This window comes from Lampetra fluviatilis, unplaced genomic scaffold (assembly GCF_964198595.1).
Source record: "Lampetra fluviatilis unplaced genomic scaffold, kcLamFluv1.1 SCAFFOLD_306, whole genome shotgun sequence".
Lineage (NCBI taxonomy): Eukaryota > Metazoa > Chordata > Hyperoartia > Petromyzontiformes > Petromyzontidae > Lampetra > Lampetra fluviatilis.
In genome coordinates this window covers 6,155-78,243 of record NW_027621319.1, presented here as the reverse complement: position 1 = coordinate 78,243, position 72,089 = coordinate 6,155, and the positions used below count along the sequence as shown (strand labels likewise).

At 56.9% G+C, this 72,089-nt stretch overlaps 1 long non-coding RNA gene across 1 annotated transcript; it reads left to right on the top strand.

Moving 5' to 3' along the window:
* The first annotated feature begins 36,181 nt into the window (after positions 1–36,181).
* On the top strand, positions 36,182–66,961 carry LOC144955085 (uncharacterized). The gene is made up of 3 exons (XR_013641500.1): positions 36,182–36,309; positions 53,896–53,978; positions 66,901–66,961. It is a non-coding gene; the product is annotated as an uncharacterized LOC144955085 (long non-coding RNA).
* The last annotated feature ends 5,128 nt before the right edge of the window (positions 66,962–72,089 follow it).

Sequence of the window (72,089 nt, the reverse complement as noted above, 5' to 3'; positions counted from 1 at the left end):
TCCACTCACCCACTCGTCCACTCAGCCACTCGTCCACTCGTCCACTCGTCCACTCAGCCACTCGTCCACTCACCCACTCGTCCACTCAGCCACTCGTCCACTCAGCCACTCGTCCACTCAGCCACTCGCCCACTCGTCCACTCAGCCACTCGTCCACTCACCCACTCGTCCACTCGTCCACTCGCCCACTCGTCCACTCACCCAATCGTCCACTCACCCACTCATCCACTCGTCCACTCGCCCACTCACCCACTCAGCCACTCGTTCACTCAGCCACTCACCCACTCGTCCACTCGTCCACTCACCCACTCGTCCACTCGCCCACTCGCCCACTCAGCCACTCGTCCACTCACCCACTCAACCACTCGTCCACTCATCCACTCAGCCACTCGCCCACTCAGCCACTCACTCACTCAGTCACTCAGCCACTCACTCACTCACTCAGCCACTCACTCACTCAGCCACTCACTCAGTCACTCGTCCACTCACCCACTCAGCCACTCGTCCACTCGCCCACTCGCCCACTCGTCCACTCGTCCACTCGCCCACTCAGCCACTCGTCCACTCAGCCACTCGTCCACTCGTCCACTCACCCACTCGTCCACTCACCCACTCAGCCACTCGCCCACTCGTCCACTCGTCCACTCACCCACTCGTCCACTCACCCACTCATCCACTCAGCCACTCGTCCACTCGTCCACTCACCCACTCGTCCACTCAGCCACTCGTCCACTCGCCCACTCGTCCACTCACCCACTCGTCCACTCAGCCACTCGTCCACTCAGCCACTCGTCCACTCAGCCACTATTCCACTCGCCCACTCGTCCACTCACCCACTCGTCCACTCAGCCACTCGTCCACTCACCCACTCGTCCACTCACCCACTCACCCACTCAGCCACTCGTCCACTCAGCCACTCAGCCACTCGTCCACTCAGCCACTCATCCACTCAGCCACTCGTCCACTCACCCACTCACCCACTCAGCCACTCGTCCACTCAGCCACTCAGCCACTCGTCCACTCAGCCACTCGTCCACTCAGCCACTCAGCCACTCGTCCACTCGTCCACTCGCCCACTCGTCCACTCAGCCACTCGTCCACTCACCCACTCAGCCACTCGTCCACTCGTCCACTCACCCACTCAGCCACTCAGCCACTCGTCACTCACCCACTCAGCCACTCGTCCACTCGTCCACTCGCCCACTCGTCCACTCAGCCACTCGTCCACTCACCCACTCAGCCACTCGTCCACTCGTCCACTCACCCACTCGTCCACTCAGCCACTCGTCCACTCAGCCACTCGTCCACTCAGCCACTCGCCCACTCGTCCACTCAGCCACTCGTCCACTCACCCACTCGTCCACTCGTCCACTCGCCCACTCGTCCACTCACCCAATCGTCCACTCACCCACTCATCCACTCGTCCACTCGCCCACTCACCCACTCAGCCACTCGTTCACTCAGCCACTCACCCACTCGTCCACTCGTCCACTCACCCACTCGTCCACTCGCCCACTCGCCCACTCAGCCACTCGTCCACTCACCCACTCAACCACTCGTCCACTCATCCACTCAGCCACTCGCCCACTCACTCACTCAGTCACTCAGCCACTCACTCACTCACTCAGCCACTCACTCACTCAGCCACTCACTCAGTCACTCGTCCACTCACCCACTCAGCCACTCGTCCACTCGCCCACTCGTCCACTCGCCCACTCGTCCACTCGTTCACTCGCCCACTCAGCCACTCGTCCACTCAGCCACTCGTCCACTCACCCACTCGTCCACTCACCCACTCAGCCACTCGTCCACTCGCCCACTCGTCCACTCGTCCACTCACCCACTCGTCCACTCACCCACTCATCCACTCAGCCACTCGTCCACTCGTCCACTCACCCACTCGTCCACTCAGCCACTCGTCCACTCGCCCACTCGTCCACTCACCCACTCGTCCACTCAGCCACTCGTCCACTCAGCCACTCGTCCACTCAGCCACTATTCCACTCGCCCACTCGTCCACTCACCCACTCGTCCACTCAGCCACTCGTCCACTCACCCACTCGTCCACTCACCCACTCACCCACTCAGCCACTCGTCCACTCAGCCACTCAGCCACTCGTCCACTCAGCCACTCGTCCACTCAGCCACTCGTCCACTCACCCACTCACCCACTCAGCCACTCGTCCACTCACCCACTCGTCCACTCACCCACTCACCCACTCAGCCACTCGTCCACTCAGCCACTCGTCCACTCAGCCACTCAGCCACTCGTCCACTCGTCCACTCGCCCACTCGTCCACTCAGCCACTCGTCCACTCACCCACTCAGCCACTCGTCCACTCGTCCACTCACCCACTCAGCCACTCAGCCACTCGTCACTCACCCACTCAGCCACTCGTCCACTCGTCCACTCGCCCACTCGTCCACTCAGCCACTCGTCCACTCACCCACTCAGCCACTCGTCCACTCGTCCACTCACCCACTCAGCCACTCAGCCACTCGTCCACTCACCCACTCGTCCACTCGTCCACTCGCCCACTCGTCCACTCAGCCACTCGTCCACTCGTCCACTCACCCACTCAGCCACTCAGCCACTCGTCCACTCACCCACTCAGCCACTCGTCCACTCGCCCACTCGTCCACTCAGCCACTCGTCCACTCACCCACTCGTCCACTCAGCCACTCGTCCACTCAGCCACTCGTCCACTCAGCCACTCGTCCACTCGTCCACTCAGCCACTCGTCCACTCACCCACTCGTCCACTCGTCTACTCGCCCACTCGTCCACTCACCCAATCGTCCACTCACCCACTCATCCACTCGTCCACTCGCCCACTCACCCACTCAGCCACTCGTTCACTCAGCCACTCACCCACTCGTCCACTCGTCCACTCACCCACTCGTCCACTCGCCCACTCGCCCACTCAGCCACTCGTCCACTCACCCACTCAACCACTCGTCCACTCATCCACTCAGCCACTCGCCCACTCAGCCACTCACTCACTCAGTCACTCAGCCACTCACTCACTCACTCAGCCACTCACTCAGCCACTCACTCAGTCACTCGTCCACTCACCCACTCAGCCACTCGTCCACTCGCCCACTCGTCCACTCGCCCACTCGTCCACTCGTCCACTCGCCCACTCAGCCACTCGTCCACTCAGCCACTCGTCCACTCACCCACTCGTCCACTCACCCACTCAGCCACTCGTCCACTCGCCCACTCGTCCACTCGTCCACTCACCCACTCGTCCACTCACCCACTCAGCCACTCGTCCACTCGCCCACTCGTCCACTCGTCCACTCACCCACTCGTCCACTCACCCACTCATCCACTCAGCCACTCGTCCACTCGTCCACTCACCCACTCGTCCACTCAGCCACTCGTCCACTCGCCCACTCATCCACTCACCCACTCGTCCACTCAGCCACTCGTCCACTCAGCCACTCGTCCACTCAGCCACTATTCCACTCGCCCACTCGTCCACTCACCCACTCGTCCACTCAGCCACTCGTCCACTCACCCACTCGTCCACTCACCCACTCACCCACTCAGCCACTCGTCCACTCAGCCACTCAGCCACTCGTCCACTCAGCCACTCGTCCACTCAGCCACTCGTCCACTCACCCACTCACCCACTCAGCCACTCGTCCACTCACCCACTCGTCCACTCACCCACTCACCCACTCAGCCACTCGTCCACTCAGCCACTCAGCCACTCGTCCACTCAGCCACTCGTCCACTCAGCCACTCAGCCACTCGTCCACTCGTCCACTCGCCCACTCGTCCACTCAGCCACTCGTCCACTCACCCACTCAGCCACTCGTCCACTCGTCCACTCACCCACTCAGCCACTCAGCCACTCGTCACTCACCCACTCAGCCACTCGTCCACTCGTCCACTCGCCCACTCGTCCACTCAGCCACTCGTCCACTCACCCACTCAGCCACTCGTCCACTCGTCCACTCACCCACTCGTCCACTCAGCCACTCGTCCACTCAGCCACTCGTCCACTCAGCCACTCGCCCACTCGTCCACTCAGCCACTCGTCCACTCACCCACTCGTCCACTCGTCCACTCGCCCACTCGTCCACTCACCCAATCGTCCACTCGTCCACTCGCCCACTCACCCACTCAGCCACTCGTTCACTCAGCCACTCACCCACTCATCCACTCGTCCACTCGCCCACTCACCCACTCAGCCACTCGTTCACTCAGCCACTCACCCACTCGTCCACTCGTCCACTCACCCACTCGTCCACTCGCCCACTCGCCCACTCAGCCACTCGTCCACTCACCCACTCAACCACTCGTCCACTCATCCACTCAGCCACTCGCCCACTCAGCCACTCACTCACTCAGTCACTCAGCCACTCACTCACTCACTCAGCCACTCACTCACTCAGCCACTCACTCAGTCACTCGTCCACTCACCCACTCAGCCACTCGTCCACTCGCCCACTCGTCCACTCGCCCACTCGTCCACTCGTCCACTCGCCCACTCAGCCACTCGTCCACTCAGCCACTCGTCCACTCACCCACTCGTCCACTCACCCACTCAGCCACTCGTCCACTCGTCCACTCGCCCACTCGTCCACTCAGCCACTCGTCCACTCACCCACTCAGCCACTCGTCCACTCGTCCACTCACCCACTCAGCCACTCGTCCACTCACCCACTCATCCACTCGTCCACTCGTCCACTCGCCCACTCGTCCACTCAGCCACTCGTCCACTCACCCACTCAGCCACTCGTCCACTCGTCCACTCACCCACTCAGCCACTCAGCCACTCGTCCACTCACCCACTCAGCCACTCGTCCACTCGCCCACTCGTCCACTCAGCCACTCGTCCACTCACCCACTCGTCCACTCAGCCACTCGTCCACTCAGCCACTCGTCCACTCAGCCACTCGCCCACTCGTCCACTCAGCCACTCGTCCACTCACCCACTCGTCCACTCGTCCACTCGCCCACTCGTCCACTCACCCAATCGTCCACTCACCCACTCATCCACTCGTCCACTCGCCCACTCACCCACTCAGCCACTCGTTCACTCAGCCACTCACCCACTCGTCCACTCGTCCACTCACCCACTCGTCCACTCGCCCACTCGCCCACTCAGCCACTCGTCCACTCACCCACTCAACCACTCGTCCACTCATCCACTCAGCCACTCGCCCACTCAGCCACTCACTCACTCAGTCACTCAGCCACTCACTCACTCACTCAGCCACTCACTCACTCAGCCACTCACTCAGTCACTCGTCCACTCACCCACTCAGCCACTCGTCCACTCGCCCACTCGTCCACTCGCCCACTCGTCCACTCGTCCACTCGCCCACTCAGCCACTCGTCCACTCAGCCACTCGTCCACTCACCCACTCGTCCACTCACCCACTCGTCCACTCACCCACTCGTCCACTCAGCCACTCGTCCACTCGCCCACTCGTCCACTCACCCACTCGTCCACTCAGCCACTCGTCCACTCAGCCACTCGTCCACTCAGCCACTATTCCACTCGCCCACTCGTCCACTCACCCACTCGTCCACTCAGCCACTCGTCCACTCACCCACTCGTCCACTCACCCACTCACCCACTCAGCCACTCGTCCACTCAGCCACTCGTCCACTCAGCCACTCGTCCACTCAGCCACTCGTCCACTCACCCACTCACCCACTCAGCCACTCGTCCACTCACCCACTCGTCCACTCACCCACTCACCCACTCAGCCACTCGTCCACTCAGCCACTCAGCCACTCGTCCACTCAGCCACTCGTCCACTCAGCCACTCAGCCACTCGTCCACTCGTCCACTCGCCCACTCGTCCACTCAGCCACTCGTCCACTCACCCACTCAGCCACTCGTCCACTCGTCCACTCACCCACTCAGCCACTCAGCCACTCGTCACTCACCCACTCAGCCACTCGTCCACTCGTCCACTCGCCCACTCGTCCACTCAGCCACTCGTCCACTCACCCACTCAGCCACTCGTCCACTCGTCCACTCACCCACTCGTCCACTCAGCCACTCGTCCACTCAGCCACTCGTCCACTCAGCCACTCGCCCACTCGTCCACTCAGCCACTCGTCCACTCACCCACTCGTCCACTCGTCCACTCGCCCACTCGTCCACTCACCCAATCGTCCACTCGTCCACTCGCCCACTCACCCACTCAGCCACTCGTTCACTCAGCCACTCACCCACTCATCCACTCGTCCACTCGCCCACTCACCCACTCAGCCACTCGTTCACTCAGCCACTCACCCACTCGTCCACTCGTCCACTCACCCACTCGTCCACTCGCCCACTCGCCCACTCAGCCACTCGTCCACTCACCCACTCAACCACTCGTCCACTCATCCACTCAGCCACTCGCCCACTCAGCCACTCACTCACTCAGTCACTCAGCCACTCACTCACTCACTCAGCCACTCACTCACTCAGCCACTCACTCAGTCACTCGTCCACTCACCCACTCAGCCACTCGTCCACTCGCCCACTCGTCCACTCGCCCACTCGTCCACTCGTCCACTCGCCCACTCAGCCACTCGTCCACTCAGCCACTCGTCCACTCACCCACTCGTCCACTCACCCACTCAGCCACTCGTCCACTCGCCCACTCGTCCACTCGTCCACTCACCCACTCGTCCACTCACCCACTCGTCCACTCAGCCACTCGTCCACTCGCCCACTCGTCCACTCACCCACTCGTCCACTCAGCCACTCGTCCACTCGCCCACTCGTCCACTCACCCACTCGTCCACTCAGCCACTCGTCCACTCAGCCACTCGTCCACTCAGCCACTATTCCACTCGCCCACTCGTCCACTCACCCACTCGTCCACTCAGCCACTCGTCCACTCGCCCACTCAGCCACTCGTCCACTCAGCCACTCGTCCACTCACCCACTCGTCCACTCACCCACTCAGCCACTCGTCCACTCGCCCACTCGTCCACTCGTCCACTCACCCACTCGTCCACTCACCCACTCATCCACTCAGCCACTCGTCCACTCGTCCACTCACCCACTCGTCCACTCAGCCACTTGTCCACTCGCCCACTCGTCCACTCACCCACTCATCCACTCAGCCACTCGTCCACTCGTCCACTCACCCACTCGTCCACTCAGCCACTCGTCCACTCGCCCACTCGTCCACTCACCCACTCGTCCACTCAGCCACTCGTCCACTCAGCCACTCGTCCACTCAGCCACTATTCCACTCGCCCACTCGTCCACTCACCCACTCGTCCACTCGTCCACTCGTCCACTCACCCACTCAGCCACTCAGCCACTCGTCACTCACCCACTCAGCCACTCGTCCACTCGTCCACTCGCCCACTCGTCCACTCAGCCACTCGTCCACTCACCCACTCAGCCACTCGTCCACTCAGCCACTCAGCCACTCGTCCACTCGTCCACTCGCCCACTCAGCCACTCAGCCACTCGTCCACTCGTCCACTCACCCACTCAGCCACTCGTCCACTCAGCCACTCATCCACTCAGCCACTCGTCCACTCACCCACTCAGCCACTCGTCCACTCGTCCACTCACCCACTCAGCCACTCAGCCACTCGTCACTCACCCACTCAGCCACTCGTCCACTCGTCCACTCGCCCACTCGTCCACTCAGCCACTCGTCCACTCACCCACTCAGCCACTCGTCCACTCGTCCACTCACCCACTCGTCCACTCAGCCACTCGTCCACTCAGCCACTCGTCCACTCAGCCACTCGCCCACTCGTCCACTCAGCCACTCGTCCACTCACCCACTCGTCCACTCGTCCACTCGCCCACTCGTCCACTCACCCAATCGTCCACTCGTCCACTCGCCCACTCACCCACTCAGCCACTCGTTCACTCAGCCACTCACCCACTCATCCACTCGTCCACTCGCCCACTCACCCACTCAGCCACTCGTTCACTCAGCCACTCACCCACTCGTCCACTCGTCCACTCACCCACTCGTCCACTCGCCCACTCGCCCACTCAGCCACTCAGCCACTCGTCCACTCACCCACTCAGCCACTCGTCCACTCAGCCACTCAGCCACTCGTCCACTCGTCCACTCGCCCACTCATCCACTCAGCCACTCGTCCACTCACCCACTCAGCCACTCGTCCACTCGTCCACTCACCCACTCAGCCACTCGTCCACTCGTCCACTCGCCCACTCGTCCACTCACCCACTCAGCCACTCAGCCACTCGTCACTCACCCACTCAGCCACTCGTCCACTCGTCCACTCGCCCACTCGTCCACTCAGCCACTCGTCCACTCACCCACTCAGCCACTCGTCCACTCGTCCACTCACCCACTCGTCCACTCAGCCACTCGTCCACTCAGCCACTCGCCCACTCGTCCACTCAGCCACTCGTCCACTCACCCACTCGTCCACTCGTCCACTCGCCCACTCGTCCACTCACCCAATCGTCCACTCGTCCACTCGCCCACTCACCCACTCAGCCACTCGTTCACTCAGCCACTCACCCACTCATCCACTCGTCCACTCGCCCACTCACCCACTCAGCCACTCGTTCACTCAGCCACTCACCCACTCGTCCACTCGTCCACTCACCCACTCGTCCACTCGCCCACTCGCCCACTCAGCCACTCGTCCACTCACCCACTCAACCACTCGTCCACTCATCCACTCAGCCACTCGCCCACTCAGCCACTCACTCACTCAGTCACTCAGCCACTCACTCACTCACTCACTCAGCCACTCACTCACTCAGCCACTCACTCAGTCACTCGTCCACTCACCCACTCAGCCACTCGTCTACTCGCCCACTCGTCCACTCGCCCACTCGTCCACTCGTCCACTCGCCCACTCAGCCACTCGTCCACTCAGCCACTCGTCCACTCACCCACTCGTCCACTCACCCACTCAGCCACTCGTCCACTCGCCCACTCGTCCACTCGTCCACTCACCCACTCGTCCACTCACCCACTCGTCCACTCAGCCACTCGTCCACTCGTCCACTCACCCACTCGTCCACTCAGCCACTCGTCCACTCGCCCACTCGTCCACTCACCCACTCGTCCACTCAGCCACTCGTCCACTCATCCACTCGTCCACTCAGCCACTATTCCACTCGCCCACTCGTCCACTCACCCACTCGTCCACTCAGCCACTCGTCCACTCGCCCACTCAGCCACTCGTCCACTCAGCCACTCGTCCACTCACCCACTCGTCCACTCACCCACTCAGCCACTCGTCCACTCGCCCACTCGTCCACTCGTCCACTCACCCACTCGTCCACTCACCCACTCATCCACTCAGCCACTCGCCCACTCGTCCACTCACCCACTCACCCACTCGTCCACTCAGCCACTCGTCCACTCGCCCACTCGTCCACTCACCTACTCGTCCACTCAGCCACTCGTCCACTCAGCCACTCAGCCACTCGTCCACTCAGCCACTCGTCCACTCAGCCACTCAGCCACTCGTCCACTCGTCCACTCGCCCACTCGTCCACTCAGCCACTCGTCCACTCACCCACTCAGCCACTCGTCCACTCGTCCACTCACCCACTCAGCCACTCAGCCACTCGTCACTCACCCACTCAGCCACTCGTCCACTCGTCCACTCGCCCACTCGTCCACTCAGCCACTCGTCCACTCACCCACTCAGCCACTCGTCCACTCGTCCACTCACCCACTCGTCCACTCAGCCACTCGTCCACTCAGCCACTCGTCCACTCAGCCACTCGCCCACTCGTCCACTCAGCCACTCGTCCACTCACCCACTCGTCCACTCGTCCACTCGCCCACTCGTCCACTCACCCAATCGTCCACTCGTCCACTCGCCCACTCACCCACTCAGCCACTCGTTCACTCAGCCACTCACCCACTCATCCACTCGTCCACTCGCCCACTCACCCACTCAGCCACTCGTTCACTCAGCCACTCACCCACTCGTCCACTCGTCCACTCACCCACTCGTCCACTCGCCCACTCGCCCACTCAGCCACTCGTCCACTCACCCACTCAACCACTCGTCCACTCATCCACTCAGCCACTCGCCCACTCAGCCACTCACTCACTCAGTCACTCAGCCACTCACTCACTCACTCAGCCACTCACTCACTCAGCCACTCACTCAGTCACTCGTCCACTCACCCACTCAGCCACTCGTCCACTCGCCCACTCGTCCACTCGCCCACTCGTCCACTCGTCCACTCGCCCACTCAGCCACTCGTCCACTCAGCCACTCGTCCACTCACCCACTCGTCCACTCACCCACTCAGCCACTCGTCCACTCGCCCACTCGTCCACTCGTCCACTCACCCACTCGTCCACTCACCCACTCGTCCACTCAGCCACTCGTCCACTCGCCCACTCGTCCACTCACCCACTCGTCCACTCAGCCACTCGTCCACTCGCCCACTCGTCCACTCGTCCACTCAGCCACTCGTCCACTCAGCCACTCGTCCACTCAGCCACTATTCCACTCGCCCACTCGTCCACTCACCCACTCGTCCACTCAGCCACTCGTCCACTCGCCCACTCAGCCACTCGTCCACTCAGCCACTCGTCCACTCACCCACTCGTCCACTCACCCACTCAGCCACTCGTCCACTCGCCCACTCGTCCACTCGTCCACTCACCCACTCGTCCACTCACCCACTCATCCACTCAGCCACTCGTCCACTCGTCCACTCACCCACTCGTCCACTCAGCCACTCGTCCACTCGCCCACTCGTCCACTCACCCACTCGTCCACTCAGCCACTCGTCCACTCAGCCACTCGTCCACTCAGCCACTATTCCACTCGCCCACTCGTCCACTCACCCACTCGTCCACTCAGCCACTCGTCCACTCACCCACTCGTCCACTCACCCACTCGTCCACTCACCCACTCAGCCACTCGTCCACTCAGCCACTCGTCCACTCAGCCACTCAGCCACTCGTCCACTCGTCCACTCGCCCACTCGTCCACTCAGCCACTCGTCCACTCACCCACTCAGCCACTCGTCCACTCGTCCACTCACCCACTCAGCCACTCAGCCACTCGTCACTCACCCACTCAGCCACTTGTCTACTCGTCCACTCGCCCACTCGTCCACTCAGCCACTCGTCCACTCACCCACTCAGCCACTCGTCCACTCGTCCACTCACCCACTCGTCCACTCAGCCACTCGTCCACTCAGCCACTCGTCCACTCAGCCACTCGCCCACTCGTCCACTCAGCCACTCGTCCACTCACCCACTCGTCCACTCGTCCACTCGCCCACTCGTCCACTCACCCAATCGTCCACTCACCCACTCATCCACTCGTCCACTCGCCCACTCACCCACTCAGCCACTCGTTCACTCAGCCACTCACCCACTCGTCCACTCGTCCACTCACCCACTCGTCCACTCGCCCACTCGCCCACTCAGCCACTCGTCCACTCACCCACTCAACCACTCGTCCACTCATCCACTCAGCCACTCGCCCACTCAGCCACTCACTCACTCAGTCACTCAGCCACTCGCCCACTCAGCCACTCACTCACTCAGTCACTCGTCCACTCACCCACTCAGCCACTCGTCCACTCGCCCACTCGTCCACTCGCCCACTCGTCCACTCGCCCACTCAGCCACTCGTCCACTCAGCCACTCGTCCACTCACCCACTCGTCCACTCACCCACTCAGCCACTCGTCCACTCGCCCACTCGTCCACTCGTCCACTCACCCACTCGTCCACTCACCCACTCGTCCACTCAGCCACTCGTCCACTCGCCCACTCGTCCACTCACCCACTCGTCCACTCAGCCACTCGTCCACTCGCCCACTCGTCCACTCACCCACTCGTCCACTCAGCCACTCGTCCACTCAGCCACTCGTCCACTCAGCCACTATTCCACTCGCCCACTCGTCCACTCACCCACTCGTCCACTCAGCCACTCGTCCACTCACCCACTCGTCCACTCACCCACTCACCCACTCAGCCACTCGTCCACTCAGCCACTCAGCCACTCACCCACTCAGCCACTCGTCCACTCGTCCACTCGCCCACTCGTCCACTCAGCCACTCGTCCACTCACCCACTCAGCCACTCGTCCACTCACCCACTCAGCCACTCGTCCACTCAGCCACTCGTCCACTCGCCCACTCAGCCACTCAGCCACTCGTCCACTCACCCACTCAGCCACTCGTCCACTCAGCCACTCGTCCACTCACCCACTCAGCCACTCAGCCACTCGTCCACTCACCCACTCAGCCACTCGTCCACTCACCCACTCAGCCACTCAGCCACTCAGCCACTCAGCCACTCGTCCACTCACCCACTCAGCCACTCGTCCACTCGTCCACTCGCCCACTCGTCCACTCAGCCACTCATCCACTCACCCACTCAGCCACTCAGCCACTCGTCCACTCACCCACTCAGCCACTCGTCCACTCGTCCACTCGCCCACTCGTCCACTCAGCCACTCATCCACTCACCCACTCGTCCACTCAGCCACTCGTCCACTCGTCCACTCAGCCACTCGTCCACTCACCCACTCACCCACTCAGCCACTCAGCCACTCGTCCACTCACCCACTCGTCCACTCACCCACTCACCCACTCAGCCACTCGTCCACTCACCCACTCGTCCACTCACCCACTCACCCACTCAGCCACTCGTCCACTCAGCCACTCAGCCACTCGTCCACTCACCCACTCGTCCACTCGTCCACTCACCCACTCAGCCACTCAGCCACTCTTCCACTCACCCACTCGTCCACTCGTCCACTCACCCACTCAGCCACTCGTCCACTCGTCCACTCGCCCACTCGTCCACTCAGCCACTCGTCCACTCGTCCACTCGCCCACTCGTCCACTCAGCCACTCGTCCACTCACCCACTCAGCCACTCAGCCACTCGTCCACTCACCCACTCACCCACTCAGCCACTCAGCCACTCGTCCACTCGCCCACTCGTCCACTCAGCCACTCGTCCACTCACCCACTCAGCCACTCAGCCACTCGTCCACTCGCCCACTCGTCCACTCAGCCACTCGTCCACTCAGCCACTCGTCCACTCGCCCACTCGTCCACTCGTCCACTCGTCCACTCACCCACTCAGCCACTCAGCCACTCGTCCACTCGCCCACTCGTCCACTCGTCCACTCAGCCACTCAGCCACTCAGCCACTCGTCCACTCACCCACTCAGCCACTCGTCCACTCGCCCACTCGTCCACTCAGCCACTCGTCCACTCGTCCACTCGCCCACTCGTCCACTCAGCCACTCGTCCACTCACCCACTCAGCCACTCAGCCACTCGTCCACTCACCCACTCATCCACTCGTCCACTCGTCCACTCGCCCACTCGTCCACTCAGCCACTCGTCCACTCACCCACTCAGCCACTCGTCCACTCGTCCACTCACCCACTCGTCCACTCAGCCACTCGTCCACTCGCCCACTCGTCCACTCACCCACTCGTCCACTCAGCCACTCGTCCACTCATCCACTCGTCCACTCAGCCACTATTCCACTCGCCCACTCGTCCACTCACCCACTCGTCCACTCAGCCACTCGTCCACTCGCCCACTCAGCCACTCGTCCACTCAGCCACTCGTCCACTCACCCACTCGTCCACTCACCCACTCAGCCACTCGTCCACTCGCCCACTCGTCCACTCGTCCACTCACCCACTCGTCCACTCACCCACTCATCCACTCAGCCACTCGCCCACTCGTCCACTCACCCACTCACCCACTCGTCCACTCAGCCACTCGTCCACTCAGCCACTCGTCCACTCGCCCACTCGTCCACTCACCTACTCGTCCACTCAGCCACTCGTCCACTCAGCCACTCAGCCACTCGTCCACTCAGCCACTCGTCCACTCAGCCACTCAGCCACTCGTCCACTCGTCCACTCGCCCACTCGTCCACTCAGCCACTCGTCCACTCACCCACTCAGCCACTCGTCCACTCGTCCACTCACCCACTCAGCCACTCAGCCACTCGTCACTCACCCACTCAGCCACTCGTCCACTCGTCCACTCGCCCACTCGTCCACTCAGCCACTCGTCCACTCACCCACTCAGCCACTCGTCCACTCGTCCACTCACCCACTCGTCCACTCAGCCACTCGTCCACTCAGCCACTCGTCCACTCAGCCACTCGCCCACTCGTCCACTCAGCCACTCGTCCACTCAGCCACTCGTCCACTCGCCCACTCGTCCACTCACCTACTCGTCCACTCATCCACTCGTCCACTCAGCCACTATTCCACTCGCCCACTCGTCCACTCACCCACTCGTCCACTCAGCCACTCGTCCACTCGCCCACTCAGCCACTCGTCCACTCAGCCACTCGTCCACTCACCCACTCGTCCACTCACCCACTCAGCCACTCGTCCACTCGCCCACTCGTCCACTCGTCCACTCACCCACTCGTCCACTCACCCACTCGTCCACTCAGCCACTCGTCCACTCATCCACTCGTCCACTCAGCCACTATTCCACTCGCCCACTCGTCCACTCACCCACTCGTCCACTCAGCCACTCGTCCACTCGCCCACTCAGCCACTCGTCCACTCAGCCACTCGTCCACTCACCCACTCGTCCACTCACCCACTCAGCCACTCGTCCACTCGCCCACTCGTCCACTCGTCCACTCACCCACTCGTCCACTCACCCACTCATCCACTCAGCCACTCGCCCACTCGTCCACTCACCCACTCACCCACTCGTCCACTCAGCCACTCGTCCACTCAGCCACTCGTCCACTCGCCCACTCGTCCACTCACCTACTCGTCCACTCAGCCACTCGTCCACTCAGCCACTCAGCCACTCGTCCACTCAGCCACTCGTCCACTCAGCCACTCAGCCACTCGTCCACTCGTCCACTCGCCCACTCGTCCACTCAGCCACTCGTCCACTCACCCACTCAGCCACTCGTCCACTCGTCCACTCACCCACTCAGCCACTCAGCCACTCGTCACTCACCCACTCAGCCACTCGTCCACTCGTCCACTCGCCCACTCGTCCACTCAGCCACTCGTCCACTCACCCACTCAGCCACTCGTCCACTCGTCCACTCACCCACTCGTCCACTCAGCCACTCGTCCACTCAGCCACTCGTCCACTCAGCCACTCGCCCACTCGTCCACTCAGCCACTCGTCCACTCACCCACTCGTCCACTCGTCCACTCGCCCACTCGTCCACTCACCCAATCGTCCACTCGTCCACTCGCCCACTCACCCACTCAGCCACTCGTTCACTCAGCCACTCACCCACTCATCCACTCGTCCACTCGCCCACTCACCCACTCAGCCACTCGTTCACTCAGCCACTCACCCACTCGTCCACTCGTCCACTCACCCACTCGTCCACTCGCCCACTCGCCCACTCAGCCACTCGTCCACTCACCCACTCAACCACTCGTCCACTCATCCACTCAGCCACTCGCCCACTCAGCCACTCACTCACTCAGTCACTCAGCCACTCACTCACTCACTCAGCCACTCACTCACTCAGCCACTCACTCAGTCACTCGTCCACTCACCCACTCAGCCACTCGTCCACTCGCCCACTCGTCCACTCGCCCACTCGTCCACTCGTCCACTCGCCCACTCAGCCACTCGTCCACTCAGCCACTCGTCCACTCACCCACTCGTCCACTCACCCACTCAGCCACTCGTCCACTCGCCCACTCGTCCACTCGTCCACTCACCCACTCGTCCACTCACCCACTCGTCCACTCAGCCACTCGTCCACTCGCCCACTCGTCCACTCACCCACTCGTCCACTCAGCCACTCGTCCACTCGCCCACTCGTCCACTCGTCCACTCAGCCACTCGTCCACTCAGCCACTCGTCCACTCAGCCACTATTCCACTCGCCCACTCGTCCACTCACCCACTCGTCCACTCAGCCACTCGTCCACTCGCCCACTCAGCCACTCGTCCACTCAGCCACTCGTCCACTCACCCACTCGTCCACTCACCCACTCAGCCACTCGTCCACTCGCCCACTCGTCCACTCGTCCACTCACCCACTCGTCCACTCACCCACTCATCCACTCAGCCACTCGTCCACTCGTCCACTCACCCACTCGTCCACTCAGCCACTCGTCCACTCGCCCACTCGTCCACTCACCCACTCGTCCACTCAGCCACTCGTCCACTCAGCCACTCGTCCACTCAGCCACTATTCCACTCGCCCACTCGTCCACTCACCCACTCGTCCACTCAGCCACTCGTCCACTCACCCACTCGTCCACTCACCCACTCGTCCACTCACCCACTCAGCCACTCGTCCACTCAGCCACTCGTCCACTCAGCCACTCAGCCACTCGTCCACTCGTCCACTCGCCCACTCGTCCACTCAGCCACTCGTCCACTCACCCACTCAGCCACTCGTCCACTCGTCCACTCACCCACTCAGCCACTCAGCCACTCGTCACTCACCCACTCAGCCACTTGTCTACTCGTCCACTCGCCCACTCGTCCACTCAGCCACTCGTCCACTCACCCACTCAGCCACTCGTCCACTCGTCCACTCACCCACTCGTCCACTCAGCCACTCGTCCACTCAGCCACTCGTCCACTCAGCCACTCGCCCACTCGTCCACTCAGCCACTCGTCCACTCACCCACTCGTCCACTCGTCCACTCGCCCACTCGTCCACTCACCCAATCGTCCACTCACCCACTCATCCACTCGTCCACTCGCCCACTCACCCACTCAGCCACTCGTTCACTCAGCCACTCACCCACTCGTCCACTCGTCCACTCACCCACTCGTCCACTCGCCCACTCGCCCACTCAGCCACTCGTCCACTCACCCACTCAACCACTCGTCCACTCATCCACTCAGCCACTCGCCCACTCAGCCACTCACTCACTCAGTCACTCAGCCACTCGCCCACTCAGCCACTCACTCACTCAGTCACTCGTCCACTCACCCACTCAGCCACTCGTCCACTCGCCCACTCGTCCACTCGCCCACTCGTCCACTCGCCCACTCAGCCACTCGTCCACTCAGCCACTCGTCCACTCACCCACTCGTCCACTCACCCACTCAGCCACTCGTCCACTCGCCCACTCGTCCACTCGTCCACTCACCCACTCGTCCACTCACCCACTCGTCCACTCAGCCACTCGTCCACTCGCCCACTCGTCCACTCACCCACTCGTCCACTCAGCCACTCGTCCACTCGCCCACTCGTCCACTCACCCACTCGTCCACTCAGCCACTCGTCCACTCAGCCACTCGTCCACTCAGCCACTATTCCACTCGCCCACTCGTCCACTCACCCACTCGTCCACTCAGCCACTCGTCCACTCACCCACTCGTCCACTCACCCACTCACCCACTCAGCCACTCGTCCACTCAGCCACTCAGCCACTCACCCACTCAGCCACTCGTCCACTCGTCCACTCGCCCACTCGTCCACTCAGCCACTCGTCCACTCACCCACTCAGCCACTCGTCCACTCACCCACTCAGCCACTCGTCCACTCAGCCACTCGTCCACTCGCCCACTCAGCCACTCAGCCACTCGTCCACTCACCCACTCAGCCACTCGTCCACTCAGCCACTCGTCCACTCACCCACTCAGCCACTCAGCCACTCGTCCACTCACCCACTCAGCCACTCGTCCACTCACCCACTCAGCCACTCAGCCACTCAGCCACTCGTCCACTCACCCACTCAGCCACTCGTCCACTCGTCCACTCGCCCACTCGTCCACTCAGCCACTCATCCACTCACCCACTCAGCCACTCAGCCACTCGTCCACTCACCCACTCAGCCACTCGTCCACTCGTCCACTCGCCCACTCGTCCACTCAGCCACTCATCCACTCACCCACTCGTCCACTCAGCCACTCGTCCACTCGTCCACTCAGCCACTCGTCCACTCACCCACTCACCCACTCAGCCACTCAGCCACTCGTCCACTCACCCACTCACCCACTCAGCCACTCGTCCACTCACCCACTCGTCCACTCACCCACTCACCCACTCAGCCACTCGTCCACTCAGCCACTCAGCCACTCGTCCACTCACCCACTCGTCCACTCGTCCACTCACCCACTCAGCCACTCAGCCACTCTTCCACTCACCCACTCGTCCACTCGTCCACTCACCCACTCAGCCACTCGTCCACTCGTCCACTCGCCCACTCGTCCACTCAGCCACTCGTCCACTCACCCACTCGTCCACTCAGCCACTCGTCCACTCGTCCACTCGCCCACTCGTCCACTCAGCCACTCGTCCACTCACCCACTCAGCCACTCAGCCACTCGTCCACTCACCCACTCACCCACTCAGCCACTCAGCCACTCGTCCACTCGCCCACTCGTCCACTCAGCCACTCGTCCACTCACCCACTCAGCCACTCAGCCACTCGTCCACTCGCCCACTCGTCCACTCAGCCACTCGTCCACTCAGCCACTCGTCCACTCGCCCACTCGTCCACTCGTCCACTCGTCCACTCACCCACTCAGCCACTCAGCCACTCGTCCACTCGCCCACTCGTCCACTCGTCCACTCAGCCACTCAGCCACTCAGCCACTCGTCCACTCACCCACTCAGCCACTCGTCCACTCGCCCACTCGTCCACTCAGCCACTCGTCCACTCGTCCACTCGCCCACTCGTCCACTCAGCCACTCGTCCACTCACCCACTCAGCCACTCAGCCACTCGTCCACTCACCCACTCATCCACTCGTCCACTCGTCCACTCGCCCACTCGTCCACTCAGCCACTCGTCCACTCACCCACTCAGCCACTCGTCCACTCGTCCACTCACCCACTCAGCCACTCAGCCACTCGTCCACTCACCCACTCAGCCACTCGTCCACTCGCCCACTCGTCCACTCAGCCACTCGTCCACTCACCCACTCAGCCACTCATCCACTCACCCACTCAGCCACTCGTCCACTCAGCCACTCGTCCACTCACCCACTCAGCCACTCAGCCACTCGTCCAGTCACCCACTCAGCCACTCGTCCACTCACCCACTCAGCCACTCAGCCACTCAGCCACTCAGCCACTCGTCCACTCACCCACTCAGCCACTCGTCCACTCGTCCACTCGCCCACTCGTCCACTCAGCCACTCATCCACTCACCCACTCAGCCACTCAGCCACTCGTCCACTCACCCACTCAGCCACTCGTCCACTCGTCCACTCGCCCACTCGTCCACTCAGCCACTCATCCACTCACCCACTCGTCCACTCAGCCACTCGTCCACTCGTCCACTCAGCCACTCGTCCACTCACCCACTCACCCACTCAGCCACTCAGCCACTCGTCCACTCACCCACTCGTCCACTCACCCACTCACCCACTCAGCCACTCGTCCACTCACCCACTCGTCCACTCACCCACTCACCCACTCAGCCACTCGTCCACTCAGCCACTCAGCCACTCGTCCACTCACCCACTCGTCCACTCGTCCACTCACCCACTCAGCCACTCAGCCACTCTTCCACTCACCCACTCGTCCACTCGTCCACTCACCCACTCAGCCACTCGTCCACTCGTCCACTCGCCCACTCGTCCACTCAGCCACTCGTCCACTCACCCACTCGTCCACTCAGCCACTCGTCCACTCGTCCACTCGCCCACTCGTCCACTCAGCCACTCGTCCACTCACCCACTCAGCCACTCAGCCACTCGTCCACTCACCCACTCACCCACTCAGCCACTCAGCCACTCGTCCACTCGCCCACTCGTCCACTCAGCCACTCGTCCACTCACCCACTCAGCCACTCAGCCACTCGTCCACTCGCCCACTCGTCCACTCAGCCACTCGTCCACTCAGCCACTCGTCCACTCGCCCACTCGTCCACTCGTCCACTCGTCCACTCACCCACTCAGCCACTCAGCCACTTGTCCACTCGCCCACTCGTCCACTCGTCCACTCACCCACTCAGCCACTCGTCCACTCGTCCACTCGCCCACTCGTCCACTCGTCCACTCAGCCACTCGTCCACTCACCCACTCAGCCACTCGTCCACTCGTCCACTCACCCACTCAGCCACTCAGCCACTCGTCCACTCACCCACTCAGCCACTCACCCACTCGTCCACTCACCCACTCGTCCACTCACCCACTCGTCCACTCGTCCACTCAGCCACTCGTCCACTCAGCCACTCGTCCACTCACCCACTCGTCCACTCACCCACTCACCCACTCAGCCACTCGTCCACTCACCCACTCAGCCACTCGTCCACTCACCCACTCAGCCACTCAGCCACTCGTCCACTCACCCACTCAGCCACTCGTCCACTCACCCACTCAGCCACTCGTCCACTCGCCCACTCGTCCACTCGTCCACTCGTCCACTCACCCACTCAGCCATTCAGCCACTCGTCCACTCACCCACTCAGCCACTCGTCCACTCGTCCACTCGCCCACTCGTCCACTCAGCCACTCGTCCACTCACCCACTCAGCCACTCAGCCACTCGTCCACTCGCCCACTCGTCCACTCGTCCACTCAGCCACTCAGCCACTCGTCCACTCACCCACTCAGCCACTCGTCCACTCGTCCACTCGCCCACTCGTCCACTCAGCCACTCGTCCACTCGTCCACTCGCCCACTCGTCCACTCAGCCACTCGTCCACTCACCCACTCAGCCACTCAGCCACTCGTCCACTCACCCACTCATCCACTCGTCCACTCGTCCACTCGCCCACTCGTCCACTCAGCCACTCGTCCACTCACCCACTCAGCCACTCGTCCACTCGTCCACTCACCCACTCAGCCACTCAGCCACTCGTCCACTCACCCACTCAGCCACTCGTCCACTCGCCCACTCGTCCACTCAGCCACTCGTCCACTCACCCACTCAGCCACTCAGCCACTCGTCCACTCACCCACTCAGCCACTCGTCCACTCAGCCACTCGTCCACTCACCCACTCAGCCACTCAGCCACTCGTCCACTCACCCACTCAGCCACTCGTCCACTCACCCACTCAGCCACTCAGCCACTCAGCCACTCAGCCACTCGTCCACTCACCCACTCAGCCACTCGTCCACTCGTCCACTCGCCCACTCGTCCACTCAGCCACTCATCCACTCACCCACTCAGCCACTCAGCCACTCGTCCACTCACCCACTCAGCCACTCGTCCACTCGTCCACTCGCCCACTCGTCCACTCAGCCACTCATCCACTCACCCACTCAGCCACTCAGCCACTCGTCCACTCGTCCACTCAGCCACTCGTCCACTCACCCACTCACCCACTCAGCCACTCAGCCACTCGTCCACTCACCCACTCGTCCACTCACCCACTCACCCACTCAGCCACTCGTCCACTCACCCACTCGTCCACTCACCCACTCACCCACTCAGCCACTCGTCCACTCAGCCACTCAGCCACTCGTCCACTCACCCACTCGTCCACTCGTCCACTCACCCACTCAGCCACTCAGCCACTCTTCCACTCACCCACTCGTCCACTCGTCCACTCACCCACTCAGCCACTCGTCCACTCGTCCACTCGCCCACTCGTCCACTCAGCCACTCGTCCACTCACCCACTCGTCCACTCAGCCACTCGTCCACTCGTCCACTCGCCCACTCGTCCACTCGTCCACTCACCCACTCAGCCACTCAGCCACTCGTCCACTCACCCACTCACCCACTCAGCCACTCAGCCACTCGTCCACTCACCCACTCAGCCACTCAGCCACTCGTCCACTCAGCCACTCGTCCACTCACCCACTCAGCCACTCAGCCACTCGTCCACTCGCCCACTCGTCCACTCAGCCACTCGTCCACTCAGCCACTCGTCCACTCGCCCACTCGTCCACTCGTCCACTCGTCCACTCACCCACTCAGCCACTCAGCCACTCGTCCACTCGCCCACTCGTCCACTCGTCCACTCAGCCACTCAGCCACTCAGCCACTCGTCCACTCACCCACTCAGCCACTCGTCCACTCGCCCACTCGTCCACTCAGCCACTCGTCCACTCGTCCACTCGCCCACTCGTCCACTCAGCCACTCGTCCACTCACCCACTCAGCCACTCGTCCACTCGTCCACTCACCCACTCAGCCACTCAGCCACTCGTCCACTCACCCACTCAGCCACTCACCCACTCGTCCACTCACCCACTCGTCCACTCACCCACTCACCCACTCAGCCACTCGTCCACTCACCCACTCAGCCACTCGTCCACTCACCCACTCAGCCACTCAGCCACTCGTCCACTCACCCACTCAGCCACTCGTCCACTCACCCACTCAGCCACTCGTCCACTCGCCCACTCGTCCACTCGTCCACTCGTCCACTCACCCACTCAGCCATTCAGCCACTCGTCCACTCACCCACTCAGCCACTCGTCCACTCGTCCACTCGCCCACTCGTCCACTCAGCCACTCGTCCACTCACCCACTCAGCCACTCGTCCACTCGTCCACTCGCCCACTCGTCCACTCAGCCACTCGTCCACTCGTCCACTCGCCCACTCGTCCACTCAGCCACTCGTCCACTCACCCACTCAGCCACTCGTCCACTCGTCCACTCACCCACTCAGCCACTCAGCCACTCGTCCACTCACCCACTCAGCCACTCACCCACTCGTCCACTCACCCACTCGTCCACTCACCCACTCACCCACTCGTCCACTCACCCACTCAGCCACTCGTCCACTCACCCACTCAGCCACTCGTCCACTCACCCACTCAGCCACTCAGCCACTCGTCCACTCACCCACTCAGCCACTCAGCCACTCGTCCACTCACCCACTCAGCCACTCGTCCACTCGTCCACTCACCCACTCAGCCACTCACCCACTCAGCCACTCAGCCACTCGTCCACTCACCCACTCAGCCACTCAGCCACTCGTCCACTCGTCCACTCACCCACTCACCCACTCAGCCACTCGTCCACTCGTCCACTCACCCACTCAGCCACTCGTCCACTCACCCACTCAGCCACTCGTCCACTCGCCCACTCGTCCACTCACCCACTCACCCACTCAGCCACTCGTCCACTCGTCCACTCACCCACTCAGCCACTCGTCCACTCGTCCACTCACCCACTCAGCCACTCAGCCACTCGTCCACTCACCCACTCACCCACTCGCCCACTCGTCCACTCACCCACTCACCCACTCGCCCACTCGTCCACTCACCCACTCAGCCACTCAGCCACTCGTCCACTCACCCACTCACCCACTCGCCCACTCGTCCACTCACCCACTCAGCCACTCGCCCACTCGTCCACTCACCCACTCAGCCACTCGCCCACTCGTCCACTCACCCACTCAGCCACTCAGCCACTCGTCCACTCGCCCACTCAGCCACTCAGCCACTCGTCCACTCAGCCACTCGTCCACTCGTCCACTCAGCCACTCAGCCACTCGTCCACTCGTCCACTCAGCCACTCGTCCACTCGTCCACTCGTCCACTCAGCCACTCAGCCACTCGTCCACTCGTCCACTCACCCACTCAGCCACTCAGCCACTCGTCCACTCGTCCACTCGTCCACTCGTCCACTCGTCCACTCACCCACTCAGCCACTCAGCCACTCGTCCACTCGTCCACTCGTCCACTCAGCCACTCGTCCACTCGTCCACTCGTCCACTCACCCACTCAGCCACTCAGCCACTCGCCTCACTCTGTCTGTCTCCCTGTCTCTGTGTCTGTCTGTGTCTCTGTGTGTCTGTCTCTCTCTGTCTCCCTGTTTCTGTGTCTGGGTGTCTCTGTGTATCTCTGTGTGTATGTGTCTCTGTGTGTCTCTGTGTCTGTGTGTCTATCTCTGTGTGTCTCTGTGTGTCTCTCTGTCTCTCTGTGTCTGTGTGTCTGTGTGTGTGTGTCTGTGTGTCTATCTCTGTATGTCTCTGTGTGTCTCTCTGTCTCTCTGTGTCTGTGTGTCTGTCTGTGTGTGTCTGTGTGTCTATCTCTGTATGTCTCTGTGTGTCTCTCTGTCTCTCTGTGTCTGTGTGTCTGTCTGTGTGTGTCTGTGTGTCTATCTCTGTGTGTCTCTGTGTGTCTCTCTGTCTCTCTGTGTCTGTGTGTCTGTCTGTGTGTGTCTGTGTGTCTATCTCTGTGTGTCTCTGTGTGTCTCTCTGTCTCTCTGTGTCTGTGTGTCTGTCTGTGTGTGTCTGTGTGTCTATCTCTGTGTGTCTCTGTGTGTCTCTCTGTCTCTCTGTGTCTGTGTGTCTGTCTGTGTGTGTCTGTGTGTCTATCTCTGTGTGTCTCTGTGTGTCTCTCTGTCTCTCTGTGTCTGTGTGTCTGTCTGTGTGTGTCTGTGTGTCTATCTCTGTGTGTCTCTGTGTGTCTCTCTGTCTCTCTGTGTCTGTGTGTCTGTCTGTGTTTCTCTGTGTGTCTATCTCTGTGTGTCTACCTCTGTGTGTGTCTCTGTAGAGAGGAACCAGCTGGAGTTTTGCTGCCACCTGCTACGTGGCTGTCTGTGTCTCTGTGTGTCTCTCTGTGTGTCTCTGTCTCTGTGTCTCTGTGTCTATCTGTGTGTCTATCTGTGTGTCTATCTGTGTGTCTATCTGTGTGTGTCTATGTGAGTAGAGAGGAACCAGCTGGAGTTTTGCTGCCACCTGCTGCGTGGCTGTCTGTGTCTCTGTGTGTCTCTGTGTCTATCTGTGTGTCTGTGTCTATCTGTGTGTCTATGTGTGTGTGTCTATCTCTGTGTCTCTGTAGAGAGAAACCAGCTGGAGTTTTGCTGCCACCTGCTGCGTGTTTGTCTGTGTGTCTCTGTGTGTCTCTGTGTCTATCTGTGTCTCTGTGTCTATCTGTGTCTCTGTGTGTCTATCTGTGTGTGTCTATCTGTGTGTGTGTTTCTGTAGAGAGAAACCAGCTGGAGTTTTGCTGCCACCTGCTGCGTGGTTGTCTGTGTGTCTCTGTGTGTCTCTGTGTCTATCTGTGTCTCTGTGTGTCTATCTGTGTGTGTCTATCTGTGTGTGTGTCTCTGTAGAGAGAAACCAGCAGGAGTTTTGCTGCCACCTGCTGCGTGTTTGTCTGTGTGTCTCTGTGTGTCTCTGTGTCTATCTGTGTCTCTGTGTCTATTTGTGTCTCTGTGTGTCTATCTGTGTGTGTCTATCTGTGTGTGTGTCTCTGTAGAGAGGAACCAGCTGGAGTTTTGCTGCCACCTGCTACGTGGTTGTCTGTGTCTATCTGTGTGTCTGTGTGTCTATCTGTGTGTCTGTGTGTCTATCTGTGTGTCTGTGTGTCTATCTGTGTCTGTGTGTCTATCTGTGTGTGTCTCTGTGTCTCTGTGTGTCTATCTGTGTGTCTCTGTGTCTGTGTAGAGAGAAACCAGCTGGAGTTTTGCTGCCACCTGCTACGTGGCTGTCTGTGTGTCTCTGTGTCTATCTGTGTGTCTACCTGTGTGTGTCTCTGTGTCTCTCTGTGTCTATCTGTGTGTCTATCTGTGTGTGTCTCTGTATGTCTATCTGTGTGTGTCTATGTGAGTAGGGAGGAACCAGCTGGAGTTTTGCTGCCACCTGCTGCGTGGCTGTCTGTGTGTCTCTGTGTCTATCTGTGTGTGTCTATCTGTGTGTCTGTGTAGAGAGGAACCAGCTGGAGTTCTGCTGCCACCTGCTGCGTGTGTCTGTGTCTCTGTGTGTCTATCTATGTGTCTATCTGTGTGTCTATCTGTGTGTGTCTATGTGAGTAGAGAGGAACCAGCTGGAGTTTTGCTGCCACCTGCTGCGTGGCTGTCTGTGTGTCTCTGTGTCTATCTGTGTGTCTATCTGTGTGTCTGTGTAGAGAGGAACCAGCTGGAGTTCTGCTGCCACCTGCTGCGTGGCTGTCTGTGTGTCTCTGTGTCTATCTGTGTGTGTCTATCTGTGTGTCTCTGTAGAGAGGAACCAGCTGGAGTTCTGCTGCCACCTGCTGCGTGGCTGTCTGTGTGTCTCTGTGTCTATCTGTGTGTGTCTATCTGTGTGTCTCTGTAGAGAGGAACCAGCTGGAGTTCTGCTGCCACCTGCTGCGTGGCTGTCTGTGTGTCTCTGTGTCTATGTGTGTCTATCTGTGTGTGTCTATGTAGAGAGAAACCAGCTGGAGTTTTGCTGCCACCTGCTGCGTGGCTGTCTGTGTGTCTCTGTGTCTATGTGTGTCTATCTGTGTGTGTCTATGTAGAGAGAAACCAGCTGGAGTTTTGCTGCCACCTGCTGCGTGGCTGTCTGTGTGTCTCTGTGTCTATGTGTGTCTATCTGTGTGTATCTATGTAGAGAGAAACCAGCTGGAGTTCTGCTGCCACCTGCTGCGTGGCTGTCTGTGTGTCTCTGTGTCTATGTGTGTCTATCTGTGTGTGTCTATGTAGAGAGAAACCAGCTGGAGTTTTGCTGCCACCTGCTGCGTGGCTGTCTGTGTGTCTCTGTGTCTATGTGTGTGTGTCTATGTAGAGAGAAACCAGCTGGAGTTCTGCTGCCACCTGCTGCGTGGCTGTCTGTGTGTCTCTGTGTCTATGTGTGTGTGTCTATCTGTGTGTCTGTGTAGAGAGGAACCAGCTGGAGTTCTGCTGCCACCTGCTGCGTGGCTGTCTGTGTGTCTCTGTGTCTATGTGTGTCTATCTGTGTGTGTCTATGTAGAGAGAAACCAGCTGGAGTTTTGCTGCCACCTGCTGCGTGGCTGTCTGTGTGTCTCTGTGTCTATGTGTGTGTGTCTATGTAGAGAGAAACCAGCTGGAGTTCTGCTGCCACCTGCTGCGTGGCTGTCTGTGTGTCTCTGTGTCTATGTGTGTGTGTCTATCTGTGTGTCTGTGTAGAGAGGAACCAGCTGGAGTTCTGCTGCCACCTGCTGCGTGGCTGTCTGTGTGTCTCTGTGTCTATGTGTGTGTCTATCTGTGTGTCTATGTAGAGAGAAACCAGCTGGAGTTCTGCTGCCACCTGCTGCGTGGCTGTCTGTGTGTCTCTGTGTCTATCTGTGTGTCTATCTGTGTGTCTATGTAGAGAGGAACCAGCTGGAGTTCTGCTGCCACCTGCTGCGTGGCTGTCTGTGTGTCTCTGTGTCTATGTGTGTCTATCTGTGTGTGTCTATGTAGAGAGAAACCAGCTGGAGTTCTGCTGCCACCTGCTGCGTGGCTGTCTGTGTGTCTCTGTGTCTATGTTTGTCTATCTGTGTGTGTCTATGTAGAGAGGAACCAGCTGGAGTTCTGCTGCCACCTGCTGCGTGGCTGTCTGGACCAGCGCTCTTCGCCCATCTACGAGCGCGTCACCTTCACGGGAAACTTCCGCTCCTACGACAACGGTGACCTGTCTCTCTGTGTGTCTCTGTGTCTCTCTGTGTGTCTCTGTGTCTCTCTGTGTCTCTCTGTCTCTGTGTGTGTCTGTATGTCTCTGTGTCTCTGTGTGTCTCTGTGTGTCTGTGTGTCTCTCTCTGTGTGTCTCTCTCTGTGTGTCTCTCTGTGTCTCTGTGTGTCTCTGTGTGTCTCTGTGTCTCTCTGTCTCTCTGTGTGTCTCTGTCTCTCTGTGTGTCTCTGTGTGTCTCTGTGTCTCTTTCTGTGTCTCTCTGTCTCTCTGTGTGTCTCTGTGTCTCTCTCTCTGTGTCTCTCTGTGTCTCTGTGTGTCTCTGTGTGTCTCTGTGTCTCTCTCTCTGTGTCTCTCTGTGTCTCTGTGTGTCTCTGTGTGTCTCTGTGTCTCTCTCTCTGTGTCTCTGTGTGTCTCTGTGTGTCTCTGTGTGTCTCTGTGTTTCTCTCTGTGTCTCTCTCTGTGTCTCTCTCTGTGTGTCTCTGTGTGTCTCTGTGTGTCTCTGTGTGTCTCTGTGTCTCTCTGTGTCTCTGTGTGTCTCTGTGTGTCTCTGTGTGTCTCTCTGTGTGTCTCTGTGTCTCTCTGTGTCTCTCTGTGTGTCTCTGTGTGTCTCTGTGTCTCTCTGTGTCTCTGTGTCTCTGTGTGTCTCTCTGTGTGTCTCTGTCTGTCTGTGTGTCTCTCTGTGTGTCTCTGTGTGTCTGTGTGTCTCTCTGTGTCTCTCTGTCTCTGTGTGTCTCTGTGTGTCTCTGTGTGTCTTTGTGTCTATCTGTGTCTCTGTGTGTCTTTGTGTCTCTCTCTGTGTCTCTCTGTGTCTCTGTGTGGCTCTGTGTGTCTCACTGTGTGTCTCTCTGTCTCTGTGTGTCTGTGTGTCTCTTTCTGTGTGTCTCTGTGTGTCTGTGTCTCTGTGTGTCTCTGTGTGTCTCTCTGTGTCTCTGTGTGTCTCTGTGTCTCTGTGTGTTTCTGTGTGTGTTTTTGTCTCTGTGTCTCTCTGTGTGTCTCTCTGTGTCTCTGTGTGTCTCTCTGTCTCTCTCTGTGTGTCTCTCTCTGTGTCTCTGTCTCTCTGTCTCTCTCTGTATCTCTCTCTGTCTCTCTCTGTCTCTCTCTGTCTCTCTCTGTGTCTCTGTCTCTCTCTGTCTCTTTCTGTCTCTCTGTCTCTCTCTGTCTCTCTGTGTCTCCCTCTCTCTCTCTGTCTCTCTGACTCCCTCTGTGTCTCTCTGTCTCTCTCTCTCTCTCGCCCCCGTGCGGAGAGGCCACACCGAGTGGTCGCTCCTGCTATGCCAGGTGAGCGGATGGAGGCCTGGGCTCAGGTGAGAGCCTGAGCCTGGCCTAGAGAGAGTTAACTAGGAAAAACTCTAGTTTATTCTGTTTTCTCATCCCGGGGGTCAGCCTGCTGTAGAAACAGGTTGCTATTACTACTGTTGTGTGTGTGTGTGTGTCGGTGTCGTGTGTTTGTCTGTGTGTTCGTTTGTCTGCTTGGACTGGTCGCGTTGTGTGTGGGCCTGGTGCTTTGTTACCTGGATCGGCACCACGTGGGTCTGGCCTGCTCTGTCTGCCTGGTGAGTGTTTGTGTTGTGTTTGTGTTGTGTTTGGTTTGTGCTGTGTGGGTGTCTGTCTGGTTTGTGTGTTTGTCTGTGTGTTTGTTTTGTTTGTTTGTCTGCTTGGCCTGGTCGCGTTGTGTGTTGGCCTGGTGCTTTGTACCTGGATCAGCACCACGTGGGTCTGGCCTGCTTGTCTGCTTGGAGAGTGTTTGGTTTGTGTTGTGACTTGTCTGGTTGTTTTGTGTTGTGTGTTGTTTTGTTTTGTGTTGTGTGTGTGTCTGGCTGGTTTGTGTGTTTGGCAGTGTGTTCGTGTGTCTGTTTGTCTGCTTGGCTGGTCGCGTTGTGTGTTGGCCTGGTGCTTTGTACCTGGATCGGCACCACGTGGGTCTGGCCTGCTTGTCTGCTTGGAGAGTGTTTGGTTTGTGTTGTGACTTGTCTGGTTGTTTTGTGTTGTGTGTTGTTTTGTTTTGTGTTGTGTGTGTGTCTGGCTGGTTTGTGTGTTTGGCAGTGTGTTCGTGTGTCTGTTTGTCTGCTTGGCTGGTCGCGTTGTGTGTTGGCCTGGTGCTTTGTACCTGGATCGGCACCACGTGGGTCTGGCCTGCTTGTCTGTTGGGTGAGTGTTTGGTTTGTGTGTTTGATTGCGCGTGCGTTTTTTCATTTATCTGTCGTTTTGTTAGTTGTATGTCGGTGTGATTATTCGTTTTCGTTTGTTTACTTGTTGGTTCGGTCGTGTGTGTGTTCGTCTGTGTGTTTGTCCTGCGCGTGTGTGTGCTTGTCTGTGCGTGTGTGTGTTTGTCTGTCTGTCTGGTGAGTGGTTTCAGGTGTGTGTTGTGTGCTTGTTGTGTCGGGGGGTTATTACTTTTTTCTATCCCTTGTTATTTATTTCTACGATTATTTTGACAAAAACAACAACGACAACGAAAACAGCATCAGCAGCAAACACCCCAACGACACAGCGCACAGGTGTTCTGCCGCCGCCATCATGGCGCAGCGCCAGCGCGCGGAGGAGGAGGACGCGAGGATGATGAGCCTCACGCGGAGGAACAGCCTCGTGGCGTTTCCTCCGCCGGAGGTAACCGCCGAAGCTGTCGCCGTCGCGGTGGCCGCGTGCGTCGGCCCCGCCAACGTCAGGGCCGTCCAGCGCCAAAACCGCGGTGTCACCGTGTACGTGGCGGAGGAGGAGATGGTGGCGCGCGTCGTCGAGAAGGGGCTCACGGTCGGGGAGCTGTATGTACAATGCGCCCCGCTTGCCTCACCCGCGGTCCGCGTGCTGCTCTCCGGCACGCCGCCGTACCTCTCCAACGCCGAGCTGCGCAACGACCTGCAGCGTTTCGGCACGGCCGTGTCGAGTATCACGACATTGCCCATGCGAACGACCAACACTGCACTCACGCACGTCAAGGCACTGCAGCGGCAAGTTTTCATGGTCCTGAAAAATGGGGCCGAGGAGCTTGACGTTACACTAAAATACACCATAAACAAATGCACGTACACGGTGTATGCCTCATCGGTTGGACTCCGGTGCTACGGGTGTGGCAAATCGGGCCACGCCCGCAGAAACTGCCCGAACAAGGTGAGCGGGGTGGCTGCGCCACCTGCCGCGACGACGCCGGGACAGTGGGGGCGGCCAGAGGCGCAGCACCAGCAACAGACGCAGCAACAGAATCAGCCGCAGCAGCAGCAGCAGCAGCAGCAGCATCAGCAGCAGCAGCAGCAGCAGCAGCAGCAGCAGCAGCAGCAGGACGAGCGGCAGGACCGGCGGGAGCGGCAGATCATCAGCCACGACCCGCCGGGAGCGGAACCAGGCGGCGACGCGCAGGCGCCGGGGGACGACTCCGCCGGCTTCGTCACGGTTGAAGGGAGCCGAAAGAAACAAAGGGCCAAGAGGAAGGCGAAGAACGGGCACGCGGAGGGGGAGCACGAAGGCGCCCCCCCAAAGCGCACGGCCGGCATCGATGGAGACGCGGCGGGGCAGCCCGAGAACGCTGAGATCGCGGCACGGGGGGACGAGATGGACCATGGAACAACCCCACCCCCCGCCCCCCACCCCAACCCCCCCACTCCCCACTCCCCCACCCCACCCCCCCCATCACCCCCCCACCCCCCCCCACCCCCCACCCCCCCGCCCCACCCCCCCCACCACCCCCCCCCACCCCCCCCACCCCCCCCACCCCCCACCCCCCCACTCCCCACCCCCCCCACCCCACCCCCCCCATCACCCCCCCCCCACCCCCACCCCCCACCCCCCCGCCCCACCCCCCCCACCACCCCCCCCCACCCCCCACCCCCCCACCCCCCCCCCACCACCCCCCCCCACCCCCCCACCCCCCCCCCAGAGGCGGACACCCGCAGCGGCGACGGAGGTGCGCTGCAGCCGGCGACGACGGCGGCCGAGGGAGCGCCCGTCGAGCCGGACGACGAGAGTCGCCCCGGTCCGAGCGGCGCCCTGGGCCCACGGTGGTGGGCAGCGGACGCTGACCCCGGGGGTGACCGCGACGGGCGCGCGGACGCCGGGGCGGGCGGCGGCGACAATGAAGACTGCGGCGCCCTGGGAGGAGGGGGCGACGACGACGTAGACGACGACGACGCCTACACCGTGTGTGAGGGTGACGGAGGCAGCGTCTGCGGGAGCGAGTGGAGCTGCGGCCTGGTGGAGCCGGATAGGAAAATGCCCGCGCAGACCATCCTTGCCTTCTTTAGAGACAACTATGGCAAGAGGGTGTTTTCCAAAAAGGCTTTCCCGGACGCGGACGCGTTCCTCTCCACGGCGCAGGAGATCTGCCGGCGGCCGGCAGAGTACGGCTGCACTCCGAGGGAACGCTACCGTATTAAAGGAATGATGACGAGGCTGCGCGGGAAGGGGAAGGCGGCCTCAAAGGAGGCCTCAAAGGCGGCAGGGCGCGTGGACCTCCCCTGAACGCCGCGATGGGGCCACGATTAGTTGTCGCGACCATAAATTGTAACGGTCTGCGCAGCGAGGACCGGTGGCGCCGGCTGTGCAGGCTCCTCGACGATCAGGCGGTCGACGTGGCTTTAATACAAGAAACCCACCTAGACGCCGCGCTACAGCCGAGCCGCCAGCAGCTGCTGCACGGGCGCTCCTTTTTCTTTAGCAACGGGGTGAACGGGGCGGCGGGGGTCGCGGTGGTGTGCTCCCGGACCTTCGCCCCGGACGCCCTGACTTTTCGGGAGGTAGTGGCCGGCCACCTCGTCGTGGCGGACATGGTGCTCGCCGGCACCAAGGCCCGCGTGATAAATGTGTACGCGCCCAGCAAGTCGAGGGACAGGGCCGTGTTTTTCAAGGGCGAACTACGGCGGGTGGTGGCGGAGACCGACGGCGTCGAGGGGGCGGTCACGATCGTGGGGGGCGATTTTAATTGCACGCTCCAACCCTCCCTCGACCGAACTGGGCCAGAACCACACCCCGAATCTGCAAGAGAGTGGGCGGCCGTCGTGGCCGACCACGGACTACTCGACGCGTGGCGGCTCCAAAACCCGGGCCGGCAGCAGTACACATGGACCAGGTGCGGTGCGGGGGGGCGGCCGAGCCTGGCCAGGCTAGATCGGGTGTACGTCACGGCCGGGGGGGCCAGCCTGCTCGGTGAGAGCGGGGTGGTTCCCCCCGGTTTCTCCGACCACCACATGGTGTACGTGCGCCTGCATCTCCCTCACGGTGGGCAAGGGCGGCCGTATTGGAAACTGAACGTGAACCTGCTGGACGATGGTGGATTTCGGGCGGCCTTCCGGGCCTTTTGGAAGGTGTGGGAGGAGAGACGGGGCCGTTTCGCCACCCTCCAGCAGTGGTGGGACAATGGGAAGGCCCAGGTGGGGGTGTTGGCGAGGGCCTACATGGGCCAACACGTCGCGGCCCGGCGCGAGGAGGAGGAGGTTCTCCGGGCCCGGGTGCTGGCGGTGGAGGAGGCACTGGGCCACCACCCCGCCGCCGAGGGCTGCAGGGAGCTGCGGGAACAACAGCGGCTCCTGAGGGCCGTCTCGGACAACGACGCATACAGGGGGTTTGTGGGCCGGAAGATGACCCACCTGTACAGTATGGACGCGCCGACGAAAGCCTTCTTCAGGCAGGGGGCCACGCGGGCCCAGCGGACCGACATCACCAGCCTGACGGGGCCGGACGGAGAGACCCAGTGTGACGGGGAGGAAATCGTGCGCCTCGTCAATGGGTATTACGGACGGCTTTTTGCTGAGAAGAAAATTGACGAGGAGGCGGTGGCGGAACTCCTGGAGGGCGTCCCCAGGTTGGCTCCGCCTGACGCCAAACTGCTCGACGAACAGGTCACCATGACGGAGCTGGAGGCCGCGGTGAGGAGTCTCGCCGCGGGGAAGACCCCCGGCATAGACGGCCTTCCTACCGAGTTTTACACGACTTTCTGGAGCGAGCTCGGACCGGCGCTCGCCGACGTACTGCGCGAGAGCCTCCGGTCGGGGGTGCTGCCGCAGAGCAGCAGGCGCGCGGTGGTGACCCTGCTCCCAAAAAAGGGTGACCTGCGCCGCTTAGACAACTGGAGGCCGGTGTCCGTGCTATGCACGGACTGTAAGATTTTGGCTAAAGCCCTGGCGAACCGCCTGAAGACCGTGGCGGGGAGCCTCGTGCACCCGGACCAGTCGTACTGCGTCCCGGGGAGAGCCATACATGACAACGTCGGGGTGGTGCGGGACATCATGGACCTCGCCGCCGCCCACGGCGTTGATGCAGGCCTCTTGTTTTTAGATCAGGCGAAGGCCTTCGACCGTGTCTCACACGCGTATATGTACAGGGCGTTGGAGGCATACGGGGTAGGGCCAACCTTCAGGGCGCAGGTGCGCCTCCTGTATACGGAGGTGAGTAGCCTCACTAAAATAAATGGCAGGCTTGGCGCCCCCTTGGCCGTCGGGGGAGGGGTCCGGCAGGGGTGTCCTCTGTCCGGTATTCTGTACACCTTGTGTATAGAGCCTCTCCTGCGGCGGCTGCGGGGTACGCTGGGGGGGTTTCAGTTCCCGGGTGCGGGCGACGCGCCGATCACGCTCTCGGCGTACGCTGACGATGTGTGCGTCGTGGTGACGGGCGCGCAAGACGTGGAGGCGGTCCGAGGCGCGGTCCGTCTCTACGAGAGGGCCTCCGCCGCCAGCGTAAATTGGGAAAAGAGCGCAAAGCGATAGCGCTGAGACCGGGCGGGGTGGTGGGCTCACTGGCGCTCCCGGGAGGCGTCGCCTGGGGCGCGGGGGGAGCCCGCTACCTCGGGGTACATCTGGGAAGCCCGGTCGAGGTGGAACAAAATTGGGTAGAGGTAGAGGGAAAAATTGACGCGACGCTGGCGGCGTGGGCCCGGTTCGCCCCGGGAATGGCGTACCGGGGGAGGGTACTTGTAGTCAACAATTTGGCCGCGGCACTCCTCTGGCACAAAGCCAAAGCGCTGGAACCTCCGGCGGGGCTAGTGGCGCGGATACAGAAGCGCTTCACCGCCTTCGTGTGGCACGGTCACCACTGGCAGAGGCCAGGGGTCCTGTGTCTGCCGGTGGCGGAGGGGGGACAGGGCCTCGTGCACGTAGCGGCGCGGATCCGGACCTTCAGGCTCCAACAAGCACAGCGACTGTTGTACGGGGGGGAGGGACGGCCCGGGCGGCCCCTGGCCCTCGGCCTGCTGCGGCGTGCCGGGCGTCTGGGGTACACCCAGGAGCTGTTCCTGACGGACCAGGCCATCGTGGACCGAGCCTCGCTGCCCGCGGTCTACGGCGGCATGATGGACGCGTGGTCGACGCTGGATTGGGCGCGGGTCGGCGGCGGATACGGGGCGGCCCACTTCGTGGGGGAGCCCTTGTTCGCCAATGCAGTCCTGCCTGGCTTGCGGGGTGAGCATGCCCTGGCCGGGCGCTTTGCCGAATGCGGCATCGGACGGGTCGGTGACCTGCTGGCACCCGGACGGGACGCGTGGCGGACGGCCCTCGAAATTTCCGGAGCGGCCGGACGCCGCACGGTCCTGACAGGCGCGAAGGTGCTGAGGGAGGCCCTGCGGGCGATGCAGGCGCTGGGCGTCCGGCTGGCGGAGGTCGGGGAGGAGGACCCCCCCCCCGTTCCCTCCGCTGGCCTTCTCGGTCCACGCCCCCGACGGCCACGTGGAGGGCGGGACGCTGCTGCGCGTGGCGGGGTGCACCGAGGTGCCGCTCGAAGGTGCGCAAAAAACGCGGCTGTGCGACGTCTGTCTGAAGGCGGTGCTGAGCGCGGAGCTGGCGGGCCAGCCGGACACGGGGTGGAGGGAACACTTTGGCGCGCTGGACACTGCGGGGCCCCAGTGGAAAAACTTGTTCCGCCCTCCCACCACCAAGCGTTGCGGTGACCTTCAGTGGCGGCTGGTGCACCGCACGCTGCCAACAGCCGTGTGGGTCAGCCGCGCCGTGCCGGGGACCCCAGACACGTGTGCGTTCTGTGGGGTGCGGGAGGATGTGGTTCACGCGTACCTCCAGTGCGCGAGGCTGGCGCCACTCTTGGCCTTCGTGAAGGCGGTGTTCCGGGGGCTGGACGTTCCGGCCCGAGAGAGCGCGTACATACATGGGGTGACCGGCGTGGCGAGCCCCGTCAGGGACGTGGCGAACTTTGTGTGCGCGCAAGCGAAGCTCGCAACGTACACGACGAGGAAACGCGCGCTGGAAGGAAAGGTCGGCGGCGCGGGGGTGCTGCAGGTGGCGCAGGCCCTGATAAAGGCGCGCGTGCGGCTAGAATTCGCCCACCACAGGCTGTCGGCGGCCGAGGGGGAGTTCCTCCCGCGGTGGGGTAGGGCGCGGGACGCCCTGTGTACGGTCGAGGACGGCGCGGTCCTGTTTGTGTTTGACCCCCTCCCCCCCCCCTGACCGGATGCCCCCCCTCCGCCCCCCCCCAGAACCCCCCCCCCCCTCAGGGGTGACCGGTGCGAATAGTGCCTGGACACTGAAGCGGGCGCGACGGTTTTTGTGGTTGTGCGGTGTGGTTTTTGTGGTTGGTTTATATCGCGCACATGGGCGCCACTGCACTGGGCAGAGGGTGCCGGAATAAAGACATTCAAAAATCAAAAAAAAATCTGTCTCTATCTCTCTCTGACTCCCTCTCTCTCTCCGTCTGCCCCCCAGGACGCTCGCTCTGTCTCTGTGTCTCTCTGTTTCTCTCTCTCTGTGTCTTTCTGTGTCTCTCTGTGTCTCTCTGACTCTCTCTCTCTCTGTCTCTCTGTGTCTCTCTGTGTCTCTCTGACTCCCTCTCTCTCTGTGTTACTCTCCGTGTCTCTCCCCCAGGACGCTCGCTCTCCGCCTGCAACGGCTACGACCTCGTGCCCACGGCACCTTCCCTGCTGCCTCCACCACCACCTCCACCACCTCCACCACCACCTCCACCACCGCTGCCGTCACTGTCACGCTCCCAACTCCACCCCACCCCAACCTCCACCTCCTCCACCTCCTCCACCACCGTGGCCACCTCCTCCACCGCCACCGCCATCGCTACGACCACGACACAGCAGCAGCAGCAGCAGCAGCTGCAGCAGCAGCAGCAGCAGCAGCAGCAGAGGCAGCAGCAGCAGCAGCAGCAGCAGCAGCGGCAGCAGCAGCAGCAGCAGCAGAGGTTCTGCTTCGTAGCCACGGTTCGGCTAGCCACTCCGCAGTTCATCAAGGTGGGTGACCTCCTCCCTCCTCCCGACTTCTCCTCATTGGATCTTGTGCCGAGACATCTCCGGACCTTCGGTAAAGTCGTAACGTAGAAGGGAAATAATAAAGTAAGAGAGAAGTGAACGTAATGAAATGATTAGAAAAAAAACGGGATGAAAGAATAAAAATTAAACGTAATAAAGTAATAAAAATTAAACGTAATAAAAGAATTAAAATTAAACGTAATAAAATAATGAAAATTAAACGTAATAAAATAATGAAAATTAAACGTAATAAAATAATAAAAATTAAACGTAATAAAATAAAAAAAATTAAACGTAATAAAAGAATTAAAATTAAACGTAATAAAATAATTAAAATAAAACATAATTAAATTTCGATTTAAAGCTTCTTTCGTGACTGCAGGGATTCATCTTCTTGGTTCTTTCGGTAAAGTCGTCACGTAGAAGGGAAATAATAAAATAATAAAATTTAAACGTAATAAAATACAATTCGTTCGGCCACAACGCAAGCAGCCGTCCTCAGGTGAAGAACAGGTCTGTCGGAAAGACAGCGTCTGAATGAGCACCACCAAGCTTGGCAGCGTATATACTTAAATATATACTTAAATACACGCTGCCAAGCTTGGTGGTGCTCATTGAGACGCTGTCTTTCCAACAGACCTGTTCTTCTGAACACCACCATGCTTGGCAGCGTATATTTAAGTATATATTTAAGTATATACGCTGCCAAGCTTGGTGGTGCTCATTCAGACGCTGTCTTTCCGACAGACCTGTTCTTCTGAACACCACCAAGCTTGGCAGCGTATATTTAAGTATATATTTAAGTATATACGCTGCCAAGCTTGGTGGTGCTCATTCAGACGCTGTCTTTCCGACAGACCTGTTCTTCACCTGAGGGACGGCTGCTTGCGTTGTGGCCGAAACGTCGTGAGAATTGTATTATGTTATTATGTTTTATTTTTATTATTTTATTACTTCTCTTCGACGTGACGACTTTACCGAAAGAACCAAGAAGATGAATCCCTGCAGTCACGAAAGCTTTACATCGAAATCCAGCAACCTTGTCGGAGAACTCCATCCCTACCAGATCATCACCACCCCTACCAGATCATCACCATCCCTACAAGATCATCACCATCCCTACCAGATCATCACCATCCCTACCAGATCATCTCCATCCCTACCAGATCATCACCATCCCTACCAGATCATCTCCATCCCTACCAGATCATCACCATCCCTACCAGATCATCTCTACCCCTACCAGATCATCTCCATCCCTACCAGATCATCACCATTCCTACCAGATCATCTCCATCCCTACCAGATCATCACCATCCCTACCAGATCATCACCACCCCTACCAGATCATCTCCACATCTACCAGATCATCACCATCCCTACCAGATCATCACCACCCCTACCAGATCATCACCATCCCTACCAGATCATCACCATCCCTACCAGATCATCACCACCCCTACCAGATCATCACCATCCCTACCAGATCATCACCATCCCTACCAGATCATCACCATCCCTACCAGATCATCTCCATCCCTAGCAGATCATCTCCATCCCTACCAGATCATCACCATCCCTACCAGATCATCACCATCCCTACCAGATCATCACCATCCCTACCAGATCATCTCCATCCCTACCAGATCATCACCATTCCTACCAGATCATCACCATCCCTACCAGATCATCACCACTCCTACCAGATCATCACCATCCCTACCAGATCATCACCATCCCTACCAGATCATCACCACCCCTACCAGATCATCTCCATCCCTACCAGATCATCACCATCCCTACCAGATCATCACCACTCCTACCAGATCATCACCATCCTTACCAGATCATCACCATCCCTACCAGATCATCACCATCCCTACCAGATCATCACCATCCCTACCAGATCATCACCATCCCTACCAGATCATCTCCACCCCTACCAGATCATCTCCATCCCTACCAGATCATCTCCACCCCTACCAGATCATCTCCATCCCTACCAGATCATCTCCATCCCTACCAGATCATCTCCATCCCTACCAGATCATCTCCATCCCTACCAGATCATCACCATCCCTACCAGATCATCACCATCCCTACCAGATCATCACCATCCCTACCAGATCATCACCATCCCTACCAGATCATCTCCATCCCTACCAGATCATCACCATCCCTACCAGATCATCACCATCCCTACCAGATCATCACCACCCCTACCAGATCATCTCCATCCCTACCAGATCATCACCATCCCTACCAGATCATCACCATCCCTACCAGATCATCACCATCCCTACCAGATCATCACCACACCTACCAGATCATCTCCATCCCTACCAGATCATCACCATCCCTACCAGATCATCACCATCCCTACCAGATCATCACCATCCCTACCAGATCATCACCATCCCTACCAGATCATCTCCATCCCTACCAGATCATCACCATCCCTACCAGATCATCTCCATCCCTACCAGATCATCACCATCCCTACCAGATAATCACCATCCCTACCAGATCATCACCACCCCTACCAGATCATCACCATCCCTACCAGATCATCACCATCCCTACCAGATCATCACCATCCCTACCAGATCATCTCCATCCCTACCAGATCATCACCATCCCTACCAGATCATCTCCATCCCTACCAGATCATCACCATCCCTACCAGATCATCTCCATCCCTACCAGATCATCACCATCCCTACCAGATCATCACCATCCCTACCAGATCATCTCCATCCCTACCAGATCATCTCCATCCCTACCAGATCATCTCCATCCCTACCAGATCATCTCCATCCCTACCAGATCATCTCCACCCCTACTAGATCATCACCACCCCTACCAGATCATCTCCACCCCTACCAGATCATCTCCATCCCTACCAGATCATCTCCATCCCTACCAGATCATCTCCATCCCTACCAGATCATCTCCATCCCTACCAGATCATCTCCATCCCTACCAGATCATCACCATCCCTACCAGATCATCACCATCCCTACCAGATCATCACCATCCCTACCAGATCATCACCATCCCTACCAGATCATCTCCATCCCTACCAGATCATCACCATCCCTACCAGATCATCTCCATCCCTACCAGATCATCTCCATCCCTACCAGATCATCTCCATCCCTACCAGATCATCTCCATCCCTACCAGATCATCTCCATCCCTACCAGATCATCTCCATCCCTACCAGATCATCTCCATCCCTACCAGATCATCACCATCCCTACCAGATCATCACCATCCCTACCAGATCATCACCACCCCTACCAGATCATCTCCATCCCTACCAGATCATCTCCATCCCTACCAGATCATCACCATCCCTACCAGATCATCTCCATCCCTACCAGATCATCTCCATCCCTACCAGATCATCTCCATCCCTACCAGATCATCTCCATCCCTACCAGATCATCTCCATCCCTACCAGATCATCTCCATCCTTACCAGATCATCACCATCCCTACCAGATCATCACCATCCCTACCAGATCATCACCACCCCTACCAGATCATCTCCATCCCTACCAGATCATCTCCATCCCTACCAGATCATCTCCATCCCTACCAGATCATCTCCACCCCTACTAGATCATCACCACCCCTACCAGATCATCACCATCCCTACCAGATCATCACCATCCCTACCAGATCATCTCCATCCCTACCAGATCATCTCCACACCTACCAGATCATCACCATCCCTACCAGATCATCACCATCCCTACCAGACCATCTCCATCCCTACCAGATCATCTCCATCCCTACCAGATCATCACCATCCCTACCAGATCATCTCCATCCCTACCAGATCATCTCCATCCCTACCAGATCATCACCATCCCTACCAGATCATCTCCATCCCTACCAGATCATCTCCATCCCTACCAGATCATCACCATCCCTACCAGATCATCACCATCCCTACCAGATCATCACCATCCCTACCAGATCATCTCCATCCTTACCAGATCATCACCATCCCTACCAGATCATCTCCATCCCTACCAGATCATCACCATCCCTACCAGATCATCACCATCCCTACCAGATCATCACCATCCCTACCAGATCATCACCATCCCTACCAGATCATCACCATCCCTACCAGATCATCACCATCCCTACCAGATCATCACCATCCCTACCAGATCATCACCACCCCTACCAGATCATCTCCATCCCTACCAGATCATCACCATCCCTACCAGATCATCACCATCCCTACCAGATCATCACCATCCCTACCAGATCATCACCATCCCTACCAGATCATCACCATCCCTACCAGATCATCTCCATCCTTACCAGATCATCTCCATCCCTACCAGATCATCACCATCCCTACCAGATCATCTCCATCCCTACCAGATCATCACCACCCCTACCAGATCATCACCATCCCTACCAGATCATCTCCATCCCTACCAGATCATCACCACCCCTACCAGATGATCACCATCCCTACCAGATCATCTCCATCCCTACCAGATCATCACCATCCCTACCAGATCATCTCCATCCCTACCAGATCATCTCCATCCCTACCAGATCATCTCCATCTCTACCAGATCATCTCCACCCCTACCAGATCATCTCCATCCCTACCAGATCATCACCATCCCTACCAGATCATCTCCATCCCTACCAGATCATCTCCACCCCTACCAGATCATCTCCACCCCTACCAGATCATCTCCATCCCTCCCAGATCATCTCCATCCTTACCAGATCATCTCCATCCCTACCAGATCATCACCATCCCTACCAGATCATCTCCATCCCTACCAGATCATCTCCACCCCTACCAGATCATCTCCATCCCTACCAGATCATCACCATCCCTACCAGATCATCTCCATCCCTACCAGATCATCTCCATCCCTACCAGATCATCTCCATCCCTACCAGATCATCTCCATCCCTACCAGATCATCTCCACCCCTACCAGATCATCTCCATCCCTACCAGATCATCTCCATCCCTACCAGATCATCTCCATCCCTACCAGATCATCTCCACCCCTACCAGATCATCTCCATCCCTACCAGATCATCTCCATCCCTACCAGATCATCTCCATCCCTACCAGATCATCACCATCCCTACCAGATCATCTCCATCCCTACCAGATCATCTCCATCCCTACCAGATCATCTCCATCCCTACCAGATCATCTCCACCCCTACCAGATCATCTCCATCCCTACCAGATCATCTCCATCCCTACCAGATTATCTCCATCCCTACCAGATCATCTCCATCCCTACCAGATCATTTCCATCCCTACCAGATCATCACCATCCCTCCCAGATCATCACCATCCTTACCAGGTCATCACCATCCCTCCCAGATCATCTCCACCCCTACCAGATCATCTCCCCCCCTACCAGATCATCACCATCCCTACCAGATCATTTCCATCCCTACCAGATCATCACCACCCCTACCAGATCATCACCACCCCTACCAGATCATCACCATCCCTACCAGATCATCTCCATCCCTACCAGATCATCACCATCCCTACCAGATCATCTCCATCCCTACCAGATCATCTCCATCCCTACCAGATCATCACCATCCCTACCAGATCATCTCCATCCCTACCAGATCATCACCATCCCTACCAGATCATCTCCATCCCTACCAGATCATCTCCATCCCTACCAGATCATCTCCATCCCTACCAGATCATCTCCATCCCTACCAGATCATCACCATCCCTACCAGATCATCTCCATCCCTACCAGATCATCTCCATCCCTACCAGATCATCACCACCCCTACCAGATCATCTCCATCCCTACCAGATCATCTCCACCCCTACCAGATCATCTCCATCCCTACCAGATCATCACCATCCCTACCAGATCATCACCATCCCTACCAGATCATCACCATCCCTACCAGATCATCACCATCCCTACCAGATCATCACCATCCCTACCAGATCATCTCCATCCCTACCAGATCATCACCATCCCTACCAGATCATCACCATCCCTACCAGATCATCTCCATCCCTACCAGATCATCACCATCCCTACCAGATCATCTCCATCCCTACCAGATCATCTCCATCTCTACCAGATCATCACCATCCCTACCAGATCATCACCATCCCTACCAGATCATCACCATCCCTACCAGATCATCACCATCCCTACCAGATCATCTCCCCCCCTACCAGTTCATCTCCATCCCTACCAGATCATCTCCATCCCTACCAGATCATCTCCATCCCTACCAGATCATCTCCATCCCTACCAGATCATCTCCATCCCTACCAGATCATCTCCATCCCTACCAGATCATCTCCATCCCTACCAGATCATCACCATCCCTACCAGATCATCTCCATCCCTACCAGATCATCACCATCCCTACCAGATCATCACCATCCCTACCAGATCATCTCCATCCCTACCAGATCATCACCATCCCTACCAGATCATCTCCACCTTTACCAGATCATCTCCATCCCTACCAGATCATCTCCACCCCTACCAGATCATCTCCATCCCTACCAGATCATCTCCATCCCTACCAGATCATCTCCATCCCTACCAGATCATCTCCATCCCTACCAGATCATCACCATCCCTACCAGATCATCACCATCCCTACCAGATCATCACCATCCCTACCAGATCATCACCATCCCTACCAGATCATCTCCATCCCTACCAGATCATCACCATCCCTACCAGATCATCACCATCCCTACCAGATCATCACCACCCCTACCAGATCATCTCCATCCCTACCAGATCATCACCATCCCTACCAGATCATCACCATCCCTACCAGATCATCACCATCCCTACCAGATCATCACCACACCTACCAGATCATCTCCATCCCTACCAGATCATCACCATCCCTACCAGATCATTACCATCCCTACCAGATCATCACCATCCCTACCAGATCATCACCATCCCTACCAGATCATCTCCATCCCTACCAGATCATCACCATCCCTACCAGATCATCTCCATCCCTACCAGATCATCACCATCCCTACCAGATCATCACCATCCCTACCAGATCATCACCACCCCTACCAGATCATCACCATCCCTACCAGATCATCACCATCCCTACCAGATCATCACCATCCCTACCAGATCATCTCCATCCCTACCAGATCATCACCATCCCTACCAGATCATCTCCATCCCTACCAGATCATCACCATCCCTACCAGATCATCTCCATCCCTACCAGATCATCACCATCCCTACCAGATCATCACCATCCCTACCAGATCATCTCCATCCCTACCAGATCATCTCCATCCCTACCAGATCATCTCCATCTCTACCAGATCATCTCCATCCCTACCAGATCATCTCCACCCCTACTAGATCATCACCACCCCTACCAGATCATCTCCACCCCTACCAGATCATCTCCATCCCTACCAGATCATCTCCATCCCTACCAGATCATCTCCATCCCTACCAGATCATCTCCATCCCTACCAGATCATCTCCATCCCTACCAGATCATCACCATCCCTACCAGATCATCACCATCCCTACCAGATCATCACCATCCCTACCAGATCATCACCATCCCTACCAGATCATCTCCATCCCTACCAGATCATCACCATCCCTACCAGATCATCTCCATCCCTACCAGATCATCTCCATCCCTACCAGATCATCTCCATCCCTACCAGATCATCTCCATCCCTACCAGATCATCTCCATCCCTACCAGATCATCTCCATCCCTACCAGATCATCACCATCCTTACCAGATCATCACCATCCCTACCAGATCATCTCCATCCCTACCAGATCATCTCCATCCCTACCAGATCATCACCATCCCTACCAGATCATCTCCATCCCTACCAGATCATCTCCATCCCTACCAGATCATCTCCATCCCTACCAGATCATCTCCATCCCTACCAGATCATCACCATCCCTACCAGATCATCTCCATCCCTACCAGATCATCACCATCCCTACCAGATCATCTCCATCCCTACCAGATCATCTCCATCCCTACCAGATCATCTCCATCCCTACCAGATCATCTCCATCCCTACCAGATCATCTCCATCCCTACCAGATCATCTCCATCCCTACCAGATCATCTCCATCCCTACCAGATCATCACCATCCCTACCAGATCATCACCATCCCTACCAGATCATCTCCATCCCTACCAGATCATCTCCATCCCTACCAGATCATCACCATCCCTACCAGATCATCTCCATCCCTACCAGATCATCTCCATCCCTACCAGATCATCTCCATCCCTACCAGATCATCTCCATCCCTACCAGATCATCTCCATCCCTACCAGATCATCTCCATCCTTACCAGATCATCACCATCCCTACCAGATCATCACCATCCCTACCAGATCATCACCACCCCTACCAGATCATCTCCATCCCTACCAGATCATCTCCATCCCTACCAGATCATCTCCATCCCTACCAGATCATCTCCATCCCTACCAGATCATCTCCATCCCTACCAGATCACCTCCATCCCTACCAGATCATCTCCATCCCTACCAGATCATCACCATCCCTACCAGATCATCACCATCCCTACCAGATCATCTCCATCCCTACCAGATCATCTCCATCCCTACCAGATCATCACCATCCCTACCAGATCATCTCCATCCCTACCAGATCATCTCCATCCCTACCAGATCATCTCCATCCCTACCAGATCATCTTCATCCCTACCAGATCATCTCCATCCCTACCAGATCATCTCCATCCTTACCAGATCATCACCATCCCTACCAGATCATCACCATCCCTACCAGATCATCACCACCCCTACCAGATCATCTCCATCCCTACCAGATCATCTCCATCCCTACCAGATCATCTCCATCCCTACCAGATCATCTCCACCCCTACCAGATCATCTCCATCCCTACCAGATCATCACCATCCCTACCAGATCATCACCATCCCTACCAGATCATCACCATCCCTACCAGATCATCACCACACCTACCAGATCATCTCCATCCCTACCAGATCATCACCATCCCTACCAGATCATTACCATCCCTACCAGATCATCACCATCCCTACCAGATCATCACCATCCCTACCAGATCATCTCCATCCCTACCAGATCATCACCATCCCTACCAGATCATCTCCATCCCTACCAGATCATCACCATCCCTACCAGATCATCACCATCCCTACCAGATCATCACCACCCCTACCAGATCATCACCATCCCTACCAGATCATCACCATCCCTACCAGATCATCACCATCCCTACCAGATCATCTCCATCCCTACCAGATCATCACCATCCCTACCAGATCATCTCCATCCCTACCAGATCATCACCATCCCTACCAGATCATCTCCATCCCTACCAGATCATCACCATCCCTACCAGATCATCACCATCCCTACCAGATCATCTCCATCCCTACCAGATCATCTCCATCCCTACCAGATCATCTCCATCTCTACCAGATCATCTCCATCCCTACCAGATCATCTCCACCCCTACTAGATCATCACCACCCCTACCAGATCATCTCCACCCCTACCAGATCATCTCCATCCCTACCAGATCATCTCCATCCCTACCAGATCATCTCCATCCCTACCAGATCATCTCCATCCCTACCAGATCATCTCCATCCCTACCAGATCATCACCATCCCTACCAGATCATCACCATCCCTACCAGATCATCACCATCCCTACCAGATCATCACCATCCCTACCAGATCATCTCCATCCCTACCAGATCATCACCATCCCTACCAGATCATCTCCATCCCTACCAGATCATCTCCATCCCTACCAGATCATCTCCATCCCTACCAGATCATCTCCATCCCTACCAGATCATCTCCATCCCTACCAGATCATCTCCATCCCTACCAGATCATCACCATCCTTACCAGATCATCACCATCCCTACCAGATCATCTCCATCCCTACCAGATCATCTCCATCCCTACCAGATCATCACCATCCCTACCAGATCATCTCCATCCCTACCAGATCATCTCCATCCCTACCAGATCATCTCCATCCCTACCAGATCATCTCCATCCCTACCAGATCATCACCATCCCTACCAGATCATCTCCATCCCTACCAGATCATCACCATCCCTACCAGATCATCTCCATCCCTACCAGATCATCTCCATCCCTACCAGATCATCTCCATCCCTACCAGATCATCTCCATCCCTACCAGATCATCTCCATCCCTACCAGATCATCTCCATCCCTACCAGATCATCACCATCCCTACCAGATCATCACCATCCCTACCAGATCATCACCATCCCTACCAGATCATCTCCATCCCTACCAGATCATCACCATCCCTACCAGATCATCTCCATCCCTACCAGATCATCACCATCCCTACCAGATCATCTCCATCCCTACCAGATCATCACCATCCCTACCAGATCATCACCATCCCTACCAGATCATCTCCATCCCTACCAGATCATCTCCATCCCTACCAGATCATCTCCATCTCTACCAGATCATCTCCATCCCTACCAGATCATCTCCACCCCTACTAGATCATCACCACCCCTACCAGATCATCTCCACCCCTACCAGATCATCTCCATCCCTACCAGATCATCTCCATCCCTACCAGATCATCTCCATCCCTACCAGATCATCTCCATCCCTACCAGATCATCTCCATCCCTACCAGATCATCACCATCCCTACCAGATCATCACCATCCCTACCAGATCATCACCATCCCTACCAGATCATCACCATCCCTACCAGATCATCTCCATCCCTACCAGATCATCACCATCCCTACCAGATCATCTCCATCCCTACCAGATCATCTCCATCCCTACCAGATCATCTCCATCCCTACCAGATCATCTCCATCCCTACCAGATCATCTCCATCCCTACCAGATCATCTCCATCCCTACCAGATCATCACCATCCTTACCAGATCATCACCATCCCTACCAGATCATCTCCATCCCTACCAGATCATCTCCATCCCTACCAGATCATCACCATCCCTACCAGATCATCTCCATCCCTACCAGATCATCTCCATCCCTACCAGATCATCTCCATCCCTACCAGATCATCTCCATCCCTACCAGATCATCACCATCCCTACCAGATCATCTCCATCCATACCAGATCATCACCATCCCTACCAGATCATCTCCATCCCTACCAGATCATCTCCATCCCTACCAGATCATCTCCATCCCTACCAGATCATCTCCATCCCTACCAGATCATCTCCATCCCTACCAGATCATCTCCATCCCTACCAGATCATCTCCATCCCTACCAGATCATCACCATCCCTACCAGATCATCACCATCCCTACCAGATCATCTCCATCCCTACCAGATCATCTCCATCCCTACCAGATCATCACCATCCCTACCAGATCATCTCCATCCCTACCAGATCATCTCCATCCCTACCAGATCATCTCCATCCCTACCAGATCATCTCCATCCCTACCAGATCATCTCCATCCCTACCAGATCATCTCCATCCTTACCAGATCATCACCATCCCTACCAGATCATCACCATCCCTACCAGATCATCACCACCCCTACCAGATCATCTCCATCCCTACCAGATCATCTCCATCCCTACCAGATCATCTCCATCCCTACCAGATCATCTCCATCCCTACCAGATCATCTCCATCCCTACCAGATCACCTCCATCCCTACCAGATCATCTCCATCCCTACCAGATCATCACCATCCCTACCAGATCATCACCATCCCTACCAGATCATCTCCATCCCTACCAGATCATCTCCATCCCTACCAGATCATCACCATCCCTACCAGATCATCTCCATCCCTACCAGATCATCTCCATCCCTACCAGATCATCTCCATCCCTACCAGATCATCTCCATCCCTACCAGATCATCTCCATCCCTACCAGATCATCTCCATCCTTACCAGATCATCACCATCCCTACCAGATCATCACCATCCCTACCAGATCATCACCACCCCTACCAGATCATCTCCATCCCTACCAGATCATCTCCATCCCTACCAGATCATCTCCATCCCTACCAGATCATCTCCACCCCTACTAGATCATCACCACCCCTACCAGATCATCACCATCCCTACCAGATCATCACCATCCCTACCAGATCATCTCCATCCCTACCAGATCATCTCCACACCTACCAGATCATCACCATCCCTACCAGATCATCACCATCCCTACCAGACCATCTCCATCCCTACCAGATCATCTCCATCCCTACCAGATCATCACCATCCCTACCAGATCATCTCCATCCCTACCAGATCATCTCCATCCCTACCAGATCATCACCATCCCTACCAGATCATCTCCATCCCTACCAGATCATCTCCATCCCTACCAGATCATCACCATCCCTACCAGATCATCTCCATCCCTACCAGATCATCTCCATCCCTACCAGATCATCACCATCCCTACCAGATCATCACCATCCCTACCAGATCATCACCATCCCTACCAAATCATCTCCATCCTTACCAGATCATCACCATCCCTACCAGATCATCTCCATCCCTACCAGATCATCACCATCCCTACCAGATCATCACCATCCCTACCAGATCATCACCATCCCTACCAGATCATCACCATCCCTACCAGATCATCACCATCCCTACCAGATCATCACCATCCCTACCAGATCATCACCACCCCTACCAGATCATCTCCATCCCTACCAGATCATCACCATCCCTACCAGATCATCACCATCCCTACCAGATCATCACCATCCCTACCAGATCATCACCATCCCTACCAGATCATCACCATCCCTACCAGATCATCTCCATCCTTACCAGATCATCACCATCCCTACCAGATCATCTCCATCCCTACCAGATCATCTCCATCTCTACCAGATCATCTCCACCCCTACCAGATCATCTCCATCCCTACCAGATCATCACCATCCCTACCAGATCATCTCCATCCCTACCAGATCATCACCACCCCTACCAGATCATCACCATCCCTACCAGATCATCTCCATCCCTACCAGATCATCACCACCCCTACCAGATGATCACCATCCCTACCAGATCATCTCCATCCCTACCAGATCATCACCATCCCTACCAAATCATCTCCATCCCTACCAGATCATCTCCATCCCTACCAGATCATCTCCATCTCTACCAGATCATCTCCACCCCTACCAGATCATCTCCATCCCTACCAGATCATCACCATCCCTACCAGATCATCTCCATCCCTACCAGATCATCTCCACCCCTACCAGATCATCTCCACCCCTACCAGATCATCTCCATCCCTCCCAGATCATCTCCATCCTTACCAGATCATCTCCATCCCTACCAGATCATCACCATCCCTACCAGATCATCTCCATCCCTACCAGATCATCTCCACCCCTACCAGATCATCTCCATCCCTACCAGATCATCACCATCCCTACCAGATCATCTCCATCCCTACCAGATCATCTCCATCCCTACCAGATCATCTCCATCCCTACCAGATCATCTCCATCCCTACCAGATCATCTCCACCCCTACCAGATCATCTCCATCCCTACCAGATCATCTCCATCCCTACCAGATCATCTCCATCCCTACCAGATCATCTCCACCCCTACCAGATCATCTCCATCCCTACCAGATCATCTCCATCCCTACCAGATCATCTCCATCCCTACCAGATCATCACCATCCCTACCAGATCATCTCCATCCCTACCAGATCATCTCCATCCCTACCAGATCATCTCCATCCCTACCAGATCATCTCCACCCCTACCAGATCATCTCCATCCCTACCAGATCATCTCCATCCCTACCAGATCATCTCCATCCCTACCAGATCATCTCCATCCCTACCAGATCATTTCCATCCCTACCAGATCATCACCATCCCTCCCAGATCATCACCATCCTTACCAGGTCATCACCATCCCTCCCAGATCATCTCCACCCCTACCAGATCATCTCCCCCCCTACCAGATCATCACCATCCCTACCAGATCATTTCCATCCCTACCAGATCATCACCACCCCTACCAGATCATCACCACCCCTACCAGATCATCACCATCCCTACCAGATCATCTCCATCCCTACCAGATCATCACCATCCCTACCAGATCATCTCCATCCCTACCAGATCATCTCCATCCCTACCAGATCATCACCATCCCTACCAGATCATCTCCATCCCTACCAGATCATCACCATCCCTACCAGATCATCTCCATCCCTACCAGATCATCTCCATCCTTACCAGATCATCTCCATCCCTACCAGATCATCACCATCCCTACCAGATCATCTCCATCCCTACCAGATCATCTCCATCCCTACCAGATCATCACCACCCCTACCAGATCATCTCCATCCCTACCAGATCATCTCCACCCCTACCAGATCATCTCCATCCCTCCAGATCATCACCATCCCTACCAGATCATCACCATCCCTACCAGATCATCACCATCCCTACCAGATCATCACCATCCCTACCAGATCATCACCATCCCTACCAGATCATCACCATCCCTACCAGATCATCTCCATCCCTACCAGATCATCACCATCCCTACCAGATCATCACCATCCCTACCAGATCATCTCCATCCCTACCAGATCATCACCATCCCTACCAGATCATCTCCATCCCTACCAGATCATCTCCATCCCTACCAGATCATCACCATCCCTACCAGATCATCACCATCCCTACCAGATCATCACCATCCCTACCAGATCATCACCATCCCTACCAGATCATCTCCCCCCCTACCAGTTCATCTCCATCCCTACCAGATCATCTCCATCCCTACCAGATCATCTCCATCCCTACCAGATCATCTCCATCCCTACCAGATCATCTCCATCCCTACCAGATCATCTCCATCCCTACCAGATCATCTCCATCCCTACCAGATCATCACCATCCCTACCAGATCATCTCCATCCCTACCAGATCATCACCATCCCTACCAGATCATCACCATCCCTACCAGATCATCTCCATCCCTACCAGATCATCACCATCCCTACCAGATCATCTCCACCCCTACCAGATCATCTCCATCCCTACCAGATCATCTCCATCCTTACCAGATCATCACCATCCCTACCAGATCATCACCATCCCTACCAGATCATCACCATCCCTACCAGATCATCACCATCCCTACCAGATCATCACCATCCCTACCAGATCATCACCATCCCTACCAGATCATCACCATCCCTACCAGATCATCACCATCCCTACCAGATCATCACCATCCCTACCAGATCATCTCCATCCCTACCAGATCATCACCATCCCTACCAGATCATCACCATCCCTACCAGATCATCTCCACTCCTACCAGAACATGTCTTTCTCTCTGTTGTGGTTGTTGAGGTTGTTGTTGTTGACGTGGTTGTTGTTGTTGTGGTTGAGGTGGTTGTTGAGGTTGTTGTTGTTGTTGTTGACGTGGTTGTTGTTGTGTTTGTTGTTGTGGTTGTTGAGGTTGTTGAGGTTGTTGTTGTTGACGTGGTTGTTGTGGTTGTTGTTGTTGTGGTTGTTGAGGTTGTTGAGGTTGTTGAGGTTGTTGTTGTTGACGTGGTTGTTGTGGTTGTTGTTGTTGTGGTTGTTGAGGTTGTTGAGGTTGTTGTTGTTGACGTGGTGGTTGTTGTTGTGGTTGTTGAGGTTGTTGTTGTTGACGTGGTTGTTGTTGTGGTTGTTGAGGTTGTTGTTGTTGACGTGGTTGTTGTTGTGGTTGTTGAGGTTGTTGTTGTTGACGTGGTTGTTGTGGTTGTTGTTGTTGTGGTTGTTGAGGTTGTTGAGGTTGTTGTTGTTGACGTGGTGGTTGTTGTTGTGGTTGTTGAGGTTGTTGTTGTTGACGTGGTTGTTGTTGTGGTTGTTGAGGTTGTTGTTGTTGTGGTTGTTGTTGTGGTTGTTGTGGTTGTTGTTGTTGAGGTTGTTGAGGTTGTTGTTGTTGACGTGGTGGTTGTTGTTGTGGTTGTTGAGGTTGTTGTTGACGTGGTTGTTGTTGTGGTTGTTGTGGTTGTTGTTGTTGACGTGGTGGTTGTTGTTGTGGTTGTTGAGGTTGTTGTTGTTGACGTGGTGGTTGTTGTTGTGGTTGTTGAGGTTGTTGTTGTTGACGTGGTTGTTGTTGTGGTTGTAGTGGTTCAGGAGCTGTGCGTGGTTGTTGTTGACGTGGTTGTTGTGATTGTTGTTGTTGTGGTTGTTGTTGACGTGGTTGTTGTGGTTGTTGTGGTTGTTGTGGTTGTGGTGATTGTTGTTGTGGTGGTGGTGATTGTTGTTGACGTGGTTGTGGTTGTTGTGGTTGTTGTGGTTGTGGTGATTGTTGATGTGGTGGTGGTGATTGTTGTTGACGTGGTTGTGGTTGTTGTGGTTGTTGTGGTTGTGGTGATTGTTGATGTGGTGGTGGTGATTGTTGTTGACGTGGTTGTGGTTGTTGTGGTTGTTGTGGTTGTGGTGATTGTTGTTGTGGTGGTGGTGATTGTTGATGTGGTGGTGGTGGTTGTTGTTGACGTGGTTGTGGTTGTTGTGGTTGTTGTGGTTGTGGTGATTGTTGATGTGGTGGTGGTGATTGTTGTTGACGTGGTTGTGGTTGTTGTGGTTGTTGTGGTTGTGGTGATTGTTGTTGTGGTGGTGGTGATTGTTGTTGACGTGGTTGTGGTTGTTGTGGTTGTTGTGGTTGTGGTGATTGTTGTTGTGGTGGTGGTGATTGTTGATGTGGTGGTGGTGGTTGTTGTTGACGTGGTTGTGGTTGTTGTGGTTGTTGTGGTTGTGGTGATTGTTGATGTGGTGGTGGTGATTGTTGTTGACGTGGTTGTGGTTGTTGTGGTTGTTGTGGTTGTGGTGATTGTTGTTGTGGTGGTGGTGATTGTTGTTGACGTGGTTGTGGTTGTTGTGGTTGTTGTGGTTGTGGTTGTTGTGGTTGTTGTGGTTGTGGTGATTGTTGATGTGGTGGTGGTGATTGTTGTTGACGTGGTTGTGGTTGTTGTGGTTGTTGTGGTTGTGGTGATTGTTGTTGTGGTGGTGGTGATTGTTGTTGACGTGGTTGTGGTTGTTGTGGTTGTTGTGGTTGTGATGATTGTTGATGTGGTGGTGGTGGTTGTTGTTGACGTGGTTGTGGTTGTTGTGGTTGTTGTGGTTGTGGTGATTGTTGATGTGGTGGTGGTGGTTGTTGTTGACGTGGTTGTGGTTGTTGTGGTTGTTGTGGTTGTGGTGATTGTTGATGTGGTGGTGGTGATTGTTGATGTGGTGGTGGTGGTTGTTGTTGACGTGGTTGTGGTTGTTGTGGTTGTTGTGGTTGTGGTGATTGTTGATGTGGTGGTGGTGATTGTTGTTGACGTGGTTGTGGTTGTTGTGGTTGTTGTGGTTGTGGTGATTGTTGTTGTGGTTGTGGTGATTGTTGTTGTGGTGGTTGTTGTTGACGTGGTTGTTGTGGTTGTGGTGATTGTTGTTGTGGTGGTGGTGCAGGAGCTGTGCGTGGTGGATGAGCCGAGCGAGGAGTTCACATCGCGACACAGTCTCGAGTGGAAGTTCCTGTTCCTGGACCACAGGTGACACACTCAGTGACACACACACACACAGTGACACACACACACAGTCTCGAGTGGAAGTTCCTGTTCCTGGACCACAGGTGACACACTCAGTGACACACACAGTGACACACACAGTGACACACACAGTGACACACACAGTGACACACACACACAGTCTCGAGTGGAAGTTCCTGTTCCTGGACCACAGGTGACACACTCAGTGACACACACAGTGACACACACACACACAGTGACACACACACACAGTCTCGAGTGGAAGTTCCTGTTCCTGGACCACAGGTGACACACTCAGTGACACACACAGTGACACACACACACACAGTGACACACACACACAGTCTCGAGTGGAAGTTCCTGTTCCTGGACCACAGGTGACACACTCAGTGACACACACAGTGACACACACAGTGACACACACAGTGACACACACAGTGACACACACACACAGTCTCGAGTGGAAGTTCCTGTTCCTGGACCACAGGTGACACACTCAGTGACACACACAGTGACACACACACACAGTGACACACACACACAGTCTCGAGTGGAAGTTCCTGTTCCTGGACCACAGGTGACACACTCAGTGACACACACAGTGACACACACACACAGTGACACACACACACAGTCTCGAGTGGAAGTTCCTGTTCCTGGACCACAGGTGACACACTCAGTGACACACACAGTGACACACACACACAGTGACACACACACACAGTCTCGAGTGGAAGTTCCTGTTCCTGGACCACAGGTGACACACTCAGTGACACACACAGTGACACACACACACAGTGACACACACAGTGACACACACAGTGACACACACAGTGACACACACAGTGACACACACAGTGACACACACACACAGTGACACACACACACAGTCTCGAGTGGAAGTTCCTGTTCCTGGACCACAGGTGACACACTCAGTGACACACACAGTGACACACACACACACAGTGACACACACACACAGTCTCGAGTGGAAGTTCCTGTTCCTGGACCACAGGTGACACACTCAGTGACACACACAGTGACACACACACACAGTGACACAGTCTCGAGTGGAAGTTCCTGTTCCTGGATCACAGGTGACACACTCAGTGACACACACAGTGACACACACACACAGTGACACACACACACAGTCTCGAGTGGAAGTTCCTGTTCCTGGACCACAGGTGACACACTCAGTGACACACACAGTGACACACACACACAGTGACACACACACACAGTCTCGAGTGGAAGTTCCTGTTCCTGGACCACAGGTGACACACTCAGTGACACACACAGTGACACACACACACAGTGACACACACACACAGTCTCGAGTGGAAGTTCCTGTTCCTGGACCACAGGTGACACACTCAGTGACACACACAGTGACACACACACACAGTGACACACACACACAGTCTCGAGTGGAAGTTCCTGTTCCTGGACCACAGGTGACACACTCAGTGACACACACAGTGACACACACACACAGTGACACACACACACAGTCTCGAGTGGAAGTTCCTGTTCCTGGACCACAGGTGACACACTCAGTGACACACACAGTGACACACACACACAGTGACACACACACACAGTCTCGAGTGGAAGTTCCTGTTCCTGGACCACAGGTGACACACTCAGTGACACACACAGTGACACACACACACAGTGACACACACACACAGTCTCGAGTGGAAGTTCCTGTTCCTGGACCACAGGTGACACACTCAGTGACACACACAGTGACACACACACACAGTGACACACACACACAGTCTCGAGTGGAAGTTCCTGTTCCTGGACCACAGGTGACACACTCAGTGACACACACAGTGACACACACACACAGTGACACACACACACAGTCTCGAGTGGAAGTTCCTGTTCCTGGACCACAGGTGACACACTCAGTGACACACACAGTGACACACACACACAGTGACACACACACACAGTCTCGAGTGGAAGTTCCTGTTCCTGGACCACAGGTGACACACTCAGTGACACACACAGTGACACACACACACAGTGACACACACACACAGTCTCGAGTGGAAGTTCCTGTTCCTGGACCACAGGTGACACACTCAGTGACACACACAGTGACACACACACACAGTGACACACACACACAGTCTCGAGTGGAAGTTCCTGTTCCTGGACCACAGGTGACACACTCAGTGACACACACAGTGACACACACACACAGTGACACACACACACACAGTCTCGAGTGGAAGTTCCTGTTCCTGGACCACAGGTGACACACTCAGTGACACACACAGTGACACACACACACAGTGACACACACACACAGTCTCGAGTGGAAGTTCCTGTTCCTGGACCACAGGTGACACACTCAGTGACACACACAGTGACACACACACACAGTGACACACACACACAGTCTCGAGTGGAAGTTCCTGTTCCTGGACCACAGGTGACACACTCAGTGACACACACAGTGACACACACACACAGTGACACACACACACAGTCTCGAGTGGAAGTTCCTGTTCCTGGACCACAGGTGACACACTCAGTGACACACACAGTGACACACACACACAGTGACACACACACACAGTCTCGAGTGGAAGTTCCTGTTCCTGGACCACAGGTGACACACTCAGTGACACACACAGTGACACACACACAGTGACACACACACACAGTCTCGAGTGGAAGTTCCTGTTCCTGGACCACAGGTGACACACTCAGTGACACACACAGTGACACACACACACAGTGACACACACACACAGTCTCGAGTGGAAGTTCCTGTTCCTGGACCACAGGTGACACACTCAGTGACACACACAGTGACACACACACACAGTGACACACACACACACAGTGACACACACACACAGTCTCGAGTGGAAGTTCCTGTTCCTGGACCACAGGTGACACACTCAGTGACACACACAGTGACACACACAGTGACACAGTCTCGAGTGGAAGTTCCTGTTCCTGGATCACAGGTGACACACACAGTGACACACACAGTGACACACACAGTGACACACACACACAGTGACACACACACACAGTCTCGAGTGGAAGTTCCTGTTCCTGGACCACAGGTGACACACTCAGTGACACACACAGTGACACACACACACAGTGACACACACACACAGTCTCGAGTGGAAGTTCCTGTTCCTGGACCACAGGTGACACACTCAGTGACACACACAGTGACACACACACACAGTCTCGAGTGGAAGTTCCTGTTCCTGGACCACAGGTGACACACTCAGTGACACACACAGTGACACACACACACAGTGACACACACACACAGTCTCGAGTGGAAGTTCCTGTTCCTGGACCACAGGTGACACACTCAGTGACACACACAGTGACACACACACACAGTGACACACACACACAGTCTCGAGTGGAAGTTCCTGTTCCTGGACCACAGGTGACACACTCAGTGACACACACAGTGACACACACACACAGTGACACACACACACAGTCTCGAGTGGAAGTTCCTGTTCCTGGACCACAGGTGACACACTCAGTGACACACACAGTGACACACACACACAGTGACACACACACACAGTCTCGAGTGGAAGTTCCTGTTCCTGGACCACAGGTGACACACTCAGTGACACACACAGTGACACACACAGACACAGTCTCGAGTGGAAGTTCCTGTTCCTGGACCACAGGTGACACACTCAGTGACACACACAGTGACACACACACACAGTGACACACACACACACAGTGACACACACACACAGTCTCGAGTGGAAGTTCCTGTTCCTGGACCACAGGTGACACACTCAGTGACACACACAGTGACACACACAGTGACACAGTCTCGAGTGGAAGTTCCTGTTCCTGGATCACAGGTGACACACACAGTGACACACTCAGTGACACACTCAGTGACACACACACAGTGACACACACACACAGTCTCGAGTGGAAGTTCCTGTTCCTGGACCACAGGTGACACACTCAGTGACACACACAGTGACACACACACACAGTGACACACACACACAGTCTCGAGTGGAAGTTCCTGTTCCTGGACCACAGGTGACACACTCAGTGACACACACAGTGACACACACAAACAGTGACACACACACACAGTCTCGAGTGGAAGTTCCTGTTCCTGGACCACAGGTGACACACTCAGTGACACACACAGTGACACACACACACACAGTGACACACACAGTGACACACACAGTGACACAGTCTCGAGTGGAAGTTCCTGTTCCTGGACCACAGGTGACACACTCAGTGACACACACAGTGACACACACACACACAGTGACACACACAGTGACACACACAGTGACACAGTCTCGAGTGGAAGTTCCTGTTCCTGGATCACAGGTGACACACTCAGTGACACACACAGTGACACACACAGTGACACACACAGTGACACAGTCTCGAGTGGAAGTTCCTGTTCCTGGACCACAGGTGACACACTCAGTGACACACACAGTGACACACACAGTGACACAGTCTCGAGTGGAAGTTCCTGTTCCTGGACCACAGGTGACACACTTAGTGACACACACACACAGTGACACACACACACAGTTCTCGAGTGGAAGTTCCTGTTCCTGGACCACAGGTGACACACTCAGTGACACACACAGTGACACACACACACAGTGACACACACACACAGTCTCGAGTGGAAGTTCCTGTTCCTGGACCACAGGTGACACACTCAGTGACACACACAGTGACACACACACACAGTGACACACACACAGTCTCGAGTGGAAGTTCCTGTTCCTGGACCACAGGTGACACACTCAGTGACACACACAGTGACACACACACACAGTGACACACACACACAGTCTCGAGTGGAAGTTCCTGTTCCTGGATCCACAGGTGACACACTCAGTGACACACACAGTGACACACACACACAGTGACACACACACACAGTCTCGAGTGGAAGTTCCTGTTCCTGGACCACAGGTGACACACTCAGTGACACACACAGTGACACACACACACAGTGACACACACACACAGTCTCGAGTGGAAGTTCCTGTTCCTGGACCACAGGTGACACACTCAGTGACACACACAGTGACACACACAGTGACACAGTCTCGAGTGGAAGTTCCTGTTCCTGGATCACAGGTGACACACACAGTGACACACACAGTGACACACACAGTGACACACACACACAGTGACACACACACACAGTCTCGAGTGGAAGTTCCTGTTCCTGGGACCACAGGTGACACACTCAGTGACACACACAGTGACACACACACAGTGACACACACACACAGTCTCGAGTGGAAGTTCCTGTTCCTGGACCACAGGTGACACACTCAGTGACACACACAGTGACACACACACACAGTGACACACACACACAGTCTCGAGTGGAAGTTCCTGTTCCTGGACCACAGGTGACACACTCAGTGACACACACAGTGACACACACACACAGTGACACACACACACAGTCTCGAGTGGAAGTTCCTGTTCCTGGACCACAGGTGACACACTCAGTGACACACACAGTGACACACACACACAGTGACACACACACACAGTCTCGAGTGGAAGTTCTGTTCCTGGACCACAGGTGACACACTCAGTGACACACACAGTGACACACACACACAGTGACACACACACACAGTCTCGAGTGGAAGTTCCTGTTCCTGGACCACAGGTGACACACTCAGTGACACACACAGTGACACACACACACAGTGACACACACACACAGTCTCGAGTGGAAGTTCCTGTTCCTGGACCACAGGTGACACACTCAGTGACACACACAGTGACACACACACACAGTGACACACACACACAGTGACACCACACAGTCTCGAGTGGAAGTTCCTGTTCCTGGACACAGGTGACACACTCAGTGACACACACAGTGACACACACAGTGACACAGTCTCGAGTGGAAGTTCCTGTTCCTGGATCACAGGTGACACACTCAGTGACACACACAGTGAACACAGTGACACACACACACAGTGACACACACACACAGTCTCGAGTGGAAGTTCCTGTTCCTGGACCACAGGTGACACACTCAGTGACACACACAGTGACACACACACAGTGACACACACACACAGTCTCGAGTGGAAGTTCCTGTTCCTGGACCACAGGTGACACACTCAGTGACACACACACAGTGACACACACAAACAGTGACACACACACACAGTCTCGAGTGGAAGTTCCTGTTCCTGGACCACAGGTGACACACTCAGTGACACACACAGTGACACACACACACACAGTGACACACACAGTGACACACACAGTGACAGTCTCGAGTGGAAGTTCCTGTTCCTGGACCACAGGTGACACACTCAGTGACACACACAGTGACACACACACACACAGTGACACACACAGTGACACACACAGTGACACAGTCTCGAGTGGAAGTTCCTGTTCCTGGATCACAGGTGACACACTCAGTGACACACACAGTGACACACACAGTGACACACCACAGTGACACAGTCTCGAGTGGAAGTTCCTGTTCCTGGACCACAGGTGACACACTCAGTGACACACACAGTGACACACACAGGACACAGTCTCGAGTGGAAGTTCCTGTTCCTGGACCACAGGTGACACACTCAGTGACACAACACACACAGTGACACACACACACAGTCTCGAGTGGAAGTTCCTGTTCCTGGACCACAGGTGACACACTCAGTGACACACACAGTGACACACACACACAGTGACACACACACACAGTCTCGAGTGGAAGTTCCTGTTCCTGGACCACAGGTGACACACTCAGTGACACACACAGTGACACACACACACAGTGACACACACACAGTCTCGAGTGGAAGTTCCTGTTCCTGGACCACAGGTGACACACTCAGTGACACACACAGTGACACACACACACAGTGACACACACACACAGTCTCGAGTGGAAGTTCCTGTTCCTGGATCACAGGTGACACACTCAGTGACACACACAGTGACACACACACACAGTGACACACACACACAGTCTCGAGTGGAAGTTCCTGTTCCTGGACCACAGGTGACACACTCAGTGACACACACAGTGACACACACACACAGTGACACACACACACAGTCTCGAGTGGAAGTTCCTGTTCCTGGATCACAGGTGACACACTCAGTGACACACACAGTGACACACACACACAGTGACACACACACACAGTCTCGAGTGGAAGTTCCTGTTCCTGGATCACAGGTGACACACTCAGTGACACACACAGTGACACACACACACAGTGACACACACACACAGTCTCGAGTGGAAGTTCCTGTTCCTGGACCACAGGTGACACACTCAGTGACACACACAGTGACACACACACACAGTGACACACACACACAGTCTCGAGTGGAAGTTCCTGTTCCTGGACCACAGGTGACACACTCAGTGACACACACACACACACACAGTGACACAGTCTCGAGTGGAAGTTCCTGTTCCTGGACCACAGGTGACACACTCAGTGACACACACACACACACACAGTGACACAGTCTCGAGTGGAAGTTCCTGTTCCTGGACCACAGGTGACACACTCAGTGACACACACACACACACACAGTGACACACACACACAGTGACACACACACACAGTGACACACACACACAGTCTCGAGTGGAAGTTCCTGTTCCTGGACCACAGGTGACACACTCAGTGACACACACACACACACACAGTGACACACACACACAGTGACACACACAGTCTCGAGTGGAAGTTCCTGTTCCTGAACCACAGGTGACACACTCAGTGACACACACACACACACACAGTGACACACACACACAGTGACACACACACACAGTCTCGAGTGGAAGTTCCTGTTCCTGGATCACAGGTGACACACTCAGTGACACACACAGTGACACACACACACAGTGACACACACACACAGTCTCGAGTGGAAGTTCCTGTTCCTGGACCACAGGTGACACACTCAGTGACACACACAGTGACACACACACACAGTGACACACACACACAGTCTCGAGTGGAAGTTCCTGTTCCTGGACCACAGGTGACACACTCAGTGACACACTCAGTGACACACACACACAGTGACACAGTCTCGAGTGGAAGTTCCTGTTCCTGGACCACAGGTGACACACTCAGTGACACACACACACACACACAGTGACACACACACACAGTGACACACACACACAGTCTCGAGTGGAAGTTCCTGTTCCTGGACCACAGGTGACACACTCAGTGACACACACACACACACACAGTGACACACACACACAGTGACACACACACACAGTTTCGAGTGGAAGTTCCTGTTCCTGGACCACAGGTGACACACTCAGTGACACACACACACACACACAGTGACACACACACACAGTGACACACACACACAGTCTCGAGTGGAAGTTCCTGTTCCTGGACCACAGGTGACACACTCAGTGACACACACAGTGACACACTCAGTGACACACACACACAGTGACACAGTCTCGAGTGGAAGTTCCTGTTCCTGGACCACAGGTGACACACTCAGTGACACACACAGTGACACACACAGTGACACACACACACAGTCTCGAGTGGAAGTTCCTGTTCCTGGACCACAGGTGACACACTCAGTGACACACACAGTGACACACACAGTGACACAGTCTCGAGTGGAAGTTCCTGTTCCTGGATCACAGGTGGACACACTCAGTGACACACACAGTGACACACACAGTGACACAGTCTCGAGTGGAAGTTCCTGTTCCTGGACCACAGGTGACACACTCAGTGACACACACAGTGACACACACACACAGTGACACACACACACAGTCTCGAGTGGAAGTTCCTGTTCCTGGATCACAGGTGACACACTCAGTGACACACACACACACACAGTGACACATCTCGAGTGGAAGTTCCTGTTCCTGGATCACAGGTGACACACTCAGTGACACACACACACACACAGTGACACAGTCTCGAGTGGAAGTTCCTGTTCCTGGACCACAGGTGACACACTCAGTGACACACTCAGTGACACACACACACAGTGACACAGTCTCGAGTGGAAGTTCCTGTTCCTGGACCACAGGTGACACACTCAGTGACACACACACACACACACAGTGACACACACACACAGTGACACACACACACAGTCTCGAGTGGAAGTTCCTGTTCCTGGACCACAGGTGACACACTCAGTGACACACACACACACACACAGTGACACACACACACAGTGACACACACACACAGTTTCGAGTGGAAGTTCCTGTTCCTGGACCACAGGTGACACACTCAGTGACACACACACACACACACAGTGACACACACACACAGTGACACACACACACAGTCTCGAGTGGAAGTTCCTGTTCCTGGACCACAGGTGACACACTCAGTGACACACACAGTGACACACTCAGTGACACACACACACAGTGACACAGTCTCGAGTGGAAGTTCCTGTTCCTGGACCACAGGTGACACACTCAGTGACACACACAGTGACACACACAGTGACACACACACACAGTCTCGAGTGGAAGTTCCTGTTCCTGGACCACAGGTGACACACTCAGTGACACACACAGTGACACACACAGTGACACAGTCTCGAGTGGAAGTTCCTGTTCCTGGATCACAGGTGACACACTCAGTGACACACACAGTGACACACACAGTGACACAGTCTCGAGTGGAAGTTCCTGTTCCTGGACCACAGGTGACACACTCAGTGACACACACAGTGACACACACACACAGTGACACACACACACAGTCTCGAGTGGAAGTTCCTGTTCCTGGATCACAGGTGACACACTCAGTGACACACACACACACACAGTGACACAGTCTCGAGTGGAAGTTCCTGTTCCTGGATCACAGGTGACACACTCAGTGACACACACAACACACACAGTGACACAGTCTCGAGTGGAAGTTCCTGTTCCTGGACCACAGGTGACACACTCAGTGACACACACACGACACACACAGTGACACACACACACAGTGACACACACACACAGTCTCGAGTGGAAGTTCCTGTTCCTGAACCACAGGTGACACACTCAGTGACACACACACACACACACAGTGACACACACACACAGTGACACACACACACAGTCTCGAGTGGAAGTTCCTGTTCCTGGATCACAGGTGACACACTCAGTGACACACACAGTGACACACACACACAGTGACACACACACACAGTCTCGAGTGGAAGTTCCTGTTCCTGGATCACAGGTGACACACTCAGTGACACACACAGTGACACACACACACACAGTGACACACACACAGTGACACACACACACACAGTGACACACACAGTGACACACACAGTGACACTCACAGTGACACACACAGTGACACACTCAGTGACACTCACAGTGACACACACACACAGTGACACACTCAGTGACACACAAAGTGACACACACAGTGACACACACAGTGACACTCACAGTGACACACACAGTGACACACTCAGTGACACTCACAGTGACACACACACACAGTGACACACTCAGTGACACACACAGTGACACACACAGTGACACACACACAGTGACACACACACACAGTCTCGAGTGGAAGTTCCTGTTCCTGGATCACAGGTGACACACTCAGTGACACACACAGTGACACACACACACACAGTGACACACACACAGTGACACACACACACACAGTGACACACACAGTGACACACACAGTGACACTCACAGTGACACACACAGTGACACACTCAGTGACACTCACAGTGACACACACACACAGTGACACACTCAGTGACACACAAAGTGACACACACAGTGACACACACAGTGACACTCACAGTGACACACACAGTGACACACTCAGTGACACTCACAGTGACACACACACACAGTGACACACTCAGTGACACACACAGTGACACACACAGTGACACACACACAGTGACACACACACACAGTCTCGAGTGGAAGTTCCTGTTCCTGGATCACAGGTGACACACTCAGTGACACACACAGTGACACACACACACAGTGACACACACACAGTGACACACACACACACAGTGACACACACAGTGACACACACAGTGACACTCACAGTGACACACACAGTGACACACTCAGTGACACTCACAGTGACACACACACACAGTGACACACTCAGTGACACACAAAGTGACACACACAGTGACACACACAGTGACACTCACAGTGACACACACAGTGACACACTCAGTGACACTCACAGTGACACACACACACAGTGACACACTCAGTGACACACACAGTGACACACACAGTGACACACACAGTGACACACACAGTGACACTCACAGTGACACACACACACAGTGACACACTCAGTGACACATACAGTGACACACACAGTGACACACAGTGACACACTCAGTGACACACACAGTGACACACACACAGTGACACACACAGTGACACACACACAGTGACACACACACACAGTGATACACACAGTGACACACACAGTGACACACACAGTGACACACACACAGTGACACACACAGTGACACACACACACAGTGATACACACAGTGACACACACACAGTGACACACACACACAGTGATACACACAGTGATACACACAATGACACACACAGTGACACACACACACAGTGACACACTCAGTGATACACACAGTGACACACACAGTGACACTCACAGTGACACACACACACAGTGACACACTCAGTGACACACACAGTGACACACACAGTGACACACACAGTGACACACACACACAGTGACACACACACACAGTGACACACACAGTGACACACACACACAGTGACACACACACAGTCACACACTCAGTGACACACACACAGTGACACACACAGTGACACACACACAGTGACACACACACACACAGTGACACACACAGTGACACACACAGTGACACTCACAGTGACACACACAGTGACACACTCAGTGACACTCACAGTGACACACACACACAGTGACACACTCAGTGACACACAAAGTGACACACACAGTGACACACACAGTGACACTCACAGTGACACACACAGTGACACACTCAGTGACACTCACAGTGACACACACACACAGTGACACACACAGTGACACACACAGTGACACACACAGTGACACACTCAGTGACACTCACAGTGACACACACACACAGTGACACACTCAGTGACACATACAGTGACACACACAGTGACACACAGTGACACACTCAGTGACACACACAGTGACACACACACAGTGACACACACAGTGACACACACACAGTGACACACACACACAGTGATACACACAGTGACACACACAGTGACACACACAGTGACACACACACAGTGACACACACAGTGACACACACAGTGACACTCACAGTGACACACACACACAGTGACACACTCAGTGACACACACAGTGACACACACAGTGACACACACAGTGACACACTCAGTGACACACACAGTGACACACACACACAGTGACACACACACACAGTGACACACACAGTGACACACACACACAGTGACACACACACAGTCACACACTCAGTGACACACACACAGTGACACACACAGTGACACACACACACAGTGACACACACAGTGACACACACACAGTGACACACACAGTGACACACACAGTGACACACACACACAGTGACACACACAGTGACACACACAGTGACACACACACACAGTGACACACACAGTGACACACACACACAGTGACACACACACAGTCACACACTCAGTGACACACACACAGTGACACACACAGTGACACACACACACAGTGACACACACACAGTGACACACACACAGTGACACACACACAGTGACACACACACAGTGACACTGTGTCACATCCCACAGGGCGCCACCCATCATTGGCTACCTGCCCTTCGAGGTGTTGGGCACCTCTGGCTACGACTACTACCACACACACACACTCAGTGACACACACAGTGACAAACACACAGTGACACACACACAGTGACACACACACAGTGACACTGTGTCACATCCCACAGGGCGCCACCCATCATTGGCTACCTGCCCTTCGAGGTGTTGGGCACCTCTGGCTACGACTACTACCACACACACACACTCAGTGACACACACAGTGACAAACACACAGTGACACACACACAGTGACACACACACAGTGACACTGTGTCACATCCCACAGGGCGCCACCCATCATTGGCTACCTGCCCTTCGAGGTTTTGGGCACCTCTGGCTACGACTACTACCACACACACACACACAGTGACACACACAGTGACACACACAGTGACACACACAGTGACACACACACAGTGACACACACACAGTGACACTGTGTCACATCCCACAGGGCGCCACCCATCATTGGCTACCTGCCCTTCGAGGTGTTGGGCACCTCTGGCTACGACTACTACCACGTCGATGACCTGGAAAGTCTCGCACGGAGTCATGAGCATCGTGAGTAGTCAGGGGTAGGTGGGTGGGTAGGTGGGTGGGTAGGTGGGTGAGTGGGTGGGTGGGTGGGTGAGTGGGTGGGTGAGTGGGTGGGTGGGTGAGTGGGTGAGTGGGTGGGTAGGTGGGTGGGTGGGTGAGTGGGTGGGTGAGTGGGTGAGTGAGTGGGTGGGTGGGTGGGTGAGTGGGTGGGTGGGTGAGTGGGTGAGTGGGTGGGTGGGTGGGTGAGTGAGTGGGTGGGTGGGTAGGTGGGTGGGTGAGTGGGTAGGTGAGTGGGTGGGTGGGTGAGTGGGTGGGTGGGTGAGTGGGTGGGTGGGTGAGTGGGTGGGTGAGTGGGTGGGTGGGTGGGTGAGTGGGTGGGTGGGTGGGTGGGTGGGTGAGTGGGTAGGTGGGTGGGTGGGTGAGTGGGTGGGTGGGTGAGTGGGTGGGTGGGTGAGTGGGTGGGTGGGTGAGTGGGTAGGTGGGTGAGTGGGTGAGTGGGTGGGTAGGTGAGTGGGTGAGTGGGTGGGTGGGTGAGTGGGTGAGTGGGTGAGTGAGAGGGTGGGTGGGTAGGTGGGTGGGTAGGTGGGTGGGTGGGTAGGTGGGTGAGTGGGTGAGAGGGTGGGTGGGTGGGTGAGTGAGTGGGTGGGTGGGTAGGTGGGTGGGTGAGTGGGTAGGTGAGTGGGTGGGTAGGTGGATGGGTGGGTGGGTGAGTGGGTGAGTGGGTGGGTAGGTGGGTGGGTGGGTAGGTGGGTGGGTGAGTAGGTGGGTGGGTAGGTGGGTGGGTAGGTGGGTGGGTAGGTGGGTGGGTGGATGGGTGGGTGGGTGAGTGGGTGAGTGGGTAGGTGGGTGGGTAGGTGGGTGGGTAGGTGGGTGGGTGGGTGGGTGAGTGGGTGGGTGGGTGGGTGGGTGAGTGGGTGGGTGGGTGGGTGAGTGAGTGGGTGGGTAGGTGGGTGGGTAGGTGGGTGAGTGGGTGGGTAGGTGGATGGGTGGGTGGGTGAGTGGGTGGGTGGGTGGGTAGGTGAGTGGGTGGGTGGGTGAGTAGGTGGGTAGGTGGGTGGGTAGGTGGGTGGGTGGGTAGGTGGGTGGGTGAGTGGGTGGGTGGGTGAGTGGGTGGCTGGGTGGGTGGGTGAGTGGGTAGGTGAGTGGGTGGGTAGGTGGATGGGTGGGTGAGTGGGTGGGTGGGTAGGTGGGTGGGTAGGTGGGTGGGTAGGTGGGTGGGTGAGTGGGTGGGTGGGTGAGTGGGTGGCTGGGTGGGTGGGTGAGTGGGTAGGTGAGTCGGTGGGTAGGTGGATGGGTGGGTGGGTGAGTGGGTGAGTGGGTGGGTAGGTGGGTGGGTGGGTGGGTAGGTGGGTGGGTGGGTAGGTGGGTGGGTGGGTGGGTGAGTGGGTGGCTGGGTGGGTGGGTGAGTGGGTAGGTGAGTGGGTGGGTAGGTGGGTGGGTGAGTGGGTGAGTGGGTGGGTAGGTGGGTGGGTAGGTGGGTGGGTAGGTGGGTGGGTGGGTAGGTGGGTGAGTGAGTGTGTGAGTGGGTGGGTAGGTGGGTGGGTAGGTGGGTGGGTAGGTGGGTGGGTGGGTGAGTGGGTGGGTTGGTAGGTGGGTAGGTGGGTAGGTGGGTGGGTGGGTGGGTGAGTGGGTGGGTGGGTGGGTGAGTGAGTGGGTGGGTGGGTGGGTGGGTTGGTGAGTGAGTGGGTGGGTGGGTAGGTGGGTGAGTGGGTGGGTGAGTGGGTGAGTGGGTGGGTGAGTGAGTGGGTAGGTGAGTGGGTGGGTGAGTGGGTGGGTGAGTGGGTAGGTGAGTGGGTGGGTGAGTGGGTGGGTGGGTGGGTGAGTGGGTGGGTGGGTGAGTGGGTGGGTGGGTGGGTGGGTGAGTGGGTGGGTGGGTGGGTGGGTGAGTGGGTGGGTGGGTGGGTGAGTGGGTGGCTGGGTGGGTGGGTGAGTGGGTAGGTGAGTGGGTGGGTAGGTGGGTGGGTAGGTGGGTAGGTGGGTGGGTAGGTGGGTGAGTGAGTGGGTGAGTGGGTGGGTAGGTGGGTGGGTAGGTGGGTAGGTGGGTGGGTAGGTGGGTGGGTGGGTGGGTGGGTGGGTGAGTGGGTGGGTGGGTAGGTGGGTGGGTCGGTGGGTAGGTGGGTAGGTGGGTGGGTGGGTGGGTGAGTGGGTGGGTGGGTGGGTGAGTGAGTGGGTGGGTGGGTGGGTGGGTTGGTGAGTGAGTGGGTGGGTGGGTGGGTAGGTGGGTGAGTGGGTGGGTGAGTGGGTGAGTGGGTGGGTGAGTGAGTGGGTAGGTGAGTGGGTGGGTGAGTGGGTGGGTGAGTGGGTGGGTGAGTGGGTGGGTGGGTGAGTGGGTGGGTGGGTGAGTGGGTGGGTGGGTGAGTGGGTGGGTGGGTGGGTGAGTGAGTGGGTGGGTAGGTGGGTGAGTGGGTGAGTGGGTGGGTGGGTCGGTGAGTGAGTGGGTGGGTGGGTGGATGAGTGGGTGGGTGGGTGGGTGAGTGAGTGGGTGGGTGGGTGGGTGGGTGAGTGGGTGGGTGGGTGGGTGGGTGAGTGGGTGGGTGGGTGAGTGGGTGAGTGGGTGGGTAGGTGGGTGAGTGGGTGGGTGGGTGAGTGGGTGGGTGGGTAGGTGGGTGAGTGGGTGAGTGGGTAGGTGGGTGGGTAGGTGAGTGGGTGGGTAGGTAGGTGGGTGGGTGGGTGGGTAGGTGAGTAGGTGGGTGGGTGGGTAGGTGAGTGGCTGAGTGGGTGGGTGGGTAGGTGGGTGATTGGGTGGGTGGGTGAGTGGGTGGGTGGGTGGGTAGGTGGGTAGGTGGGTAGGTGAGTTGGTGGGTGAGTAGGTGGGTAGGTGGGTGGGTGAGTGGGTGGGTGGGTGAGTGGGTGAGTGGGTGAGTGGGTGGGTAGGTGGGTGGGTAGGTGGGTAGGTGAGTGGGTGGGTGGGTGAGTGGGTGGGTGGGTGAGTGGGTGGCTGGGTGAGTGGGTGGGTAGGTGAGTGGGTGGGTGGGTGAGTGGGTGGGTGGGTGGGTGGGTGGGTGAGTGGGTGGGTGGGTGGGTGGGTAGGTAGGTGAGTGGGTGGGTGGGTGGGTAGGTGGGTGGGTGGGTTGGTGAGTGGGTGGGTGGGTAGGTGGGTGGGTGGGTGAGTGGGTGGGTGAGTGGGTGGGTGGGTAGGTGAGTGGGTGGGTGAGTGGGTGGGTGGGTGAGTGGGTGGGTGGGTGGGTGTGTGGGTGAGTGGGTGGGTGAGTGGGTGGGTGGGTAGGTGAGTGGGTGGGTGGGTGGGTGAGTGGGTGGGTGGGTGAGTGGGTGGGTGAGTAGGTGAGTGGTTGGGTGGGTGGGTGAGTGGGTGGGTGGGTGAGTGGGTGGGTGGGTAGGTGGGTGGGTGAGTGGGTGGGTGAGTGGGTGGGTGGGTGGGTGAGTGGGTGGGTGGGTGAGTGGGTGGGTGGGTAGGTGGGTGGGTAGGTGAGTGGATGGGTGGGTAGGTGGGTGGGTGAGTGGGTGGGTGAGTGGGTGGGTGAGTGGGTGGGTGGGTGGGTGGGTGAGTGGGTAGGTGGGTGGGTGGGTGGGTAGGTGAGTGGATGGGTGGGTAGGTGGGTGGGTGAGTGGGTGGGTGAGTGGGTGGGTGAGTGGGTGAGTGGGTGGGTAGGTGAGTGGGTGAGTGGGTGGGTGGGTGAGTGGGTGAGTGGGTGAGTGAGAGGGTGGGTGGGTAGGTGGGTGGGTAGGTGGGTGGGTGGGTAGGTGGGTGAGTGGGTGAGAGGGTGGGTGGGTGGGTGAGTGAGTGGGTGGGTGGGTGGGTAGGTGGGTGGGTAGGTGGGTGGGTGAGTGGGTAGGTGAGTGGGTGGGTAGGTGGATGGGTGGGTGGGTGAGTGGGTGAGTGGGTGGGTAGGTGGGTGGGTGGGTAGGTGGGTGGGTGAGTAGGTGGGTGGGTGGGTGAGTGGGTGGGTGGGTGGGTAGGTGAGTGGGTGGGTGGGTGAGTGGGTGAGTGGGTGGGTAGGTGGGTGGGTAGGTGGGTGAGTGGGTGAGTGGGTGAGTGGGTGGGTAGGTGGGTGGGTGAGTGGGTAGGTGAGTGGGTGGATAGGTGGATGGGTGGGTGGGTGAGTGGGTGAGTGGGTAGGTGGGTGGGTAGGTGGGTGGGTAGGTGGGTGGGTGGGTGGGTGAGTGGGTGGGTGGGTGGGTGGGTGAGTGGGTGGGTGGGTGGGTGAGTGAGTGGGTGGGTAGGTGAGTGGGTGGGTGGGTGAGTGGGTGAGTGGGTGGGTAGGTGGGTGGGTAGGTGGGTGGGTAGGTGGGTGGGTAGGTGGGTGAGTGGGTGGGTAGGTGGATGGGTGGGTGGGTGAGTGGGTGGGTGGGTGGGTAGGTGAGTGGGTGGGTGGGTGAGTAGGTGGGTAGGTGGGTGGGTAGGTGGGTGGGTGGGTAGGTGGGTGGGTGAGTGGGTGGGTGGGTGAGTGGGTGGCTGGGTGGGTGGGTGAGTGGGTAGGTGAGTGGGTGGGTAGGTGGATGGGTGGGTGAGTGGGTGGGTGGGTAGGTGGGTGGGTAGGTGGGTGGGTAGGTGGGTGGGTGAGTGGGTGGGTGGGTGAGTGGGTGGCTGGGTGGGTGGGTGAGTGGGTAGGTGAGTCGGTGGGTAGGTGGATGGGTGGGTGGGTGAGTGGGTGAGTGGGTGG